Here is a 55,123-nt window from a genome sequence, read left to right as displayed (position 1 = left end):
AAGTTACTACCCAAGGAACGCATTTGTTTAGGAACCTCCACCAGCTGAGGGCACTCATAGATGACTGCACGCTGAAGACGAGGCATCGCACCTTCTTCCGATGTAAGATACATAACATCCACTGCTATCATGATGAACACTTGAAGCTGTGGAAAGCTCCCAGCAGCACCACAATTAAGAGTTTTTTCTGTGAAATCGCCATCAACTAATTTTAAAATTTGAAGTCTGGGAATTAGTCCCAAAGTATTCATGTCTTTGGACTTGAAAAACTCAAAGCTTGACAAGCTAATCTTGGTAAGATTTGACGGAAATGGAATTCTATCTAATGGAACTTGTTTAAAGTGAATATACTTAAGTTTCAGCTTATGTAGATTGCTTAGACGGTGTAGACTCCTTAAGTTTTCTTCTACTGATGACCTTGAGTCTCCATTTTGTAATACACCCAGTGTTCTCAAGCTAGGAAAGCAACCATTGTCGAGTAAGAACCCTAGTTGTGAATTGAGAAGCACATAACATAGGGTTTGAAGATTTTGCATTTTATCTTTCACTCCTTGTGCTTTATCTACTAATAAACTCACCCAAAATTTACTATGCATATGTCTCAGTTGCTTGAACTCCCCAATTCGTAGGCTTTTCGACAACCAACTGCCCAGAACTTGCAGTGTTTCTACACTTCGAAAGTTACTTAATCTATATGTGTCAACTTCCATTCTCAAGTACCTGAGGGGTGTCAAATTCTCTAAATACTCATCTGATGAACTACCCTTTACCTGTTGTTTAAAATATAGCACATTAAGTTGGCAATTTTCCGGAATATGTTGTGACCACCCATGTGCATCTCCATAAAAGAATAGGGAACGAGTGCGAGCTTCATTACATGTCTCTACTGAACAGGCATAGGATCCTATGCTGCTGAGAAAGGACAACCTACGGGCATTGTTATTGTTATCAGGATTGTTACTCTCTGATATGCACAATTCCCGGATGAGATCATGGATCTGACATGTTTTCACGCCTTTCCCATCACTCCTCCTACTTGTCACTTGTACCAAGTTACGATCCACCAGCTCCTTTAGATATTGCTCGCCAATATCTTCAGGTTCTAGCTGTGGTACTTTTGATCTTCCAATTTGGATTGTCTCTATAAACCCTTCTGCTATCCACATATGGATTAAGTCTCTCACCCGAATCTCTTCATCTTCAGGATAGATTCCAAGATATAAAAAACACGGCTTCAATTTCCTGGGCAAATCATCAAAGCTAAACTTCAAAATCTCCATCATCACCTCACTACCATCCTTGTCCTCAGCCACACACCAATAGGGGAGTAAATTCATCATTTCTTTCCATGTATCCTCTGATCTCTCTCTCTTTGCAACAATCCCAGCTGTGGTTTTGATAGCTAATGGTAAACCTTTGCAACTTTGAGCAATGGATCTACCAAGAGGCTCTAAATAAGGGGGACACTCTTCTCCACCAAACACCTCATTGCAAAACAACTTCCAGCTTTCTTCTTCATCCATAAAGGAAAGTCGGTGGTGAGGTTCCTTTGACCTTGAAAAGTAGGCCACCTGATCATTACGAGTAGTTATTAGTACCATGCCACCATTGTTATTTGGGAAACAATCTTTTAAAGTGGCCCACGCTTTAGTGTCCCAAACATCATCAAGGACTACCAAATACTTTTTCCCTTTTAAACATTTCTTCACCATTTGCTTCAGCTTCTCTTCACTACTTGAGTCTTCATGTTTAGACGTCGACATCTTCAGACAGTTGAGAAGGCTTTTACAAACTTCCTTTTCTCTGCAATCCTTGGAAACAATTGCCCATGCACGGCAGGGGAAGAGCTTCTTGACCTCCTCGTCATTGTAGATCTTTCGAGCAAGAGTGGTCTTTCCTAATCCACCCATGCCAACAATGGAAACAACATTTTCAGAAGAATCTTCATCCTTGAGTTGATTAATCACAATTTCAAAATCCTCCACCAATCCCACTACATTTGCATATCCTTCCTTCACATTGCCTTCAATTTCACCTTCACCAATGCAGCATATCCTCATCTCAAGATCATCTTCTGGTTCGTAATTATCCAAGACATCTTTGTCTCTTGTTGTTACGATGACCCTACTGCCAGGACCGAACCAATTACCTCCTCCTGCTAAAGCTTCCAACTGCCTTATATTATCAACATCATCGAGTATCAGAAGAATTTTTTTGCTGCCCAACTTTTGTTTTATTTGCGAGGATCCGTTATATATGCTGCCCCTCTTAGTTACCTCCTCTCCCATTTCAGAAAGAAGTGTCTTCTGAAGATTTTCTAGACCCCAATTACTTTCCGCTGACTTTTCACCAACTCTGGCAAGAAAACTAGCAGCATCGTATTGATCTCTGATCTCATTGTATAACACCCCAACAAAGTTCTTTATATCTATCTCATCACTATCATGGTAAATTCCCACCATACGAACATTGTTGTGAGATTCAAGATCCAATAGTGATTTGACACCTTCAAATTGAAAACCAGATCCAGTTGGGTGCTTCATGTATAAAGGCTCAGCAGGAATTTTGCTTAAAACCTCTTTAACAATCTCGTCAACAATATCAGCTTCATACCTGCACAACAACGCAATGTCTTTGTACTCATTAACCAAAGCTTTAAATTATGGGATATGCTTACAATTGTTTTCAAGACAGTAGAGCATTTTAATAGAAAATGTTTTTTTTTAATATTAAAAAATATTTCATGATACATTTAAAAAGTTAAAATTTTTTACTCTAATTCTTGTAATCCATATCTTAAAGATAAAATTTCGAGTTGACTTTTTGGCTCACCCTTTCTCAGTACAGTGTTTTCCGCTTAGCTCACAGACTGCAAACAAAGCTGACCTCCATGTGTTCACTTTGTTGCTGTATCTCTCTTCATGTTTGCGCATGGCAGCTTCATACTGATTCTTCTGATATCGAACCTCTGTTGGTGGCACATGGTAAAAAACAGGAAGAACCGGTCGCTTTCTTCCATTGTCTGAACACTTCATGATATGAACTAGTTCATCGAGGCACCATGACGAAGATGCGTGGTTTTGACACAGCACAACTATTGACATCCTTGATTTCTCGATTGCTTCGCGGAGCGTAGCTCCAATTTCATCACCAAGTCGCAGACGCGGCTCATCTCTGAAGACATTGATTCTTTTGGTTTTCTCCAAAGCTCTATACAGATGGCTCGTGAAAGTGTACCTTGTGCCGACGTCTCCTCTAAAGCTCAGAAAAACATCATATTTGAATTGTGACGATGATGCTGCACCATGTTCTGCCATGATAGTGTATAGTTGATGGAAGGTTTTACGTTAATAATAAGCTTAAGGAACCAATTCAAATCAAATTATGATAGCACTGTGGCTGTAAGAAAGTCAGAGAACCAGCAATGGGGTATGAAGCCATGAATGAATGAGCCAATAATTATGCAGGAGAAATACTATAGCCAGTAGAATTATTACTTTTGCTAAGGTTTTTTTTTATAGGGCCAGTAAATTTTGTGATTGTTAGCTATCAACTAGCTATCAATGATGATTTGATGATGTGAGATTGATATGAGATTTCATTCAATGGCTCACATTCCTTTACTGGTTATATGCCAGTAACTTTTTTTTGCTAATATTTTTGTTAAAATTATTGCTTTTAAAAGTATAAAATAAATATATTATTAAATTATTAAATTAAAATATTAAATTGATGAGTAAAAAATAAAAATATTGATTTTTTTTTCGATTAGTAACTAATTGAATAATAATATTTCAGCATATATATGAATGCTGCCAAATTAGTTTCTTGATAATTGGTAATTTGGTATAGTGGTCGGGGTGTTCCGGACCTTTGCTTCGTGTGCAGAGATAAACTATACACATGAGTTCCGGGATACGCGGTTAAAATTTTTAGATACAGATAATTTTAGTATGAAATACAATAATATTTGATTATTTTGATATTTTATAATATTATAATGATAGTGATATTTTGTAAAAAAAATATTTTTGTAGTTATAAAATGAGAAAATAATAAAATATTATTGATGTTTTGTAAAAAGATATTATTTTATAAAAATAAAAATAACATATAAAAATAGACAAAATATATTTTTAAATAAAAATAAAAAATATAAATTATATATATATATAAAAATATTTAATTAAATTTGTTACATTTTTTAAATATTAACGTGAGAATATTATTTTAATATTTTTTACATCGTATTCTTATTTTAGTATTCTCAATAATTTTATTTTTAATATTAATTTAAAATTTAATATTTATAATTTTATTATTATCTATAATTAATTTTTTATTTAATTTATTTTTTTAATAGAATCATCATTTATATTATAAAAAATTATACTAAAACATAATATACGATCATTACAATTATAAAATAGAATACTAAAAATAATAAAAAAAATTAAATATTTATTTTGTAATAATTAAAATAAATCTAAAAATTTTTAATAATCTTTTTTATATAATATTTTTTAATATGTTATAATTTTTTATTATTATTATTTACAGTGAATTTTCTAGCCTAGTTGCTAAGAAGAAGAGAAAACAAAATTGGCTTGACTACTACCAACTTAAATATTCTAGAAATCAGACGAAAGGGCCAACTAAAAAGATATGCCTTCAACAATCGAATCCAATTATGCACTCTGAATTATTTGTCCATTTTAAATTTGGTTTCAGCATAAGTTTTCTCATGCTATTTATCAATGCATCCATTTCTTTTCTTTCTTTGCACATGACTAACATTGTGTGATTTGAGTCAGCAGACTGGATTTTTAGGACTTTGCGACAATAGGGTGGATGCAGACAAAATCGATAAATTTTTAAAAGAAGCTAATATTACTAAGCCTTCTTGTACAATTTCATGTACTTCATAATTTCTTATTTACTTGGTGAATCACATAATCTTATGCCATATATCATTGTAAACATTTAATAATACTTCTCCATTTTATAATTTGATTTTAAATTCACTCTAAGTTGATATGTATAGTGGAACTTTTTGTATGTATAAACTGTAGAAAGAATACAACGGTTTATGCATATTTTGCATTCTCACAGAAACTATGAAACTCCTATTAAGGTTTCTTTCTAAATACATGATGGTTTATGTATTTTGAATCTGTGAGGCCCTCCTACAGTTTACATAAATTTATAAAAAATTACATTTGTTATTCAAACTATAAAAATTGTATTTTCATAATTTTGGAAGTCAAATATTTTATTTGAGTGATTTGCTCAAAAAAAATATCACTGATATTTTATAAATACCTACAACAACAATATATAACACATAATTTAAATTATTTTTAAGAATTTCACTATTTATAATCTAATACACAAAAATAAAAGTTCAGTGTATGCACGTTCATGGTAGCTAGAAGATTAAGAAATATTGTTAAAATTAGTTATATTTTTTATATTTTAGTAATATTTTTTCAATAATATTTTTTAAAAAATATTATTAAATAACAAAAATATTATTTTAATAATATATTTTAAAATATTATAATTACTTTAACATAAATATACTATAATAGTTCGTAGAATATTTTTTTATGATATTTTATATTTTCAGGAAAATTAAAGTGCCCATAGAAAAATTGAGAAGTAAATTACACATTAAATAAAGTTAAAGATACAAATTGCATTTTATATCCCTAAAATTTGTTTATCTAGAATATTGAATTAGTGTATTTTATGTCTGATAAAAAGAACACAGAAATACTATACAAAAATATAATTTGTGTGAAAAAGATAAAAATAAATTAGACTTCTTATTATTTATTCTATCTTATATTTAATTTATCACCAAACAAAATATAAAATACTAATTTTTATATAAATTTAATATTGATATACTGTTAATGTAAAATTATTTTATGATATTATATTAGTAAAAATTATTAGTAAAATTATTTTTATATATCTAATTATATAATATTATATTAGCAAAAATAACCACCTTTTATATTGACTAAATAAATAATTATAAAAAAATAATTATTATAATACAACTAAATAAAAAAAATTCTTTTTATATTCTATTTTTTATACCTTATTCTCGCTATTTTATCTCGTCGTATTCTCAAAATTACTGTTTACATTGCGGAAAAGAACTTTATATATGTTGGGATGCATTATTTTGAATAATTTTAACAACTGCATGCGCCTACCCTTCATCGAATGAATTAAAATACACGGTAAACAAAATTACTATAGTAGTTCTTAACTTAACCATCATCACATGTTCACATGGGAATTGGGAAGTATATTGTCACCGTCTTAGATATATTTTAATTTTATTGTGTCGGCATTTAATTTGAATTTATTCAATCTTTTAAACTAAGATTTTTGGTGACGGAAATAAATTAAATAAAAAAAAAACAAACAAAATAAGAAATTGTTTAAATAGAGGAGCAGTCTCGTTTAAGACTACTCTTAAACTCTTCCCAAAGTAAAAGAAGTTTCACATGTTAAAGTTGTAACTTCATCGCCATCTTTGTCATAGTATCTGTCACCGTGTTTGCATCTCTCATAATCAAACGAAAATCAACACGCCAATTCCAACGCATGATATCTCTTAAACTAAGATTAAATTCACCTAATCTTTAATAGTTAATAAAAAAAACTCTAATAAAAAATATTTTATTATTTAAATATTTATTACAAATAATTCACACACTACACTACAAACTTACTATTTTATTTATAATTATCTACATTTTTAATAAACGGTTAGAATTAAATTTAATTATAATTTAAATTGAATGTTCAGAATATTTAGTACAAATATCTAACTTATCACATTTTATTAAATATTTTTAGATAATTTTATATCATTTTTTATATTTTTATATATATTCACATTCTTTTAAAATATTTTATAAATTTTAGAGACATCTAGAATCGTTTAGAGTCTTTCAAAATTTTTTAAAATATTCTAGAACATTCATAAATAAGCTAGAGTATTCTCAAACATTAAAAAGTACTATAAAATACTGGTTAAATGTAATATCCTAAACTTTACTGTGACAATATGCTCAATATATTAATCTTAGATTCATTCAGCTAAAAAATGAAAATCATGCAAAGACGACGAACATACATTACTTCTAACAAGTTGATAAATTAATATTAACTAGATTAAGACCTGCATATTGCGCAAAGGAATAACTTAATTATAGTATACAATATATTAGTATAAATTTAAAAGTGTTATTATAATATTTTTGAGTTAATATGTAAATTGTACAAAGTATTGATTCGATAATTGTATATAATTTAATATAATCATTTAAATAAAAGGTAATACAAAGTGAAGTATAATTTATTTTAAAAAAAAAATAAGTATTTGATGTTAGAGTCCTACAAAGTTATATTTTTATTCATTGTTACTACTTTTTTATTTTCTTTGGTTATCGTAATTAATCTTCTCGTGTGGTGATTGTTCTTCTTTTATGTTTGCTTCTTATTTGAAATCGTTTGTTTGTTTTTCCTCTCATATGTTTTTATATGAATTTTGTAGTTTTTTTTTGTTCCACATTTATTTATAAGTTTATCATCAGAAAATGTCTCTTGATTTTTTTTTATATTTTTTTTAATGTCTTGATTAATATGTGATCTTATAAGAAAAATACTGAATATCGTCAGATTTATCGTAAGAAAAATGAATAAAATTTGACGGTAAGTTAATTACCGACAAATTTATCATCAGAACAAATTCAACGGTATAAATCTCGTCAGTAATTATTTACCGTCAGAATTTTTTTACTGTCAAATTCTATGACAGATTACCTACGGATGAGGTTGTTGTGGGCTGAATTGGTGTGTTTCGTTTTCCACTGGTTCTCCATAACTCTTAGATATTCCTCATGTATAGCTTTAATATTGATTAAAGCCGAGGCAGAAGGAATCAACTTATTCTCAAACACCAAACTATTTCGCGTAACCAAACAAATTTAACCAATTTGTTTCTTTCGATATATTGCTTAAAAACCAATTTGAAAGATCAGAGCCAAAGAAGGAAGGAAGTTGACCTGAATGAAGGAAATTGCACCAGATACTCTTGACGAAAAAGCAGTCACAAAGAACATGTAAAGTGAATTCTGCATCGCTGCTACACCTGGGGTAGCGATCATCACTTGTCATGTGTCGTCTCTTCCTTGCTGCATTAATAAGGATAGCGTCATGGGCCACCAACCATAGGAACATGCAGATAAGTCCTGGACCTTTTCACTTCCAAACAAGGCTGAATATATTGTTTGGTTGACCCATGGTGTCTTGAATATCTTGATAGGCTGATTTAAGCTTGAAAGATCCATCCGAGGTAAGCGCCCAAGCGATTTGGTCTTCCTCCATCTAATGGGATGGTGGGGCCAATGCATTGATCTTTTTGACAATATCATCTGGGAGCCATTCCTTAATCCTCTCGATGTCCCAATCTCCTGAAATAGAAAGGAAATTTGCGAGGGAGCTATTATAGTCAATAGTATCAATACTTACTTGATGAATATGCTTGTTCAGGCTCCCTAAATTAGGCATCCAATTATGTTTCTAGAATTTGATTTTTGAGCCATCTTCCGCCAAATGGTGTTTTTTTTTTTTACATTTTTCCAGTTTTCGCAAACTCCTTTCCACAGATTTGAGTTGCTCTGTTTTCGCTCTACTCTCGAGATAATGTATTCGCCTCCTCCATATTTGGATCGCAGAACTCTGGTCCAAACAGCATCCTTTTTTCCAATGAGGCCCCAACCCACTTTCATCATGAAGGCTCGATTGAGAGTATGAGCATGATGAATACTCAATCCCTTATTATTCTTACGCTCACCAACCTTTTCCAACTCATGCGATGAATTTTTTTGATTGAGCGGTTTCTCTCCAGAAAAAATTTCTGCATGTACAGTCAATAGCATTACAAGTAGTAGAGGGAAGTAAGGCAGTTTGCATAGTATATGATAGAATAGAAGAAAGGACAGATTTCACCAGGGTGTTTCTTCCTACCAAGGAGAAGGATGAAGCCTTCCAGGAGTTGAGTCTCTTGTTGAGTTTGCTAATAATATCATCGAAAGTACTTCCTGACACCTTATTGTGATGGAGAGAAACTCCAAGACATTTTTCCAAATTGTCCGTTCTGGTAAAGCTCAAGGCATCACTGATCTCTTCTCTGATGGGCCCCCAACATTGCTAGAAAAGAAGATACATATTTTTCTCCTGGCGAACTATTTGCCCAGAGCTCTCACAGAAAGCATTAAGACATTTTTTTTATAACACTTGCTTGGTCCATATTAGCCTCAGCAAAAAGAATCAAGTTGTTTGCAAAGCATAAGTGAAATAGTGTCGGAACCCTTCTTTTGATGCGAATCGATTTTCAAAAACCGTGATTAACCGCACAGTTAATAAGCTGAGATAGGCGCATAATGCACAAGAAAAAAATGTAAGCAGAGTTGGGTTCCCCTTACGAATACCCTTTGTTGGTTTAAACTTCTCCAATTCTTCACCATTCCAAAGGACTCGCATTCTTGCGGAGGAGATACAAGAGAGAATAAGTTCAATAGTATTGGAAAGAAGCCCAATATCCTTTAAAGTATCATCTACAAAAGACCATTTGAATTTATCATATGCCTTTTCGAGGTCGATCTTGATCGCCATCCATCCCTACCTCCCTTTTTTATTTCTCATGGAGTGGATTACTTCCTAAGCAATGATAATGTTATCTAAATTTTGTCTTCCCGGCACAAAGCTGCATTTAGTGGGACTAACCAGCTTCTCCATGATTATTCTCATACGACTAGCCAGAATTTTAGTAACAATCTTGTACGAAACATTATATAAGCTTATGGGCCTCACTTATTTGAGGTTAGACACAGAATCTACCTTTGGTATAAGAATGATGAGGGTCTCACTCAGCTCACTAACATTCTTGGGATTGTGAAAAACAGTTTGAATCAACCTACAGAGCTTAGGTCTAACTTTATCCCAATACTGTTGGTAAAAAACAGCTTGTGTGCCATCTCTGTCTAGCGCTTTCAAGCTCCCAATACCAAATAAAGCATCTTTAATCTCCTGGTATATCACTTCACCACCCATGATATTAAACTCAGTAATGTTAAGAGTCAAAAATTCATTCTGTAGCACATAGGGAGGGTTATCACGGGTATCTTGATAAAGAAAAATGAGAAAGCAAAGTGCTCCAAATCATTTTTCTTAGTGATCCAAGTACCATCATCATTTTGTAAGGCAAGAAATCTATTTCTTCTTCCACGAATCATTATATACCATGAAAGAACTTGGTATTGCGATTACCAAATTCGATCCAATTACTCCGAAATTTTGGAACCACTACAATTTCTCTTGAGCAAGCACTTCTGCATATTCTTTGCATAACCAAAATTGCAGATTCTTTAAGTAATGGTTAACTCCATTAGAGAAAAAATTTGCAATATTTTAAAGTCTAAAGAGAATTCTTTTTTTTTCTTTTAAAAATATTTTCAAAAATCGAATTGTTTCAATCTTTGAGAGTTATCTAAAAATTAACACTGTTTGACCAAAAACTTTTAAATTTTCAACAATTTTTAACCATGCTATCAAAATTTGAGTGATTCAGCCAAGCTGCAAGAAAATGAAACGGTATTTTTCCTTCATTATCCATACTGTTTTCAGATAATTAAAGACAAATGGAGACGTAATTTAAAAAGATAATTGATGACTTGATGTTAATTTATAGCACATTAATTGTCAAAAGTTTAGTTCCTTCCCTTTCTTTCTTTTTCTTTTTCTGGATAGTGTAATTTATATTTTAGTTTAGGTCTGTTTAATTAATGAAAAGCCATACATATAGTATCGTAACATAAAATGTCTATGATCAACAATAGTTTTTTTGTAGGTGCATACTCTCATATATATTGAAAACATACATAATAAGAGATAACGAAAGAGTAAATGATGCTTTTTAATTTTGATATTAAATTTATAATAGTGTTTTTTAATAATGCTTGAAATTTGATATTTTTTTTTATATGAAGATTATAAATCTGATTTTTTAATTTGTGAATTTTATTTTTTTTTAATTTTTAAAACATAAAACCTACCTTTGGATTTGTGAAATAACACAAAACCTATTATCCGATTTGCGAACTTCAATTTTTTTTAAAAATTTAAAATACAAAACCAATTCTCTTATTTATGTTTCAGTATTAAACAAAATTTTAAATGTGCAAATCAGGCTCTCTAATTTGTAATTACTTCCGTACTAAATTAAAATATACTACTTTTTTATAATCAAAAATAACACAACAATAATTATCATATAAAAAATAGTCAATAAATAATATTAAAAGAAAAAAAAAAGAGAAAGACGACATCTTTTTTTTTTTTTATCATTCTGTATATTATGTATGCATCTTTTCAATATGTATTTATATTTTAATATATATTTTATACTGATAACTAATTTTAATAGCTAATTTTAATATATCCATATATATCGTTATTACTTTTATACATTGCATACTCATAGTTCTTTTATATATATATATATATATATAGTGCATACTCACAGCCCATGAACTTTGGTCCATACTCACGTACATATTAAAGTTATACATAAAATACAGAGACAATTATTTTTGTTGAAAAAAAAAAGGAAAGAAAAACAAACACTAATCATGTTGTTTTTTCAACAGAATGTATTACAGGATTACACTCCATTACAATGACAGCACGCAAGACTGCAGGATGACATGTAAATATGTAATGATATGTATTCTTGACGAGATCATGGAGCTGTGCCCAAATTGATAAAAAAGAAGAAGTTACATGAAAAAGTAACTAATTAAACGGCCTAAATCATATGAATGTGCCAATGAACTTTAGTAAAAGAAATATACCTGCTTTTAATTTGGGAAAGAAGCAGAGACATTGACATCCAATGCCTCACCATCGGCATGATCCTTTTTTATCAAACTTTACATACTCCAAGTTACCACTCAAGGAACGCATTTGTTTAGTAACCTCCTTTATCAGGTTTTTCGCTCTCTGATATGCACAGTTGCCGAATGAGATCGTGGACCTGACATGTTTTCACGCCTTTGCCATCACTCCTCCTACTCGCCGCTTGTATCAAGTTACGATCCACTAGCTCCTTCAGGTATTGCTCACCAATGTCTTCAGGTTCTGGCGGTGTAACTTTTGATCTTCCACTTTGCATCATTGGCTCTATATATCCTTCAGCTATCCATAGTTCGATTAAGTCTCTCACTCAAATCTTTTCATCCTCAGGAAAGACTCCAAGATAAAGAAAGTTGGGAAAATCTTCATCATTCGCAAACCCTTGCAATTGATTTACTAATAGGCTTTATCATCCATATAGGAAAGCTTGGCGCACTAAGAGTGAAGAGTTAGGTATTAGCATAGTCAAGTCAAGTTACATTAGAATTTGAGAGTGAAAGAATTGGGTCAATTCTGTGAAATTGGTGTATTTAATACTTTAACTATAGTGAAAATTCCATCACTGTTGTAGTGGAGACCGGATGTAGGTTGCATTGCACAAGGCAACTAAATCAAGATACATGATGGTGTCAACTTCTCTCTTTCCGTCTCTGTTCTGTTTTCTAATATTCATGAGACAAAATGAAATTGTTTCATAAATTCTCCGCTGCTGAGTTAAAAAAGATTCAGACTGAAAGTGTGTTTTACAAGGATTATTTCATTAAAGTAAAAGAAGGTCATAGATTCAACCCTCTTCTCTAAACCTTCTATAACCTTCATATATAGAGTGAAAATAATAGAGAGAAATAGAAAAAAAAAAAGAGAGAGGTAGATAAGAAAATGCAAGAAAGAGGTTTATTAATTTTGAAGAAAAATATTTTTTTTTCTAAATTTTAATAAAAGAGTGTCATGTGACACATTTTAGTTATTAAAATAGTTAGTAATATATAAATATAATATATAATATATCTATATTTTAATATTAATATTAATTTAATTTGAATGCAATTAGAGAATGTCATATTATGTATTTTGATTGTCAAATTTATAATTAGTCATTTATAATGATATATAAGAGAGATAAAGTGAGTGAAAGAATGAAAAAGATAGAAAAATGGAGAGACAGGAGGAGGAGATAACTCTTTAATTTTAGAACAAAAGATTTGATTTTAATTACAATAAAAAAATGATGTATGCTATATTTTAATTGTAAAATTAATAATATATAATAGATTTTTTTTTATGAATAGTGACTTTATTTTTTGGTGTTTGTTATCATGTCTAAAAATTTAGTATCTAGTTTGAAAAAATTAAATGATTAGTATTTAGTTTAAAATTAAAAATAATAAATTTTAAATGTTTAATACTTATTATAAAAAATAAGTTTGGCAAAAATTCAACCCACACAAATAATCAATCATATGAGTGTATATTAAAATTAATAACAAGTATAATTACCCGTGCCATACACATAATAAGATTGAAATTATAATTTTAAATTATTTTTTAAAATTAATTTAAATTATAATAATTTGATTAATAAAAAAATAATATGTTATGCATTTTTTTAATTTAGTATTAATTGGATTAACTCTGAAATAGTTATTAATTGATTTTAATAATCTACTTTGTTCAATAAATCAGACATATATACTGAATGTGATCATAAATAATATAGTAATAGTTAAATCTACCAACAAACATATTGGCTATTATCACACTCTAAAATAAATTAAATATAAAGGTTATTAGCACTCACTTATAAATCTATAAAATCGCACTGTCTTTAATTCGTGCAAGGGTTTATTTATCAAATAAACTTAAAATATAAACAAAAAATATTTATAAAATGGACCTAGCATCACTTGAAAGAATCATGGAAAATAATCAACTTACCTTATCATCCATAAGAACCATTTTTATGTAAGTTGTGTTGTTTTTGTCAAATTTGGATAAGACTTTTCATAACCTTATAATTCTTCTCTTTATTTTTCAAACTTTTTCATTACATAATCTATCATAGGTAATACTGTTGATAGAATCGTAGTTAGTATCCCTTAGGTATGAAAAATAATAAACAGAAGAAGTTCTATGTCTGAGGTACGAATTTTCTAGATGATAAATAATTGTCACAATCCACTATTAATCCTTGTAATATATATATATATATACACACACACACACTAATTATACATTGTAATAGTTAACAAATATTTTCAATGGAGATACTTACTAAATATATATGTTATCGACACTAATTATATGCCAATATTTTTAGGAAAGAGTTAAAAGAGGAGATATATAAATATATATAATATTATTGCTATATAGGAAGCATACATAAATTGCTGCATTTTTTATTATATTATACAACTTAAAATTATACTATCATGTTATTATTAATCCTAGATACTTGCTATAATTATATCAAATTTAATTATGAATCTAAATAAATAAAATAGATAACATTCAATATTTTTTTTCTTTTTTCCGTTCAATATTACTGTAAAGATAAAAAGTAAAATAATTAATAAAAAAATATGAGCAGAAAATAAAACATATTAATTAAAATTCAATTTGTTATCTAATTAATCTTATGTCGATACGATATAACTTTACAAAAATATTATGAATCACAACCTTTTTTATTCTACAAAAAAGAAAAACACTATATGTAGCCTTTAGTAGTACAAAAAATAATTATAAAAATTAATTATTGATATTGATATTAATCATAATTGATTATTAATACTCTAATTTTTTAAAATATATTTTACCTTTCTAAAATATAATGCATGTACCATGTAGACTTTATTATTATTATTATTATTATTATTATTATTATTATTATTATTATTATTATTATTATTATTATTATTATTATCCACTAATTGATATCAAATTAAATGGGTCACTATTAATGTGTGCATCAATTATCTCCTAATAAAATTATTGCACTTGAATGAGAATTAGAACTATATCAATTGATATAATTAGAATGATTAAAAATATTGATAATTTATAATAAGTAGTTTAATAACCCATTAAATATTAATTTGATATAATTATAATAAAGATATTTTCTTAAATTAATATAATCATGCATTATTCATAAGCTAATTGTAATATAATTAGAATAAATTTATTTGAGAAAAAAAATTCATGTATAATTTTTAGAAATTATAATAATTTTTTATTTATATATACATATATATTAATTTTGTTAAATAATTATATATATATATACATAAATAATTATATACATATACATAAATAAAAAAATATATGAATTATATTTTTTTAAACTCTATGTTACCGGCTATTAAAAATATTTAAATCACATGTATTAATTTTTTTATTATAATTATTTCGTTTTATATATATAATTATTTTTTATTCTACAATCGTGCAATAATATTTTCATAATATTATTGCTATATATGAAGCAGCTTTATATTACTATAATTATATCAAATTTAATTATGATCATAAATAAATAAAATAGGAAACAATTAAAACTAATTTTTTTATAGTTAAAATTTATTGTAAATATAAAAAATAAAATCACTAATGATTAAAAATTTGAGTAGAAAATAAAAATTCATAAGCTAAATTTAATTTGTTAACTAATTAATTTTATATCCATATTATTATTATTATTATTATTATTATTATTATTATTATTATTATTATTATTATTATTATTATTATATATTGATTAAAACTGTGAATACATACTAATAAAATTATTACATACGAATGAGAATGAGAATTAGAACTATATCAATTATATCAATTATATAAATTCGATATTATTATTATTATTATTATTATTATTATTATTATTATTATTATTATTATTGAGTAATGATGATAATTCATGTGATAATGAATATTACCTATAAAATATCTAAAATTAAATAATATTCAAGTATAATCATGTGACAATTATAATTAAAAAATTACTGTATATGAAGTCACGTGAATTATTATTATAATTGATATAATAATTGCTATAATTACTACTTATTCTCAATCTTATCAGTTGTATCAATTTAACTATATCAATTATATTTAAATTAGTAGTCAATTATTTTTATGAAAATTCTTGCTATAATTAGGTTATACTTATGAAATTATCTTGTATTAATCATTATAATTAATTTAATAAAGATATTTATTAAATATATATGTTATCTATATTAATTATATGTCAATATTTGTAAGAATGAGTTTAAAAAAATGATATATAAATATATATAATATTATTGTTATATAAAAAATAGATTTAAATAACATATTAAATATTAATTTGATATAATTATAATAAAAATATTTTCCTAAAATAATATAATCATACATTATTCATGAGCTAATTATAATGCAATTAAATGTATAATATTATTCTATATTATTTATTTACCGTCATAATTTGATTTGATTGTTTTCTAGTTTATTTACTTATATAAATGATTATAATATATAACATAACTATCGTAATTATTATAATTTTATGATATAATTATAATTAACATATTTTATCATAATTAAATATTGATTTGATATAATTATAATGAAAATTTTTTTCTAAAATAATATAATTATACATTATTTATGAACTAATTATAATACAATTAAAGATATTATTATATCATAATGTCTACTTACTATATTAATATAATATCAAAAGATACATGTTTTATTATTTTTTATAGATAAAATTAATTTTTATTGGCAACTAAATTGTGTTTAGGTCAACGAAAATTATATGTTTAGGTAGAGATTTTTTGTCAAATATAATAAAAATACAAATAAAGAAATAAAGGATAAAAATAAACTTAAATAATATATTTGACACCACTTCATTTTATTAATTATCAAATTATTTAAAAATAGTACATCCACAAAAAATACTCATAATATATAAATTGAGGCAATAATTTAAAATTTTCTAATTATAATTTAATCAAATACTAATATTAAAACCAAATTACTTAAACAATATTGAATCTATTCTAGTTCTTAGTCACGTATAGTATAAAGTCATTCTCGTAATGATAACCAACTAAAATAACATCGTAAATATCAACATTTAAAATTCGTGCAAATTCAAACCATTCTCTTGTTAAATAAGTTTCATCATCCGCTATCTATGCAATGCGGCAAGGTGTAGAATTGCCACATCGAGAAACCAAACTAACCCTTGTTCCTTTCAATGGCATTGCATGCATGCAAAAAAAAGCCGGTAATTTCTGAAAAAAAATCACAATATGTTATAAAATTATTCTAATAATGAACAACTTAAAATAAGAAAATTTAAATATATTACCAATCGTTGAAATTGCATATCCGAATTTGTCACGAATTTAGCAAAACTGAACTTAAACTGAAGGAATTCAATCTTATTATGTGCTCTACTTCGAAGATTTTCGGGCAGACGTAAAAAGCATAGAGTGGATGGAACTTAAACTTGCCCTATAAAATTCCGTGGATGCAATTCCTCAATAAAAAATCGAGCTCCTCCCAAGAAAGCTACCTTTAACCACATTCTATTAGGTTGGTCATAATAGGCGAGTAGATCCAACTATCCTTCGGTAAAGTAGAGATTATTGCCACTTCTTTGAACACTTACATCCATGTAGTTGGAACCTGAATCAGTGAAGACAACTCGATGAGGTATTTCATGGATGTGATGCATTGTAAACGATTGTGGTAAAAGACAATCGAACTGAAACATTAGACGATAAGAATAACTTAGAGTAACAACAATTAATAAATTATTAAAAGAATAATATAATAGAATGAATATATGAAAAATATTATAAAAAATTATAAATTGTAGGATCAACTTCAATAAAAAACGAAAAATACATTCTTATTCTATGAAGTAGTAAAAAAATACTAAATATAAAATTATGAGCTGACTCTCAAATTTAGATTCATGTACCACAGAAAAACACTATTTATAGACCTTAGTAAAACAAAAATAAATATGTAAATTACTTATTATTAAGGTAATTTTTTATTATGTACAATAATTACGCATTATAATTGATAAGTAGTTTAATAGTGCATTAAATATTGATTTGATATAATTATAATGAATATATGTTTCTAAATTAGTATAATTATATATCATTCATTAAATATTAATTATAGTATAATAATATAATTATAATAAAGGTATTTTTTATAAAATAATTTAGAATAGATGAAAAATTTCATTCGTTTTGGAGGAAAAACGAACTCACGAGAGATCGACACGTCACCCTTATTAGTTGGGGGAAAACCCGGTTTTAGTATATTAAATAGATAAAAACAATAACTAATATAAAATATATATTAAAAATTAGAGAATACTCCCATAAAAACGCGTAAAAATTAGAGAATACTCCCGTAACCAGCAGAAAAAGGTGAGCCATTAAATAAAATTTCACACCAATCTCACACCATTAAATCTTCATTAATAATTATTTGACGGCTATCCATCACAAAAATTGCTGCACCTTGTATTGCTCAACAAAAATTTACAACATAGAGCTATTTTTGAACTACAACATAGGAGTGGAGCTCAACCTATCAACCTATCAACACTATATATATAAAAAGAGTATTTTATAGATAAATTTATAAGAAATAACTAGATAACTCACTCAGTATTCTTAAGAATATGTCTTCCTGATAGGCCGCAAACTGTAGATAGAGCAAACTTCCAGGCCTCCGCCTTGTGTTTGCCGTATCTCTCTTGGTGTTTCTTCATGGCTTCCTTGGATTTGTCGCTACTCTGACGATTCACTTCTGCAGGCTTCACGCGATAAAAAAAACTGGGATTATGGACCGTTTGTTTCCATCATCGGAGTACTTGAGCATCTGCTCTAGCTCCAGGAGGCACCATCCGGAAGATACACAGTTTTCACTCATCACAACAATATGCATCCTTGATCTTTTAATTGCTTCCATCAGAGTAGATTTAATTTCGTCACCTAGTTCCAGACCCGGATCATCCCTGAATACTTTGAGCTTTCCGATTTCGGAGAGTGCATAGTGGAGATAATCTGTGAATGCAAACCTTGTGTCTTCGCCTCTAAAGTTCAGAAAAAACATCATACATTCCTTCTTCTGACAAGGATGGCGATGCCCACTTCCACGGCGTCGACGACGATGATGACCCGGTCGCTCCATCATCGGCCATGACGTGGTACATATATATAACTCGGAATCGGAAGGAAGGAAGCAGTGAAGCAGTGTTAGTTGATATAAAAAATGAAGAAATGAAGCAGGTAAAGTTGAATTAAAATTCAGTGTATAGCATAAATTAAGCATATGCTGCCAAGTTTCCTGGAAAATGATGAAAATGGGACGGATTCACTTATGTATGCGTTGGTGGCAACTGGCCTCATTGAATTTTAGGGAAAAAAAATAAGAGAAGTGGCCGTTTCAGCAAATTTTGTGATTTGTAACTAACAATTAATTAATATTGATATTTTTAATGGTGTGAGATTTTATATAATGATATGAGATTAATTATTTTTTTTTTATGGTTAAGTATTGGTCAAATTTTAATAAAAATGCTAATTTTCTAGACTTTTTCAAAAAATAATTATGCTATGATACACATTGAAATATAAATTCATTAAAAATAAATTAAATTATACATATTTATATATAAATATATTTATGATTGATTTTAGTGGTTAATTTTAATTTATGAATAGCATTTTTGAATAACTATATGTGTAATATCCTACTATAATAATGAATTTACTCTCACATTTTTTAGAAAAAAAAAGATATGTTACTAAAAGTTAATGGTGAAAACTCAGGTATAGTCGACTCGATTGCAACTGAGTTTTCACCAATAAGTTTTTATGTACAAGTAAATTCTTAAAGAAAAAGTATAGGTAGTTAATGAAAATATTAAACAATGTGAACAATGAATATATCGGATGTTCAATTTATTAGATGTGCGGATGATTATTCTAATGCTAAGATTTAGATGAGTAATTTTGAGATGTAGTGTATTTTTACTTTATTAGACTAATTTTAAAACCTATTATTCACATTGTTAACAAAAGTCATTGTCTACCTAACAAAGTATAATCGATAGGAACACTAACAAAATTTGAAAGTCAAGTTTAACAAACATCATGGTCATTAAACATACACTTGTAATTCCACATTTAAATTAGTCTAATTTAGTGATTTTGATAACAAAATTGATCAAGACACGTGATACAGGGTTAGGAGATTCTGCATGCATTCTTTTTGTTTCAATTTTTTTCGGATCTTTGCCATGATCAAGAATATTTAACGCTATACACTAAAGCTATGAAATACTCATCTCATATTTATTTATAACATAAAGGAAAATACATGTCTTTCAAAACTTCAACAGAGCATGCACAACGTAAATAAAAGCGAACCACAATAAACACGTGTTCGAGGAATTACAATATGACAAATAAAAGTACTAAAAAGTGTCATTCAAAATAAAAAGAAAAGAAAAAAAAAGAAAAGTAGTGCAATATTAGAGGATTACAATACAATGAGGCTGCAGCAGCATATCATGTAATGATGTATGTATTATGGAGGAGAGTTCTGCACAAATTGATTATACATACATACATGTTAGAATGATTCACCTTATTAGCAAAAGGAAAAGTCTAGGGGACCAGCAGTTTTGTTGAATTTTGGCCAGCATTTAACCAGCAGAGAAATGTGAGCCATTGGATGAAATCTCACACCAATCTCACACCATTAAATCATCATTGATGGCTAGTTGATGGCTAACAATCACAAAAATTGCTGCCCCCTAACATTGCTCTTAGCAAAATAATAAAAAGGAAATATATACCTACTTTTGGAAAAGAAGCAGACATCGACATCCAATGCCTCACAGAAATCAATCATCATCGTCCACTTGACGGTCTAAAAACTCCAAGTTACTACCCAAGGAAAGCATTTTTTGAGTAACCTCCTCCTTCAACAAGTAAGGGCAGTCACAGAAGACAGCACGTTGAAGACGAGGCATCGCACCTTCTTCTGATGTAAGACGTTTGACAGACATCCTTATCATGATGAGCACTTGAAGCTCCGGAAAGCTCCCAGCAGTACCACAATGAAGAGGTATTTCAGTACAAATTCCAGATTTCAATTTTAAAATTTGAAGGCTGCGAATTTGTCCCAAAACATTCATGTCTTTGGACATGAAGCCCCCAAATGATGACAAGGTAATCTTGGTAAGAGTTGACGGAAATGCAATTCTATCTAATGGAACCCAACCAAAGGGAGCAAACGTAAGTTTCACCTTCCGCAACTTTCTTAGGCAGTGCAGGCTCTTTAAGATTTCTTCTGCTTCTGTTGCTTGACGGTCTTGGTATGCAGTTATATATAAACCGAGTGTTCTCAAGTTGGGAAAGTAAGCACTGCCTAGTAAGCTCCCTAGTTTTGAATCGGCATACACATAACACAGGGTTTGGAGATTCTGCATTTTATCTTTCACTTCTTGTTCATCTACTAACAATCTCACCCGAAATTCACAATGAAGATGTCTCAGTTGCTTTAACCCCTCAATTCTTAGGTCCTTCGAACTAGTGTACAGTACATGTAATGTTTCCAAATTGTGAAAGTCACATAATCCATCTAATTCAACTTCCATTTTCAAGTACCGCAGGGGTGTCAAACTCTTCAAATACTCAGCACTTGTTGAAGAACTAACCCGAGCCCATTTCGAAAAATATAGCACATTAACTCTGAGGTTTTCTGGAATATGGTGTAACCATTCCCGTGCATCTTCATAAAAGAATAGCGAACGAGTGGATTCTTTATTGCACGTCTCTAATGAACAGGTATAGGATCCTTCGTTTCTGGTAAAGGATAATAATCTGCGATCATTGTTGTTGTTATCTGGTTTGTTATTCAGTGATATGCACAGTTTCCGGATGAGATCGTGGATCTGACATGTTTTCACGCCTTCCCCATCACTCTTCCTACTCACCACTTGTACCAAGTTACGATCCACTAGCTCCTTCAAGCGGTCCTCACCAATGTCTTCAGGCTCTGGTGCATTTGAACTTCCAGTTTCCATTACTTTTATCAAGCCTTCTGCATTCCATAGTTTAATTAAAGCCCTTGCTGCAATCTTGCAATCTTCCGGAAACACCCCAAGATATAGAAAGCATGACTTCAATTTTGGACGTAAATCATCATAGCTCAGCTGCAATATCTTCATCATCCTACTCATCGTCCTCGGCTTCTTATCATCATCACTATCATCATCATCATCATCATCATCATCATCATCATCATCCCATTGAGACATTAAATTCACAATACTTTGCCACTCTGTTGTTGATCTCTTCCTCTCTTTGACAAGCCCTGCTATGGTTACGATAGCCAATGGCAAACCCTTGCAACTTCCCACAATTGATTTACCAATAGGCTTTAAATCAGGATGACACTTTTCTCTACGAAACACCTCGCTACGGAACAATTCCCAACTTTCTTCTTCATCCAAAGAGCCAAGTTGATGGTGAGGTTCCTTTGACATTGCATGGTTTGCCACCCTATCATTTCGCGTAGTCATCAATATCCTGCTCCCACTATTCTTTTCTGGGAGAAGATGCTCCAACTTGTTCCACGCCTGAGTGTTCCACACATCATCCAGCACTATCAAATACTTCCCGCTTTGCCCATTCAAACATTCTCTCACCTTTTTCTTCAACTCCTCTTTACTTAATTTTTCATATTCAGATTTTGGTACCTTCAAAGACTTGAGAAGCTTTCTGTAAACTTCCTTTTCAATGCACTGTTTGGAAACAGTTGCCCATGCACGGCAAGGGAATACCTTCGTCACCTCATCGCTGTCATAGATCATTCGGGCAAGAGTAGTCTTTCCCGACCCGCCCATGCCGACAATTGAAACAACACTCCTCCCATTTGAATCTTCTTCCTTCAGTTGATTAATTACATCGATGAATTCTTTCACAAATCCCACTACCTTCTTCTCCTTCACAATCTTTTCCTTCACCAATTCACCTTCACGTATGCAATGTTTCTCAAGCTTAACACCATTCATCACAGCAGGACAATCCTGAAAGAGATTTCTGTTTTCTGTTGCTATGAGGATCCTACTACCACCACCAAACCAATCACTTACTCCCATTTCCACTAGCAACTTCAAATGCTGTTCACTATCAACCCCTTCCAGAACCAGAAGCACCCTCTTACGTTGCAACTCCTGCATGGTTTCCACACCCATATCAGAAAGAAGCTCCTTGTGGAGATTTTCCAAGCCATTAGCGGTGTTTTCCCTTAACTGTTTACTAACATCAACAAGAAAACTTGCCGCTCTGAACTTGTATTTGATCTTATAGTATAGCTCAAAAGCAAATCTTGTTATGTAACTTTTGGCTATTTTAGGATCTTCATAAATTCCCACCACACCAACATTATCAGAAGATTCAAGGTTCAAAAGTGATTCAACCACTTTATATTGAGAAACAAATCTATTCAATTGTTGCCTGATCTCTAGAATTTTTGCTGAGACTTGTTCAGCAATCTTGCCTACGACCTCTGTTTCATGACTGCAAATCATAACACACAATATTAATATCTTTGTACGTAATTATTATTGGAAAAGTATAGAGGAGCTATAACGGTTTAAAAAAAATTAAATTTAAAATTAAAAATTAGATTCTTAATTAATTAAATAATTATTATTATCAGATTTTTATATTTGAAAACATTAGGATTAACATCTAAATCACTACGTACGATTACATCTTCACATATTATATGTTTTGTACTCTACTTCTTCAACAGCGTCGGTTTTTTCTACAACTGTCTTAATCATAGTTGTCAGAATCGAAGCGGTGATCGAATCAGTCTGTTCATTGATTTATGATTTAACCAATAAATTATTATTAGTTGAATCGAACCGATCTCACATAAATAAAAGATAAAAAATAATAAAAAAAATTAGAATTAAAATTTAAAATACATGTCTTCACTAACATTTTACAAAGAATCAAGTCTCAAATTCTAAAAATAACTCATATAAAAAAAAACATAAAATTTATCCGTACTACCATATTTGTATCTTAATTTGATACAATAAGAGTAACAGTTAATTTACAAAGTCTATCGTCTAACTATAATATCAGTAAATTTTAATACTAGTATCAAAACAAATAACTTTAATCATAATACCAGCATTGAAATAGATAAAGCAGATTAATACATTTTTAGTAAAATTTATATTTATATTAATAATGAATCATAATTAAAATATAATTAACTGGATGGCACCTTATCGCGATGGAAATTCACGGTGTCGTGGCAGTACCAATATTTTCTCGACAAGACTATGCCGCATATACTCCACTGTTGGATTGGTTCCTTGGTTATCGCTTATATCTACATTTTATGCCCATACTTGATCCAAAACTTCTACATCATCTTCTACGGCTTCGGAATCTACATGCTCAACCTCCTCAACGACTTCCTTTTCCCATAGGTTCCATCCCTTTGTTCGCCGCTTCTCTGAGTTCAAGTTCTAGTATTCAATTATAGCTAGTTTAGGATTATCATTTTAGGTGATACGAGGATGGTTATTTTAATTTTTATGTGGATGGTTATTTGATTGGATTGGATTTAGTTATATACAATTAAAATATGCTAGATGTTCAATTCACTAGATATACGGATAATTATTTTTATTCTTAAGTAGATGATTATTTTCATCAGGGGTGAGCGACGTTGTTTGTTTCCCATCTGGAGGAGAACAACGCCGATAAGAATCCTTGTTGACAAACCTGCGACGGTGAAAAGGATCCCGCTGGCGACGAAGGGGGTTGGTTGAAGACCAAGCGACGGTGGCGACGACAGAAAATTTGGGAGAAAAGCTAATGCTTTGATAAATTAGAATACAATGAATGGTTAAAATTTTTGAATTATTGAATGAGATATTTTAGTTAGGTAATTTGCGTGGAGTATTTTTTTTTTAAATTTTATTGAGCTAAATTTTCAGTCCATTATTCATGTTGTTCAAATCTTTCGTTATCTACCTAGTAGAATCCATTATTATTTTAGAAAAAATTATGTCTACCAATTAATTAATAAAAAAAATAAACTTTTTCGTGATTCATTGTAAATTTTAGAGTGACCTAATATAAAGAAACACATAATAAAACTTAATTTGTCCTCTCAATCTTTATTAATTAAGATGATAAAAGAATATGAGTTCAATTAGAGAAATAAATATTTTTTGGTCAATTTCAGGTAATTATTTTACATAAATTCTAAAATCTCTAAAGAGCGAGGATTAAATAATAATAATAATAATAATAATAATTTCGTTATAATATCAATTAACTAAAAAGAACTCACCGATTTCCCTTCTTAACAATGTGTCCTCCACTTATCCCGCAAACTCTAGATAAAGCCAACTTCCACGCTTTCGCCTTGTCTTTGCCTTCTCTCTTTTTATGTTTCTTCATGGCTTTCTTAGATATGGTGCTAGTCTGATGTCTCATTTCCGCGGGCGTCACGTGATAAAAAACTGGAATAACGGATCGTTTGTTTCCATCCTTGGAGTAATACTTGAGCATCTGCTCTAGTTCCAGGAGGCACCATGAAGAAGACACATAGTTTTCACTCATCACAACAATATGAATCCAAGATCTTTTAATAGCTTCCATCAGAGTAGGTTTAATTTCGTCACCTAGTTTCAGACCCGGATCATCCCTGAATACCTCCAGTTTTTTTACATCGGCCAGCCCATGATAGAGATAATCTGTGAATAAGTACCTTGTGTCCTCGCCTCTAAAGTTCAGAAAAACATCATACATGCCTTCTGATAAGGATGACGTCGCCCACACCCAGGGTGCCGGTGACGACGAAGAAGACACCGCCCCGGCCGCTCCATCATCGGCCATGATGTGGTATACAACAATTGAAATCAAAGAAGCAGTGAAGCAGTGTGGATATCAATGATGAAATAGTTGGTGGATTGATTCATGAACTTGCTTGGTGACTTTGGAATATATTATTTGCTACTTGCAATACTCTGATGAATGATTGATACATATATTTGTTATAAAAAGACCTTGGTCATGACAATTGCTTTCACCACCAATTTTATTATACCAACTACTATATTATTAAACTCTTCATATTAGACTTAACCAATCTTAACTTGTCCTTTAGTATCGCCAAGTCATATGTCCAGCATGATGCTCACTCATCTATAGACAATTATTCTTATGATTAAAGAATAGAGAGGTGTAAAAAAGGTGGACCTATCAGCTATGACCATGGTCTCCTCCAATTTAATTTGTAATTTTTCTCTTTCAATTTAAGTAATGGAATTGTGTTCTTAGTTCATTTTAAGTCATAATTCATCTTTTAATTTTGCTCATCCTCAAAAAAAAAAAAAAAAAAAATATATATATATATATATATATATAAGAGTAATTAGCCATTTTTAATCATAAAAGATTGAGGCGCTGACAATATTGTCCATGATTAATTTAAATTAATTTTGTAACCATGAAAATTTGTGAACCGAATGAATAAAAATTTGACAAAGATAACTTTTAAATATTTAAAATTTGACATAACTGTTTATATTTCAAATCACAAACTCTAATTTAATCTTGATATAGCAATATATATGAATGGTGACAATTATTAAATGAAAATTCTTTAACAAAATCAATGTGGGACAATGCTAAATATGTAATCATCTCTCATTAACATAGTAGACATATAAGTTTATGCTAATTCATCATAGTTGTTTGATGAGAATTAAGTAACAAAACAAACCATGGTCAATGTAACTCTAAACCAAAACACTATAACTAAGTTCCCAAAAAAATTGAATTGCACATGGTCTATGTAACAGCCATACTTAAACACTACAACAAAAGTTCCTTAATCCAGTCAATCTTAGGCCCTAACTAGGTATGAAATTGTTACTGCCACTAGAGAGTCCAGTTGTTAGTGCTCCAAGTTTTGGAGTCGGCATAAATTGCATGAATCTGGTAGATGTTCCAACACTAACACTATGCATGATTTTTTGGCTAACAATAGGCCTACTTGAGAGGTTGCTTATTGAAGGAGGTCTCATATTGTTGAACATAATTGGAGAAAGCCTCTTGGTATTCTTCTTTTTGGTTGGCCTCTTGCTATCGGGAGGTATATTCTGCATTGAAGGTCTGATTGGTGGTGGTCTTATAGATGCCGGTTGAATTGGAGGTTGGTTGGCTTGAGGAGGAATAAGTGGATCAGGAGGGTTTGGTATCACCTGCTTAGAGAGAAAATAATTGCATTAACAATTAAAAATTATAAAAAAATAATTACATTAACAGAAAATAATTATAAGAGATTCTGATGATTGATTAGGTGATTAGTTTAATAACATATTATTTTATTATTAAATTAAAATAAAATAATAACACTTTGGATAATAAACAACCACATAGAAAGTCTTACTAACAGTACATTTAAAAAATTGACGTTTAGTTAGAAATGTCAAACGAAACAAATCTTTCATGATCAGGGGCGGAGCTAGACTAACTATTTAGGGGGGACAGTGTTTAATAATTTACTAAAAATATTTTATATTACTATTTCTATTGATAAAATTAAAAAAATTAAATATATAATCTCAATTAAAGTAAGACAATAACATATAAAAGTTACCACTTACAGTTTCGTATCATGAAAAGGCTATTCGACGTTTTTTTCTATTTTCAAAATCATTTATAATTGAATTTGTGTCGAAAATAGCTGCTAATTTTTTTCTATATAGATGACTAAATTGTCTACAAGAAATTAATCAGCCATCTTACTTCTGAGTCTTGACTTAATAATTTTCATTGCTGAAAAAGTTCTTTTTGTTGTTGCTGTAGATACTAGTAGAGTGAAAACAAGACGTATTAATCTATCAACCATGTGATAACTTCTTGATTTTCCCGTTTCTTGCAACTTCTTGCACAATTCAAAAAGTATACCAATGCCTTTCAAATGATTTGGTATATCATGCTGATAATGTTGCAACTGAAATTTCAAAATATTCAGCTTATTAGAAGGAAAGTTAAGGAGATAAAACTTCTTTGCTAACTTGCTAATTTCTTCAATATTAAATGATTTGAAATTGTCTTTAGGATCTAAAGCACAACTCAAAGTCAAAAGCTCTATTGTTTGCTCATTAAATCTACTATTCAACTCTTATATTTGAGAGTCAATTGTTGTCAAGAATACATCTATTCGATAATGATACTCAACTATCACACTTGGTTGACGAGATCAACCTCTTCCAAAAATATATTGTGCACTCATATTAGGGACTTCAATTTCATGCTTTTCACAAAAATCTTTAACATTTGCAAGAAAATTGCACCATCCACTATCTCTTAATTGTTGAAGAATTAACTTTGATGTAGAAACAATATGCATTACATTAAGAATATCTTGAGATTGTTGTTGCAGTACTTGGCAAAGAACATTAGTGATTCCCATAATCTCTTTCATCAAGTGCAAAGTGAAAACAAATTCAAATGACAATAATATTTTACTAACACCATAAGTCTCACCTCTTTGTGCATAAGTTGTCCCGTCTTCAATGATATTATTGAGAATAATGTTGGTAGCAGTAAACATTTTTACCAAACTGCAAATAGAATTAAAGTGAGAGCTCCATCGAGTATCTCCAACTCTTTGTAAAGTGCTTATTTGATTCGCACATTTACCTGTTTCTAATTCATTTTGAGCAACCAAGTTTGCATTTTCAATTGCTTGAGCTTCTTGTAATTTATCATGTCTTTTTGAAGAAGCACTAGCAATAGTGACAATAGAGTTTAATTGAGTAAAAAATTTATGAATCTGAAGTACCTCTCTTGAAGCTGCCACCAATGCTAATTGTAACCTATGTGCAAAATAATGTACATAATATGCTTGAGGAGAATCTTTAAAAAACAAAGCTTGCAAACCATTCCACTCACCCCGCATGTTACTAGCACCATCATACCCTTGACCCCTAATATTTTCAACTTGGAGATTATAATGAGAAAGGATAGAAATCAATTCTTTCTTTAAAGTTGTTGCACAAGTATTAATGACATACACAAGATCAAAGAATCTCTCTTTAACAAAACCATCTAGAGTAACAAATCTAAAAACAATGGCCATTTGCTCCTTTTTAGATTCATCTCTAGCTTCATCAACAATAATACAAAATTTGGCATCTCCAATCTCTTCTCTAATTGAATTTCTCACCTTAGTAGTAAGAATATGTAGAATTTTTTTTTGGACATCATTTGAAATATACTTAGCATTTTTTGGAGCATTTTTCAAAACATTCTTTTTCATTCTTTCATTGTAAGATCTCAAAAATTTCAACATTTCCAAAAAGTTACCTCTGTTGCTTGAACTTTGGCTTTCATCATATCTGTATGCGCAACCTTGAAATGTCAACCATCTAATGCAATCTATAAGTGCTCCTAGTCGAATTCGATTATTTTCAATCTCTTCTGATGTTTGCTTATAAAGAAGTCTGTCGATATATATGTTGTGATTGTTTCATCAAATCATCACATGATTTCAGCGCCTTATGATGGAATGAGTTGGGACCTTTGTCAATGTGATTCAAAAGAGCACATTCTTTTCCACTATTTACTTTCTTCCAATTCCTGAAACCATTCTCAATAAAAGCATTTGAACCCGTATTGATTGAAGGTTCCTTAGCAAAAGAAAAGCATGGAAAACAATATATAGCATCATCTTCTATAGAATATTCTAACCAAAATGGAAACAATTTAAATCATGAAGCTTGAAAGCGACGATGACTTTTATCATCAGAAAATGGATAATTATTAAGAATTGGTTGATTTGGCCCAACTTTAATATAAGTCTGACGGATTTTATCTCTTTGATTTGGAGAAAACTTCCAAATCATTGGTCGCATTCCAAGATCTCTTTCCAAACGAAAAACATCCAGTTGATTTAGAAGAAGTCGAGGACGCTTTGAGCTAATCAATAGAGAACTTGAAGTAATTAATGAAATCTGATGACCTCTCAAGTATTGGAGTAGTAATAGTAGAAGCATCTTCATTCTCTTGATCTTTTTTTTTTAAATGTATCAATAGTTTTGAACTTACTCATAATTCAAATGGCCAAATACGTTCTTATAATTTAAAATATATTTAGCAAAAAGTGTAAATTACAATCTAAATATTTATAAAATATAAAAATTATATTTCAATTCAAAATAAGATATTAAAATTCAGAACAATAATACTGACATTGTAGTATAAATAATATAAAATTATAATTAAATAATTAACTAATAAAAAAAACTAAATATACAAACTAACATATAATAACAAAAACTTAATTAACAAATAATAATAAATTAAGTAAATAACTAAATATATAAAAAACATAAAAAAATTAGACAAGATTAACAGAAAAATAATATAAAAAAGTTAATAGTTCAATAATTTTTTTGAAATAAAAAAAATAAAAATAGAACCTTTTTTTGAGAAACAAGAACGAAGAATCATATGTTGAACTACTATCTTTTTTCTTAATCTAAAAAAAAACAAGAGTCAAAGAGGTAAAAGATAAGAAGATTAAAGAGATAACGAAGAAGAAGAATAAAAAAAAGTCAAGTGAAAGTGAGAAGTGTAGGAACAAAAAGGAGGATTGAAAAAGTATGCAAACAAAGAGGGAGGTAGGGCTGGCAAAAAAAAAAGAAAGGAAAATGGGCTATTGGGCTAGTTTTTTTGTATGAATTAAAAAGGGGAGGGCTGGAAAAGTAATACGAACAAAAAGGGAGGGGGCTGGAAAATAAAAACAGGAGGCGGCTAAACTTTTGTTTTTAAATGAAAATTAAAATTTGGGAGGCCATTGCCCCCCTTTAGTAGTATGTACCTTGGCCCTGTTCATGATTATAAAGTTAATTTAAATTAGTTATGGTCAGTATTATCAGTGTTTCAATCTTTTATGGTAAAAAATAACTAATTACTCTAGAAAAAGTCTAGGGGGCCAGCAACTTTTGTGTTTTGTGGTTAGTATTTAACCATAAAAAAAATGAATGATTTTCTACTATTAAATGTAATCTCATACCATTAAAAACACTATTAATAATCAATTAATAACTACAAAATACAAAAGTTGCTGATTCTTAGCACTCCTCATTACTCTATATATATAATATTCTTCTCAACCTCAATACAATCTCAATCGTATATTCAATTTTTTTTTCTACTTCTCTAATCCTTAGTTTCTCTAATTCTAGTCCTAAGATAAAAGCATAATAGCTAGTGATACTTTTTATGTTCCTCTTGACTAAGAAGGAAAAATTTTGTTTATTTGACCAAAGTTTTAACATCGTTCAAATATCATTAGCAGTCCATTTGATTTAAAGATCTTGGATAGTGGTCGCTATGCTTTTATTCAGTTGTAACTAGTATTTTTTCCTGTAATTACATTACGAAAATATAAATCTTTTAAAATTATATCAAATTTATTCTGACATTATAGATTATAGTATAAAAAATTTATAGAATCAAACTATTTTTTTATAAAGATTGTAGAGGATAAAAGTCTTCATCAGCTAAAAAGACCAGAATTTCCGTAGATAAAAAAATCAAATAATAAAATTTTTAGTTATTATTTTTATGTGAAAGAGTTTGATTTATTTTTAATAATTAATTTTAATATCCGTTATCTAAAATTTAAAACAATCTAACTTGTATATTTTTTATTAAGTGTTAAGTTTGTTGCACAAATAGAAATAATTAATTTTTATGCTTGCCATTTAAAGTTAATATTTTTTTTCTCTCTATGTATATAAAAATATAATTAGATATTAGTATAAAAAAAATTATATTAATAGTTATAAAACTAACTCAAAATTAATTTTTTTAAACAATTGAATCTTGATTTTAACTTTTAATAATAACATTAATATTCTCTCTAAATTATAGTTAATAAATATTTGAAAGAAGAAAAATAAAAATATAGATTAAAAAGATAAACAGTAAAACTTTAAAACTAAATAAAAAAATTAAAAAAATATGTATATAATAATATTTTTTATTTGAATTATATTATTTTATTAATTTTATTTTTGTAGAACATATAGATAGAAAAAATAGAAAATGAGAAAAGAGAGAGAAAGATAAAGATGAAGACTGAGAGAGTGAATTTGTTAATTTTAAAAGAAAAAATTTTATTTTAATTATAATAAAAAATATCTGATGACACATTTTGATTTGTCAAATTACTAATATAAAATATAAATTATAAATTATATATAGAGTGGAAAGAGTAGAGAGAAAAGAAAAAGGGAGAAAGATAGATGAGAGAATTTAAGAAGAGAGTTTATTAATTTTGGAAGGAAATATTTTTTCTCAATTTGAATAAGAGAATGTCACGTGACATATTTGGTTATTAGATTAGATAATAATATATAAATATATTAGAATTATATATAGAGTGAGAAGGGTAGAGATAAATAGAAAAAAGGGAGGGAGGAAGATAAGAGAATTTAGGAAGGAAGTTTATTAATTTTAGAGAAAAATATTTTTTTCAAATTTAATAAGAGTGTCATATGACACATTTTGTTATTAAATTAGGTAATAATATATAATATAACTATATTTTAATTTCAATTTTAATATTTTAATTTTAATTTCAATATAATTAAAGAATATCATGTTATACATTTTGATTATCAAACTTATAATTATTATTGATAATGATATATAAAAGAGATAAAATAGTCGAAGGAATGAAATGGATAGATAAAGGGAGAGAGAGAATAGGAGAACTCTTTAATTTTAGAGAAAAAGATTTGATTTCAATTACAATGAGAAAATGACATGTGGTACATTTTGGTTGTAAAATTAAACAATTAGTAGAGATGAAGAAAGAATTCTTTAATTTTGGAAGGAAAGATTTGATTTTAATTGTAAAGAGAGAGTGATATGTGATACATTTTTTTTTTTAATAAAATTAGTAGGAAAGAGGATAAAACTCTTTATTTTTTATAATAAATTTTTGTAATTTCACGGCATTGCTTCATGTTTTTTTAAAGTATTTTTAGAAAAATAATAAAAATTGGTTAACAAAAATTGCACAATCTAAAAATTAAAAATATATATTTAAAATTTATTTGTTAGATAACCAACTTTTTTTTTCGATCCAAGAATTAACTAATAAAATAGTGAAAAGTAAAGATTAAGGAATTGAAAGAGAAAATTAAAAGAAAAGATAAATATTGTCTAGTTATTGGTTGAAAAAAATTTTGTTCTCAATCTTTTTTTATTTAAAATCTAAAAATCACATTTAAAAGCTTCTGCTACATTAAAAGTTTATTATATATTATAAAGGGTCCGTCTAGTGTACAGATGTGTTTTGGTACAGATTTACAGATTTTTATTTTTTATTGATTTAAAAATGTATCACTAAAAGTGTTGCTTAAAGAAAAAGTGTTACCCTTAATCGTTAACTTGGCTCTGATACCAATTTTTAATTTCTAGCTTTTCTTTTAATTTCTTTTTCGAAATTTCTATTAATTCTTCATATTTTACTTTAAATAAGTTTATAATTTGTATAGGTGCTTTATTTAAAGGATTTTGATAAAATGTATTGACCATTTCTACTATTTCTCTTGCAGTTATTACTAGTCTTTGATGTTTTGATTCATAACTTTTCAATCTTGTTTTAATTTATAATATTCTTTTTTGCATGGATTATTGTATATAAAATTTTTTATCTGTTTGTCTTTTTCTTTAATATAATTTCTCAAATCTTCAATAACTTCTTTTATTTCTACACTTTCTCCTGTTTCTAAATATCTGTTTAATTTTTCAATTTCATTCTCCATTTTTTCTTTCAACAGCTTTAATTCTTTTAAGTCATAATATGATTTTCCAGGCATTTATAAATTTTTTAAGTTTAATTCCAACTTGTTTATATTTATTCTTATTTCTATCCTTTTTATTATAAGATCATCAATTTCAATATGAAGATTGTTTAATTCCCTTTTATACTCCTTTATTTTACCTTTTAATTTTCTCGTCCTATTTCTTTTTATTTTATTTTCTGGTTTTTCAATCTTTTTATGCTTCATTATTTATTTTAAAATTTTTGCAAACTCTATCATTGATTCATCATTATTTCCTAAAGATTCTATTAATTTCTCTAGCTCTTCAACTTCTCTTTTCAACTTGTCATAGATTATTTTTAGGGCTTCAAATGCTCTTTGATTTATTTCAGAAAACTGTAAATAATTCAAACGATTTTTTCTTTCAATTAGCTCTTGTTTCTTGTCTTGATAAGTTACATATATTTCTTATTTATTTATTGTCATGATTTAGTGTTTAGGGTTTCATTTAATTTTTCGACCTTTTTTGTTAGTTCTTTTATTTCAGAATTTTCTTCTTTAATTTTTAACTTAGATAAACTTAAAGGGCTATTAATTTTAGATTCTCTTATTTGAAAATTCGATGAAACTAATTTGCTTGATGGTTCTTTTAATAATAGAACTGGGTTTTCAATAGCTTTATATTTTGGTATTTCTGTTTTTACAATTTTCTGAAATAATTCATCAACATAAATTCTTTCTCTGTTTTTAAATATTATACTATGATGGCTATTTGTTAAAGCATAATTTATTGCATATGTAATTGAAAATGGTTCATCGTCTTGTTCCATTAGATTTTTTCTGTGAAATTTATAAGCCAAACTTATAGATCTTCCAAGATTTTCAGTTGATAAAGGTATAGCATATCCAAGATGGGCATTGAATTTAACATTTACGTTTGCCAAGTTTCCATGAACAATTTCAATTATTTGATCTATTGGGTCATCAGTAATTCTTTTATCACAGATTGCTAAGCTTATTGGTGAATTAATTCCTTTCATATATGTAGATTTAATTAAGACTTGTATAGTACTAATATGAATCCATCCAATTTTAGATCTTTTTTGTTGATCTTTAATTTTCTCAATCTGTTTACTCAATTCTTCATCATTTATCAAAGCTATTTCAAGTTCTCCATTAGCGGATTTTATCTTTATAGGGGCTTCAAGTTGAATTTTTCCATAGTATATTATATTTTTTCTATTAAAAACTTCTTTTAAAAGATTTTGTTTATTAAAATTTTCATTTGATTTGAGATTTAATTCTGTTTTTAGAACAGCCTATTTTTCATTATCTAATAAGGCAGATAATCTATAATAATCAGATTCTTCCGTTAATTCTAAACTTTCTAAATAATTCATAACTAAGAGATTAGGATAAAGGCGTACCTTTCTGGAGAAAAACTTCATTTATTTAGTATATTTTACATAAGATGTTTTTATCTCCAGAGGGGAGATTGTAGATACTAGCTCCAGAGGGGAGTTTAGAATTATTTTTCCCTAAGGGAATTCTTTTTTCAGACTACAGAATCGCCTCGGCAGCTTCCTCCTTGCTCTCCTAGCATATGAGTACTCTTAGCCTCCTGCTTTCTGTTTTCTGATGCCTTCTACGATTGCCTAAGCAACCTATTTATAATGGTTGGGTCTGATGGACAGTTCCCATCCTTACCCTTCTTATGACGTCATTGCTTACGTCATTGTTTATTATCTTGCACCAGCTACATTGTTGGTGCTCTATGACCTAAGCGCTTACGTCACTATGCAATAATGTTGAGAGATGCTTCAGATGTGCTGTCCTCCTCTTTCATTATGTGTCCTTCAGATGCGTTGTCTTCTTCCTTTATCATGTGGGTTGATTCCGTTTCATTATTGCTTTCTTCAGATAACTCTGAGACACATAGCTGGCACTTGTGGTCTTCTCTGTCTTTTATCAAATAGTAGAGATTCCTCTTTATCCCTTCGGGGTGCTTTTCTAAGAGTCCAAATAAGTTGTAGAATGCTGATTCAAATTCCACTAAGAGTCTCATCTCTCTTTCTTCAATTTCATTCCTTTTACTGGACACAAGCAAAGTATTTCTGCTTTTATAATTGATTCTTGTGTGAGATTCCCTTGTTATCTTTTGAGTTCTTTCGAAGACCCTTGCTAGTGTGCTGGCTAGTCTTCCTTCATGACTGTAGATTGTTAAATCTTGAACTTGATCAATTGGTTGAAAATTTCCTGGGAAGACGGACATGAAGATTACTTGATGTGCTGGAACCAAGCATTCTTCTTCTTCATTAAAAATAGGTTGACTATTCGTAAATTTTAGGGATATATCCCTTGGATTTACGTTGTCAATCATATTTTTAAATCTCTTTACTGCATCAATGAATCCTGCAGGAAACTCACTAATAATTTTCAAATCATTAAAAATTAAAATTGTATCAATTAATCCATACTGGAAAAACTGATAGGTGTCAGATGGGGAAGCATCTGGAAATATAACCAGCTTTGTTAGCTGTTCTTTGGCAATAGGATAATATCCCAAGATTGCCCTTTTTTCTTCAGTCCAATTCAGGACTATGTTAAGGGTTTCTCTGAGATTTGATCTACAGACCCTTTTCTTTTCCTTGATTTCAGCTCTTGTAGGAATGTTTCTTATTATTCCTGTTCTCTGGGTTTGAATTGGAGCTTTATCTGCTCTTTTTAGGGTTTGCTCTGGATGAAGAGCTTCATATTCTCTGAAAGATTCCTTTGCTTCTTCCAGTGTTAAAAACCCTCCTTTATGAATTATCCTTAATTGATATGTAAATGGTGCTACTTTTTCCCAGGCATCATATACTCCTTTCATGGGGCCATTATAAATTACATAATATTTTTTATCTTGGGTGGATTTTTTGATAATTTCAGCAATTGTTTTATTTTCTGGAATTTTTTCTTCACCTGATTTGTCCACCACGCTTGGCTGGCTGAACTCTGATGGTTTTGGTTGTTGTGTTGATTTCATTGCTTCGATGGCCTTCTTGAGGGATTGGATCTGTGTCCTTATTTGCTGACAATGCTTGCATTTTTCGAGTTCTTGTTCGTATTTCTGAATTTCTTGATCTAATGCGTTGTAGACGAACTCCATTCTCTTGTTAATGTATCTGCAATAACATTTTTGTCACCCTTAATATATTCAATTTTTATTGGATATTGTAACAAAAATAATTGCCATCTTACCAATCGTCCATGATTATAATCAACTTTTAAATTATATCGTATGAAACCTGTTAGGTAACTTGAATCTGTCCTTAATGTAAAATCTCTGGATAGTAAATCAATTTTCCATTTCTTAAGAGATTTAATTACTGCTAGAGTTTCCTTTTCATGAGTGGTATATCTCTGTTCTGTTGGAGTAAAAGTCCCTGAAATATACTTGCAAAGTAATTCCTTTGGGGAATATTTAGAATCTAATGATTCTTTTTCTTGTTCCAAACTTTTTATAGCTTTCTTAGCTTTTAGACATCCTGACCAGGTTATGTCTGAAGCATCTGTTTCTACTATTAAGTAGTCATTTTCTTTTGGAATATAAAGTTCTGGAAGTTTTTCACAAAGTTCTTTAATTCTTTGAATTTGCATATTATCTTTTTTATCCCATTTCTATTCTTTTTTAGTACTTATTTTTGGAAATAAGCTTTTAGTGTATTCTGTTATATTCTTTAAAAATCCTTGATCGGAAATATAATTTATACACCCTAAAAATCTTTGTAATTGTTTTCTATCTTCTATTTTATTAAGAAATAAATTTACCTTTTCTAGAACATTTGGTTGAAGTTTTAGCTTACCTTGAGTAGATAGAATTAATCCAAGAAACTCTATTTCTTGTTTTGCTATTCTTGCTTTCTTTTTGCTAAGAACTAATCCTTTTTCTTTACATCTTTCTAAAACTATTAATAATTTTTTAAGATGATCTTCTTTATCCTGTTTTGTAAAAATTAGTATATCTTCATTGTACACTAAAACAAATTCATTTAATTCTTTTAGATTTTCTTCCATAAATCTTTGATAAATACCCGGGGCTTGTTTTAATCTGAATGGTAATACATTCCATTCATAGAGCAACACACTTGTTGATTCTTTTGTTGGGCAAGTAAAAGCAGTTAATTTCTTTGTTTCTTCGTCTAAACGAAGTTGCCAATATCCTGATTTTGCATCAAGAGATGAAAACCAAGTTGCTCCTTTGATTTTTTCTAAAATAGAATCTTTTCTTGGAAGTTTATGAGCATCACCAATAGTTGCTTCGTTCATCTTCTTATAGTTAATAACCATTCTTCGTTTTCCCTTTTAATTTCATTATTGTTTTCGACATAAAAGGCTGGAGCCGCATAAGGACTTTTACTTAATCTTATAATTCCTTTTTCCAAAAGATCTCTACATTCTAATGAGAACTCTTCTCTATCTTTTGCGGAATAAGGAATTCTATTTGGAACATTTATCTCTTTTGTAGGATCTTTTAATTTAATGCTTATTAATTCGTTATTTGTATTTTTAATATCTAAAGGATTTTCAGCACAAATTTCATCCAAAAGTTCTTCTATCTTTATTTCAAGATTATTTTTCGGAATATTTATCTGAAAGTATAAATTTAAATAACATGTCTCTAAAATAGAAAATATTTTAAATTTTAGAATCTTGTCTATAGTAGTAGTTGATATTTTTATACGTTTTGATTTTTGATTTATTGAAGAATCGTGTGGAGCTTTTAAAACTATATATGTTAATTCTTGAATGAATGGATGATATAGCTTTAAAAAGTTATTTCCTATGATAAAATCCATTCCAGAATCTAACATATATATTGATGGAACAATGAACCTATAATTTTGAATAAAAATTTCAACCATCTCTGCTTTTTGGTCAATTTTATGTATTGATTTATCAGCTATTCTAACTCTTAATGGTTTCTTTAATTTTTTCCAATCAAGTTTTATATTTGAACTAGCAAAGCATTGTGTTGCTCCAGAATCTATGAAAGCATTTATAAACTTTTCTGTTATTTTTATAGTAATAAATGTGGCATTATTACTCAGTCTCTGAGTCTGTTTCTGAGACATATTCAAAAATATAGTCTAAGTTATCATCAGATTCCTCTAATGGTTCCATGAAACAAGACTTAGCAATTTCTATTTGTTTAGTAAGATCTTTTTTATCCTTCTTTTTCGAGCATTTATTTGCATAGTGTCCTTCTTCTTGGCAATACCAACACTTACAATTTTCTTTTTTATTCGGGCAATAGTCATTTTTTTGTCTTTTGTTTTTATCGTTATTTCTTTTTCTAAAATACCTCTTTTTTCTCCAGTTTGGATAGTATTTTCTTTTTCTAAATTGATATTTTCTTTTTCTTTGAAAATTTTTATTAAGACCATATTTTTGGGGTATCTCTTCATTATTCTGACAACAAATTCTAATTATATTCGCAAATCTTTTTTGAGTTGCTTCTTGCATACAGCGTTCTTTTATTTCCTCTCTTATTGCAGAGGTTGCTCCACCAAAATTATTTTCAATTGTTCCTCTATTTATTTCTCTTATAAATCTTCCCATTATAAATTCATTAGCAGGATATGGAAGTTTTGTTATATACATACTAAGATAATGATTTTTATCTTTTTCTTTTAATTTGTAATAATGTATTCTATATTCGCATATATAAGATTTCACATTACATAGATCATATATCTGAATATTAGCTAAATTGGTTTTTTGCTTCTTGATATTCTTTATTATAGACTTCTTGTTTATGATCTATAATATTTTTTCCAAAAAATTCTTTATATAGAATCATCATTATATATAATATCTTATCATAAGCTGTTGCTTTTGTTGCTAAATCTTCTATTATTTGGTTTTCTATTGATGTCATATAATCTCTTATAGTTCATTTAGTATGAAACCCTATGTAATTCCAAATATCTCTTCCCGACAATTCACTAAGCTTTGGATTAGTAAAAGCTTCTAATAAAAAGGAATTCAGCCAATTTTCGAAAATTTCTTTTTTATTCTTTTTACAGTCTAAGTCAAGCATTCTTTCTCCTTCCATTTCCTGGATTTTATGGACGTATTTTGATGGTATTTTTGTATATTTTGAATCTTTATTTATAAACCCTTTTTTAAAAGCATAATTGTCAAAACCTGTTTCCCATTTAAATTGAGATTGATTATCCTTAGATGTTCCAGCTTCATTTTTAACTTGTATTGGAATTGCTGGTTCTTCGTCACTTGAATAATCTAAGATATGTTCTTCATTTTCTATATTTTCAGAATTTACTAATTCTTCTTCTATTTAAAATTCCTGTTCCATAATATTATTTTCTTGAGCCATTTTTAATTGTTTAAAAAGCATTGTAACTTCTTCTAATTTTTCTTCAATATTCATAATTTTAGTGGTGGTTTTACTTTTAAATCTGTTATGTTGATTATGTTTTGAAATTTTTCTTCCTTGGGATTCTCTTTTTCCTTATTTCTTTGAAATTTTATGGATGTTAATATTTCTTCAAGCATATCTACTATAGAATTTAATTGTGTGTTAAAAGTATGATATAGATGTGGGGAATCATTTCCATGGTAACATTTTTTAGAAATTCCGTGTGAAAAATAAGTTTTTTCAGGTTTTTGAAGTCTTTCAATAAAACTTATAGTAAAATAAAGATTTTGAGAAAAATCATTTTGTATTGATTTTAAGAATTCGGTGTCATTACAGTTAACATTAGTTAAAATCATTAATTTTTGATCTATTAATTTTGATAACTTAATTATTTCTTCTCTTAAATCTTCTAATTTACTTTTTTCCATTAGGTGACGCTTTTCTTTGTGAAGAGTTACGGTTTTGAGTGAAAAGTATAGCTTTAGGATGTGTGGTTTAGATTTTGCCACATCATTGTATTTTTAAATCTGTACAGATTTAGATCTGTACCATATAATTTTCTTATTATAAATCATACCAGGGAATTTAATATCAATCTAAAATTATTTGCATAATTTTAATAATTCAAAACTAACGATACCATATACATGTGTATTAAATATACAGGAGTTATTAGATTATAAAATATAAACAAATATATATAGAGCTGTGTTGCTGTATGCAATTTGCTAGTTGCTGCACAATTATTGCATGTGGTGTCCATCAAGCGTGTAAAGGAAAAAGATACCTGAAGAAATATAGGCATACAGTATAGGGATGCTTCTATCAAGACAGAGAAAACGTCTTCTTTTAAAAATATTTTTTAATGATTAAAATTTAATAAATATAATTACTTAAATTATGTTATTTTTGTCAAAATTAAGTAAGATACATTAATTTGATCAAAAAATAATGAATCAAATTTTGAATTTGTCTAAATTAATATTATTTTTTATAAAAAATGACTATAATACCTTTATTATATAAAATGACTAAAATACTCTTTTATATATATATATATATATATATATATATATATATATATATATATATATTCTAAATTCTAGCCATTTTCTTCTCTATCGTTATAAGATTAAAATTTAAAGTTTTCAAAATTAATATATATATATATATATATAATAGGAATATTTTAGTTATATTTTATAATAAGAATATCGTAGTAATTTTTTATAAAAAATATTAATTTATACTGATTTAAAATTTAATTTATTAATTTTTTTGTTAAACTGATTTGTCCAATCTAATTTTAATAAAAATAATACAATTTAATTGATTATATGTGTTAAATTTTAATTTTTAAAAAATATCTTTAAAAAAAGATATTTTTGACATCTTTATCTAGTGACTCCCATTTAGTATAATAGCGATGTTTTAGTTTAGGTGATTTGATATTAATTATTAGTCCAACAAAACGTTTAACGAGTCTTCATAAAAAAAAATTAATATCAACTAACAAAAAAACTCTTAAACCAATAAATTAATTTATCTTTTTAAAATACGTTTTTTTTTTGTCGATTCTGTTTTGTCCAAATAAATAAGTGATATTTGGGTGAAATTTTTATAAAATTACACAAATGATGGAGAAGAATTCCGTTGATTGTCAAAATAAGTGGATCATATATAGGAGAAGTGGCCGAAATAATTGAAAGAGAGTATTAGGGATAAGTAATTTTTGTGTTTAGTAACCATTAATTGGTCATTAAAAATATTTTTAATAGTGCGAGATTATATTTAATGATGAGAAATCACTCATTTTTCTTTTGATAGTTAGATGTTGATCCCTAGACTTTATCTAATTTAAATATGATAAAGTTGTTGATGTATAAAATGAAAAAACGATTTAGGATATAGAAATATGATATTAGAAGTTTTTTTTGTCAGAGATAAATTACATAAAATATAAAAAAACATGATACAAAAGTATATTTATTAATATGAAAAAAATGTTACATTTAAATTTTTTTTGTCAATAAAATTCAATCAACGTATTCTAATTTAACAAAAATCAGTTAACTAATATTATTTTAAATCTTATTATTTAATTTAGTTAATTACAAAAAATTTGGATTCCTCTAATATAAAATTTGGGACCAACAAATTGTCATCATCCATAATTTTATATTATACCATTGTTCATCACATTTCTATACTACACCATTATTTAAACCATTTAAGAAATTATTAGTGGGGAGAAGTTGCTTGGCACATTAATAAATAATAATGATCGAAATCATATTTTAGTCATCCAAAAAACACAATCAACGATGAAATAGTTGGTGGATTGATTCATGAACTTGCTTGGTGACTTTGGAATATATTATTCGCTACTTGCAATACTTTGATGAATGATTTTTTTTTGTGACCGAACATAACACAAAGAAAAAAGATTTAAAAAAAAGAGTAGCATTCTTCTTTAATAATAATGTCTAAATTATTAGGGGACAGTAACCACTCTAGATACACCTGCTTGTTTAAAGCAGCAGTCTTAGTCATTAAATCAGCTGCTCTGTTTGCTGTGCGCTGGATGAGAACTAAAGTAGCTGTCCAATTGCGCTGGAGCATCTCTTTGATTTTGTCAAGCAGATCAGAGTCATTCCTAATCATGCTGGTTGTGCCTCGCGAAACAAGAAGAAACGCATCAAGATTATCAGTTTCACAGATGACCTCTTTGCACTCGCAATCCCAAGCCATAACAAGCCCTCTCCAAATAGCATGAAGCTCACAACAGAGAACACTAGAAAGAGGTATACTGGCAGAACAACCTTTTATCCAAATTCTCATGCAGTCTCTAATAATACATCCAAAGCCAGCTAATTGCTCATTTTCAAAAATGCTTGCATCGCAGTTCAATTTACAAACATTCATTGGAGGTGGTTCCCAGTTATATTTCAAAGAAGAAGGAATAATATGTTTTTAGTTGGTAACAACATTAGAGAAATCTCGAACAGCATGTTTAACCAAGTGAACAATTTTCTCCTTATTCCATGGATCATCTTGATGGAAGATGTCATTGTTCCTATCCCTCCAAATCCACCAAAAGGCCGCTGCAAAGAGAAACTCATTGTTGTTGAGGTTAGAACGAATCCAAGACACAAAATCCAAACTAGAGTCCTCAGTGGTCATTCCCAAATTTAAGCTAATCCAAATCTGACGAGCTTTTTGGCAAGTCCTAAAGCAGTGATTAATATCCTCTTGAGTAAGATAACATCTCTGACAAAAATCAGAAGTAGCAAGACCTTTTTGAAATCGGTACCTAGCTGTGGGAACTCGGTTGTTGAGGCAAGTCAGAGCAGACACTTTATCTTCTCCGGTATTCTCAAGCGCCAAAGCCAAAGCCAATTTTCATTATCATTCCAGCCAAATTTCTTCTTCAATAGCCATTCATACCCGCTTTTAGTCAAGTAGGTGAGAGTATTTGAGTTTGTCCAAAACCAACCTGTTTTATCTCCTGCCTGCTTGATAGGATCAAAGAGCATCAACTCAAGTTTAACTTCTTCCGGAATAATTGTGCAAAGAATATCCCACCGCCAATGCCCATGGTGCCAGACATCTTCTAACTTCAAGTGAGAATCAGAAATGTGCACAAAAGGAACCAAAGGAGCTAGCGTTCCACATGGTCGCCAAGCATGATACCAAAAGGATTGAGACATCCTGCCTGTACACCAATCAAAACCATCACGAAGCTTTTCTATTGTCTTATAAATCGCCCGCCAAGTGCTTGAAACATTATTAGAAAAATTGGGTGAAAAGCAAGAACTCCCAGATAAATATTTTGCCAACATAATTCTTACCCAAAGCTTATCTTTATTATGTAGTAATTGGCAAACAAGCTTTCCGAGTAAAGCAAAATTTACACATTGGGTATCTCTAATTCCCAAGCCTCCATATTTTCTTGGAGTGACAACTTTGCTCCACTTGACCAAATTTAAGCAACGCTCCCCACCTTTCCCTTCCACAAGAATTGTCTAAGTACAGAATCAATCTTTTGACAAATCGAAGTAGGAAAAAGAGTCACTTGCATCTGATAAATAGGAAGAGAAGAAGCAACAGATTTAATTAAGCAAAGCCTGCCTGCTCTGTTAAGGAGCCGACCTTTCCAACTAGCTAGCCTATTCTTGATCTTCTCTAAAGAGTCCGAAAAAATAGATCTAGCAGCTCGAGGATGATTAAGGTTCACCCCCAAGTATTTGCCTAGGTCACTAGTAAAGGGAATATGAGAAACACCAGACAACATTTCCTTCCTTCTATTAGAGATATTTCTAGAACAAATAGCTTTAGATTTTTCAATGTTAACCTTCATACCTGAAGCTTTACAGAACAACTCCAAGGTGTGCATAATATTCTGAACTTGACTTTTTTTTGCTTTACAAAAAAGGAAGAGATCATTTGCAAACATCAAGTGAGAAACTCTAGGTCCCCCTCTAGAAACAGCCACACCATCCCAAATACCCTCGTCAACTTGTTTGGAAATGAAGCACGCCAATCTCTCCATGCACAAAATAAATAAATAAGGAGAAATTGGATCTCCTTGCCTGAGCCCTCTGCGAGGTTGGAAGCTGTCCAATCTATTCCCATTCCAAAGGATGGAAAGATTTGAGGCCTGAACACAATTCATTACAAGCCGAATAATTTGAGAAGGAAAGCCAAAAGATTCAAGAGTGTGCTTAAGAAATTTCCAATCAACTCTATCATAAGCCTTTTCTAAATTAAATCAATCTTAAAAGCCATAGCTCCTTTTCTAGACTTTGTCCGCTTAAGAAAGTGAAGAACTTCTTGGGCGACAATAATATTATCAGGTGCTCCTCTACCATGAATAAACCCTCCCTGAGTTGGGCTAACAATCTCATCAAAAAATGGTCTTAATCTATTAACCAGCACTTTAGTCACTAGCTTATAAATTACATTACAAAGGCTTATTGGCCGAAAATCCTTCAATCTAGTTGGAGGGTCGCACTTAGGGATAAGAACAATCAAAGTTTCCAACAAAAAATGCCTTAACGTCTCCCGTAAGAATGCTTTCTGAACAGTACGCGATACCTCATGACCCACCACATCCCAATATTCCTTGAAGAAAAAAACTTGAAAACCATCCGGCCCAGGAGCTTTGAACGAGCTCATATTATCCAGAGCTTCTTTAACCTCCAACATTGTTACTGGTTTAGACAAATTATCACAAGCATCATGGCTAAGAGCTGGTATAGGAATTTCTCCCATGCAATTAACCTCAACAGGCTCAGTAGAACAAAAAATATTTTTGAAGAAATGAACAACCTCCCTTTGTAAAACTTCCGGATCATCAGACCAAGTCCCATCACTGACCAGCAACCCATGAACCTTGTTAGATTTTCTTCTAAGGATGGTTTGCATATGGAAAAAGCTAGTATTTCTATCACCATACCGAACCCATTGATCTCTTGACTTCTGGTACCAAAGCATTTCTTCCTGGGCCAAAATTATATTATACTCAGCTCTCAATTCTTCCTCTTTGTACTTTAGAATCGGATCATCGTCAGCTTCCATTTTCCGTTGAATACGATTCAAATAACCCTCCAATTCCCTCTTTTTAATAAAAATATTGTCGAAAACCGTAGAGTTGAATTCCAACGAAGCTTCTTGGACCCCAGCAACTTCCTATGGATGCCAAAGTCTGTACTATTCCAAGATTTCTGAACAATGGCCTTGTAACCAGGATGCGTTGCCCATGCCGCTTGGAATATAAAAGGCCAGTTTCCTTTCTTGATAGGAACTCCTTGGTATCGGATAAGTAGGGGACAATGATCAGAGTGGAAACGACTAAGAACTTCAACAAAAGCTTATGGAAAAAGAAGGCGCCATTCTGTAGTACAGCAAGCTCTATCCAATCTCTTTGCAATTTCTTTGTTTCCTTGAATTTTACGAAATCAAGTAAACCGTCTTCTAGAGGTTGTCAAATCAAAAAGACCACAAGAATCTAAAGTACTTGCAAAGATATTACTGCGATTCGAATAGAAATTACCCCCTTTCACCTCATGAACACTCAAAATATCATTAAAATCCCCAACCACCACCCACGGGTCCTGAATGCACAAACCAATATCAAACAGATGACTCCATAATTCTACTCTATTAGTGGCTTGAGGGCTGCCATAAACCGCACTACAGATCTATCTTTGCCCACCACCGTTAATTTCCAAAGTTACACATTGATTATACCAGCAAATTTATTATACCAACTACTATATTATTAAACTCTTGATATTAGACTTAACCAATCTTAACTTGTCCTTTAGCATCGCCAAGTCATATGTTGAGGATGATGCTCACTCATCGATAGACAATGATTCTTATGATGAAAGAATAGAGAGGTGTAATAAAGGTGGAGCTATCTGCTATGGTCATGGTCCCCTCCAATTTTGTAATTTTTCTCTTTCAATTCAAGTAATGGAACCCAACCAAAGGGAGCAAACGTCAGTTTCACCTTCCGCAACTTTCTTAGGCAGTGCATGCTCTTTAAGATTTCTTCTGCTTTTGTTGATTCATGGTCTTGGTATGCAGTTACATATAAACTGAGTGTTCTCAAGATGGGAAAGTAAGCATTGCCCAATAAGCTCCCTAGTTTTGAATTGGCATACACATACCATAGGATCCTACTGTGCTAGGAAAGGACAATAATCTACGAGCATTGTTAGTGTTGTTATCATGGTTGTTGCTGTCTGATCTGATATGCACAGTTCCGGAAAAGAGATCATGGATCTGACATGTTTTCACGCCTTTCCCATCACTGCTTCTCCTTGCTACTTGTACCAAATTACGATCCACCATCTCCCTCAAGTATTGCTCAATTAATATTAAGAATCATGTGCATATATATTGCTATTTCATGTGTAGTATAGTTAATATCTTAGGCATGATACAAGGTTTAAACCTGTAATCTTCAGATCACAAGTCACCAATGATTATGACATTGTCACATTGAAAGCATTAAAAGAATCACTTCCATCAAATAAATACTAGTGACCATTTAGCTGTATTATGTGCCTATATATGCAATATTATTAAGCTCAAAGATAAAAATATCCGCTGGATGCAATGGCCCAGCTGTTGTTGGGGCATACCTCGTTTCAATGGGAGGTTACTGTGACTTGAGGGGGAATATACTATAGTTTATAATGGTCCTAGCTTTTGGTCTGTAATTCTGTATTAGCTTTTGGTTATGATTTTCAATTTTTCTTTTATACATCTTACAGAAGGAGATGTTGCTGGTATATTATACTTCTCTAGGATTTGGTAACTTGTTATTTCCATATGAATGTTACATTTATGTACACAACTATTATTCACTAGGTGTAAATAACTATATATTATATTTTCATATATAGAATATATAGCTGTTATAAGGAATACAATTAGCCTACATATATTATATTTTCATATATAGAATATATAGCTGTTATAAGGAATACAATTAGCCTACATATAACTCTAAAATCACTATAACATAATATAGAAACCAATGAAAATTAAATAAAAAGTTTGTCCTTAATACTTACTTACACAGTTATCTATATATATTATTTGAAAGAAACAGGAATGTATATCTTGCCATTCATATCAGAATTTGATATTTGTTTCGGCAAAAAAACCTACCCTTGCATCTGCAAAATTTAAATTAAAGGTGGAAGAATTTAGTTAGAAAAATTCCTATATATTCCTATTTCCTAGAGTGTACTAGAAAGCATCCACAACTACTTATTTTTGACTTTTAATATGATCAAGTATTATAAATGAAAACAAGAATTTATAATCTAATTATATTTATTATATTACAATCCTGTTTGCTTCAGAAACTTCTTGTGTTGAGCACAAAATATAGAAAATAAAAAATAACATGAATATGCCTTAAGATACTTATTAGCAAACACCACAAAGAGATTCTTCATTCTTCTTCTTGTGTCTGTTTCTCCTTCACCTTCTGCTAATAAGTGCACTTTGATAATACTGCCAAGGTGTTTCAATTTCTGAATCTCCCCAGCTTTTGCATAGATGCACTTTGATAGATATATGATGGAGTGATGCTGAATCTTAGCCATGATAAAGGGTTTAACGTTATACACTAATAATATGAACTCATCTCATATTTATTTATAACATAAAGGAAACTACATGTGATTCAAACCCTCAATATGTTCAATGTAAAAGAGAATCATAATACAAATCTATCCAAGGAATTAGAATACCAAAACAAGAACGAAGAAGTGTCATTCAAAAGAAAAACAACTAATGAATGGGTCTCTTATCTTATATAAACTCCTCACACTTGCAAAAGTAAGAGAACATAAGATTATTCAACACCACATCTAACTCAAAACCTTAATGTAGTAAATTAATGGATCTCTCATCTTATAAACTCCTCACTTGTCTTTGCTTTCTTTGATGTGGGACTAATTTCGACACTCCTCACACTTGCAACACTAACTGTTAGAATGATTCAACTTATTAGCAAAAGCATTGAAAAGAAGTTGCATGAAAATGTAACTAGACAGCATAAATCATGTATATGCCTGTTCTCATGAGTCTCAATAAAAGAAATATATACCTGCTTTTGGGAAAGAAGCAATGACGACGACGTGAACATTAATGCCAAAATTCAATAAAACTGCTGGCCCCCTAGACTTTTCCAAAAATTAATCAATATCAATCAATCATCATCATCTTCATCATCATCGGTATCATCATCATCATCATCATTATCGGTATCATCATCACCTTCTTATTCTTGTTCATGTTCTGAAAACTCCAAGTTTTTACAACCCAAGAACGCCGTTGCTCAACATGTTCTGAAAACTCCAAGTTGCAACCCGAGGAACGCATTTGTTCAGGAAGGTACTCCAACTTCAAGCCAGGGCACTCATGGAAGACTGCACGTTGAAGGCAAGGCATTGCACCTCCTTCTAATGTAAGACCTTTGACCTGCACCTTTTTCATGATAATCACTTGAAGCTCCCGAAAGCTCCTCTCATCAGTACCACAATTAAGGAATCCTTCCATACATTGCACTTCATATAATTTCAAATTTTGAAGGGTGGGGATTTGTCCCAAAGCATTCATGGCTTTGGTGCTGAAACCCACATACCATGACAAGGTAATCTTGGTAAGATTTGACGGAAATACATTGTTATCTAATGGAACATATTTAGAGGTCATATGCTCAAGTTTTAATTCACGTAGATTGCTCAAGCGGCGTAAGCAACTTAACTTTCTTTCTGCTGAATGTAAACCCAGTGTTCTCAAGTTGGGAAAGTAGCCATTGTCGAGTAAGAACTCTAGTCGTGAATCGAGATGCACATAGCATAGGGTTTGGAGATTCTGCATTTTTTCTTTTACCCCTTCTTCATCAACTAATAAGTGCACTGCATATCTACTGTGGAGATGTCTTAGTTGCTTTAACCCCTCAATATTTATGTCCTCTGCAGAATGTTCTAGTATATGTAATATGTGCATACGATGAAGCGGATAGAACCGGTATGGATCAGGAAATTCCACTCTCAAGATCCTGAGGCTTTTCAACCCCTTCAAAAACCCAGCATTCTTTCCACTAATTATATCCATCTTCGATCCTTTAAAATATAGCACAATAACTCGGTAGCCTTTTGGAATATGATGTGACCACCCCTCTGCATCTCCATACACGAACAAGGAACAAGTGCGTGATTGACTACATGTTACCAAACATGCATAGGATCCTATATCCTTGGGAAAGGATAACCTACGAGCATTATTATTATTGTTATCAGGGTTCTTACTCTCTGATATGCACAGTTCCCGGATGAGGTCGTGGATCTGACATGTTTTCACGCCTTTGTCATCACTCCTTCTCTGAGACACTTGTACCAAGTTACGATCCACTAGCTCCTTCAAGTGTTGCTCACCAATATCTTCAAGTTCTGCGGGTGTTGCTTTTGATCTTCCACTTTGGATTGGCTCTTCTATGAGGCCCTCTGTTATCCATAGACGGATTAAGTCTCGCGCACAAATCTGATCATCTTCGGGAAAAACTCCAAGATATAGGAAGCATGGCTTGATGTTCTCAGGCAGATCATCGTAGCTAAGCATCAATCTCTCCTTCATCTTCTTACATTCCTTGTCTTCAACAATACGCAAATGAGGGAGTAGTTTCTTGATTCTTTTCCATTCATCCCCTGATCTCTTCGTTTTTGCTACAAACCCAGCTGTGATTTTGATAGCCAGTGGTAAACCGCTGCAAGTGTTGGCAATTGATCTACCAATTCGTTCTAGCTTGGGAGGACATTTTTCTCTGCAAAACACTTCATTGCAAAACAGTTTCCAACTTTCTTCTTTATCCATGAAGGAAAGCTTGTGGTGAGGTTTCTTTGATCTTAAAAAGTAGGCCACCTGATCATTCCGAGTTGTTATTAGTATCATGCCACCATCGTTGTTTTCTGGGAAACAACCCTTTAGAGTGGCCCATGCTTTAGTGTCCCAAATATCATCAAGGACTATCAAGTACTTTTTCCCTGTCAAACATTTCCTCACCTTCTGCATTAACTCCTCTTCACTACTTGAATCTTCATGTTTAGAGGTGGATGACTTCAGACAGTTGAGAAGACTTTTAAAAACCTCCTTCTCTCTGCAATCCTTGGAAATAGTTGCCCATGCACGGCAAGCGAATAGCTTCTTGACCTCATCGCTATTGTAGATCTTTCGAGCAAGTGTAGTCTTCCCTATCCCACCCATGCCAACAATGGAAACAATGTTCCCATCACGGGAATCTTCTTCCATGAGTTGCTTAATCACATCATTGAAATCTTTCTTCAATCCCACTACATATTCTTCCTTCACAATATGATTACTGCTTTTGTTGCCTTCGAATTCATCACATTCACGAATGCAATATGTCTTAGTCTCAACACCATCTATCACAGGATAATTATCCAAGAGATCTTTGTCCTCTGTTGTTATGATGATCCTACTACCAGGACCAAACAAATCACCACTTCTTGCCAGCAACTCTAAATGCATTTTACTATCAACGTCATTTAGAACCAAAAGCACTCTTTTATGGCGCAACCTCCGCTTGATTTCCGAGGATCCGGTAGATGTGCAATCCACAGTGCTTACCTCTACACCCATATCAGAAAGAATCGCCTTTTGGAGATTTTTCAGGCCATCAGCGCTTTCCTCTAAAGTTTTACTTACACCGAGAAGAAAACTTGCCTCTTTGAACTCATGTTTGATCTTATAGTATAGCTCCAAAGTGAATGTTGTTTTGTCTATTTCAGCATCTTCTTCGTAAATACCCACCATACGAAGAGTATTACGAGATTTAAGGTCCAAAAGTGATTCCACTGCTTCAAATTGAGAATCAAATCTATTCAATAGTTGCTTGATCTCTCGATTTTTTGCCAAGACTTGTTCAGCAATCTTGTCAATGACCTCAGTTTCATACCTACAATACAACAACCTAATATTAATCTATGGATATGCAATGTTAAGCAATTCACTATGGACTTAATAAAAGACACAGGTTAAAAAATTAGATAATTTTATAACAAAAATGTTAGGTGTCAAGTCTTGTGAATAATCAAGTTTAATTAAGTTGTTTACAAATAAAAATCTATTCGCGTGCTACTTCTTTCTTTTTTAATAATCATCGCTGCGTCTTCTTCCTACGCTCCTTTTTTCTTTCTCAATACGTTTTTGTTGTCGTCATTGCAGCTACCGTTATCATTATCTTCGCTATTACTACTGTTGTCTTTTTCTGTTGTTATTGTTGTCATTTAATTTTGTTTCAAACTCTACTACTGATTCTAAGTTCTAATTAACCTCCCTCGTAAAAGAACTCACCCTTTATTCTTAACAATGTGTTGTCCGCATAGCCCACAAATTGTAGATAGAGCCGACTCCCACGCTGCCACAGTGTCTTTGCCGTATCTCTCTTCATGTTTTCTCATGGCTTCCTTAGATTTGACGCTATTCTGATATCTAACTTCTGAAGGCTCCACGTGGTAAAAAACTGGAAAAACGGCGCGATTTCTTCCATTGTTGGAGTACTTGAGTATCTCCACTAGCTCCACGAGGCACCACGAGGAAGACACATAGTTTGAACTCATCATAACAATGAACATCCTTGATCCTTTAATGGCTTCCACAAGAGTAGATTTAATTGGGTCACTTAGTTTCAGACCCGGACAATCTCTAAACACTTTGAGGTTTCCGTTTTCGGCGAGTTTACGGTAGAGAGAATCTGAGGATATGTATCTTGTGTCTTCGCCTCTAAAGCTCAGAAAAACATCGTACATGCCTTCTGATAAGGATGACGACGACGACGACGAGGACAAAGCTGCTCCATTGTCGGCCATGATGTGGTGTTATAATTAAGTGGAGATCGTATGTGTCTGCAAGCAGGAGATGTCCAATTAAGAAAAAATAATAATAATAACAATAAATAAATAAATAATAGTAATAACATAATGCATTTAATTTTGATATAATGACATGTAAATATAACACGGCCTATTATATTTTAAATATAACTATCATTGGTTTAAAGAAAACTTCATATGAGTTTCGGAAAGGAACCTCACCTAATCTTAAGTATTTCCATAATTTTAGTTATAAATGTTGTGTTTAATAATAAAAAAAATTTAAAAAGTTTGATCCAAAATCTTATAAAAGAATGTTTGTTGGATACTCCACCATTAGCAAAGCATTTAGGGTTTACCTCAAAGAATATAGAACAATTAAAGAATCCACACATGTGTCTTTTTGTGATTCTAATTCTATTCTAAGTGCTGTGTTAGATGATGACGCAGGTAGTGAAACTAATGTGAATCAACAAGCCAATCAAGAAAATTTTAAGTCTGTCCCAACTGTTGAATCTGTCTGTCCTGAAACGTCTCGTCAGAATGAATGAGACATTTCTGTTTTGTCTCCTGAACAAGGCAGAGAATCCAGAACAGAACTGTCTATTGAAATTTCTTAAGGCAGAAACTTTTTTTAAAGGCCACGTGAATGAAAATTTTTGAAGGGTTACCCTCATGAATTTATCATTGGTGATCCTTCACAAGGCAACCACTAGATCCTCAAGCAAGAAGCAAATGGAACTAAGCAATGTTGTCTTCTTGTCCCAATTAGAACCTCTCAATATGAAGCAAGCTCTTGAAGACCCTTCATGGGTTAAAGTCATGGAGGAAGAGCTAGCACAATTTGAAAAGAATGAGGTTTGGACTCTTGTACCAAATCCGAATGGTAAAAAGGTAACCGATATAAAATGAATTTTCAAAAATAAATTGGGTAAGGATGGAAGTGTTGTTCGTAACAAGGCTAGACTAGTGGCCCAAGGTTACAATCAAGAGGAAGGTATTGATTTTGATGAGTCATTTGTTCCGATAGCAAGAATGGAAGCAATTAGGTTGCTTCTTGCCTATGCTGCCCACAAGGGCTTTAAAATATTTCAAATGGATGTCAAATGTGCTTTTGTTAATGATTTTATAGATAAGGAAGTATTTGTGGCTCAACCCCCCGGTTTTGAAAGCAAAGAGTTTTCAAATCATGTTTTTAAACTCTCAAAGGTTCTTTATGGCCTTAGACAAGTTCCAAGAGCTTGGTATGAAAGGCTTAGTGCCTTCTTGTTAGAAAACAATTTTCAAAGGGTACCACCGATACTACTTTGTTTATAAAAGAGTCTAATGATGATATCTTGCTTGTTCAAGTTTATGTGGATGATATTGTGTTTGGTTCGTTCAATGAAGCCTTGTATGAAGAGTTTGGAAAACTTATGACTAGTGAGTTTGAAATGAGTTTAATGGGAGAATTAACCTTCTTTCTTGGTCTTCAAATTAAACAAACTCCTAGCAGTATTTTTATTCACCAAGGTAAATATGCCAAAGAGTTAATAAAAAATTTGGTCTTGAAAATTCCAAACCAATGGAAACTCCTATGCATCCAAACACAAAACTTGACAAAGATGAAAATGGAAAAGAAGTAGATGAAACAAAGTATAGATGAATGATAGGATCCCTCATGTATCTTACATCCTCTAGATTGGATATTGTTCAAAATGAGGGTGTGTGCTCAAGGTTTCAATTTCACCCAAAAGAATCCCATCTTTCAGTCGTTAAAAGAATCATTAGATATATTAAAAGCACTTGTGATCTTGGCTTGTGGTATCCTAAATCTAATGAATTTTGTGCAGTGGAGTTTCGTGATGCAGATTATGCGGGAGATCAAGTGGATAGAAGAAGCACTTCCAAAATGTGTTGCTTCCTTGGAAACTCACTAAACATGTGGTCAAGCAAGAAGCAAGCTACTGTTGTCCTATCAACGGCTGAAGCTGAATATATATATGCCGCTGCATGTTGCTCACAATTAATTTGGTTAAAAACTCAATCGGAAGATTACAAATTGAAAATCAATAGTATACTTCTGTTTTGTGATAACATGAGTGCAATAAATATTTCAAAAAATCATGTACTACACTCTAGAACCAAGCACATTGAGGTTTGATATCACTTTATTAGGGAACATGTGCAAAAAGGTACTATTGATATCCAATTTATAAAATCTGAAGAGTAACTTGCTGACATTTTCACTAAATCACTGTGTGAAGATAGATTTTGTTCATTAAGGAACAGTTTGGGGATGATGGATTTAAGTTTTATTGAAAAAATGTGAATTTTATGCCTCTGTTTGTTTTTGTCTCGTAG

The 55,123-nt window shown here is 30.4% G+C and overlaps 4 protein-coding genes across 5 annotated transcripts; all 4 read right to left on the bottom strand.

Annotated features, from left to right (window-relative positions):
- Positions 1-588: 588 nt before the first annotated feature.
- Positions 589-3,377, bottom strand: LOC130975933 (putative disease resistance protein At1g50180). The gene is made up of 3 exons (XM_057900649.1): positions 2,833-3,377; positions 721-2,613; positions 589-667 (listed from the first exon to the last, which is right to left on the bottom strand). The coding sequence occupies exons 1-3, from the start codon at positions 3,315-3,317 to the stop codon at positions 589-591; spliced, it is 2,457 nt and encodes an 818-aa protein (XP_057756632.1). The 5' UTR covers positions 3,318-3,377.
- A 16,983-nt stretch (positions 3,378-20,360) lies between these two features.
- On the bottom strand, positions 20,361-26,272 carry LOC130976677 (disease resistance protein RPP13-like). 2 transcript variants are annotated; one of them, XM_057901589.1, is made up of 3 exons: positions 25,429-26,272; positions 20,894-23,624; positions 20,361-20,637 (listed from the first exon to the last, which is right to left on the bottom strand). In XM_057901589.1, exons 1-2 carry the CDS (start codon positions 25,974-25,976, stop codon positions 20,942-20,944), a joined length of 3,231 nt encoding a protein of 1,076 aa, XP_057757572.1. In that variant the 5' UTR covers positions 25,977-26,272; the 3' UTR covers positions 20,361-20,637; positions 20,894-20,941. The 2 variants fall into 2 exon arrangements, with proteins under 2 accessions (XP_057757572.1, XP_057757571.1); XM_057901588.1 differs by having other exon boundaries at positions 20,898-23,624; positions 25,429-26,270.
- Positions 26,273-48,349: 22,077 nt separating this feature from the next.
- Positions 48,350-50,151, bottom strand: LOC130977038 (uncharacterized). The gene is made up of 2 exons (XM_057902035.1): positions 48,994-50,151; positions 48,350-48,478 (listed from the first exon to the last, which is right to left on the bottom strand). The coding sequence occupies exon 1, from the start codon at positions 50,004-50,006 to the stop codon at positions 49,092-49,094; it is 915 nt and encodes a 304-aa protein (XP_057758018.1). The 5' UTR covers positions 50,007-50,151; the 3' UTR covers positions 48,350-48,478; positions 48,994-49,091.
- Positions 50,017-52,777, bottom strand: LOC130975932 (disease resistance protein RPH8A-like). The gene is made up of 3 exons (XM_057900648.1): positions 52,263-52,777; positions 50,129-51,864; positions 50,017-50,069 (listed from the first exon to the last, which is right to left on the bottom strand). Exons 1-3 carry the CDS (start codon positions 52,775-52,777, stop codon positions 50,017-50,019), a joined length of 2,304 nt encoding a protein of 767 aa, XP_057756631.1.
- Between the last annotated feature and the right edge of the window lie 2,346 nt (positions 52,778-55,123).

Source organism: Arachis stenosperma, chromosome 4 (genome assembly GCF_014773155.1).
Source record: "Arachis stenosperma cultivar V10309 chromosome 4, arast.V10309.gnm1.PFL2, whole genome shotgun sequence".
Lineage (NCBI taxonomy): Eukaryota > Viridiplantae > Streptophyta > Magnoliopsida > Fabales > Fabaceae > Arachis > Arachis stenosperma.
This window is presented reverse-complemented; position numbering and strand designations above follow the sequence as displayed.

Excerpts from the sequence above, each read along its gene's own strand:
- LOC130975932 (XM_057900648.1), bottom strand. The coding sequence starts at position 52,777 with ATGGCCGACAATGGAGCAGCTTTGTCCTCGTCGTCGTCGTCGTCATCC. Across the intron at positions 51,865-52,262 it reads CACATTGTTAAGAATAAAGG|GTATGAAACTGAGGTCATTG; the intron begins GTGAGTTCTTTT and ends GTTGTATTGTAG. Across the intron at positions 50,070-50,128 it reads GGATATAGGATCCTATGCAT|GGGTGGTCACATCATATTCC; the intron begins GTTTGGTAACAT and ends GGAGATGCAGAG.
- LOC130976677 (XM_057901589.1), bottom strand. The coding sequence starts at position 25,976 with ATGGCCGATGATGGAGCGGCCGGGGCGGTGTCTTCTTCGTCGTCACCG. Across the intron at positions 23,625-25,428 it reads ATTGTTAAGAAGGGAAATCG|TCATGAAACAGAGGTCGTAG; the intron begins GTGAGTTCTTTT and ends TATGATTTGCAG.
- LOC130977038 (XM_057902035.1), bottom strand. The coding sequence starts at position 50,006 with ATGGATATAATTAGTGGAAAGAATGCTGGGTTTTTGAAGGGGTTGAAA.
- LOC130975933 (XM_057900649.1), bottom strand. The coding sequence starts at position 3,317 with ATGGCAGAACATGGTGCAGCATCATCGTCACAATTCAAATATGATGTT. Across the intron at positions 2,614-2,832 it reads AAACACTGTACTGAGAAAGG|GTATGAAGCTGATATTGTTG; the intron begins GTGAGCCAAAAA and ends GTTGTTGTGCAG. Across the intron at positions 668-720 it reads GAGAATTTGACACCCCTCAG|AAACACTGCAAGTTCTGGGC; the intron begins GTACTTGAGAAT and ends TTCGAAGTGTAG.